Raw genomic sequence first — 72,089 nt, forward strand, 5'->3', positions numbered from 1 at the left:
CACCCTAGCTTTGCCTATGTTGTTCGTCCCAACGTGTACCACAACAACTGGATCCTCCCCCTCCTGCACAAATATCCTTTCAAGCTGGTCGGAGATGTCCCGCACCCTGGCACTGGGCAGGCAACACACCATGCGAGACTCCCGATCATAGTCAACGGGAAATTGAGAAACAAATTTTGTAAGGAGATCTCAGTTATCTGTAAGAATAACAGGGTGGTTATGGTAAGGGATTTTAACTTTCGGTCTGTAGACTGGGACTGCCATAGTGTTAAGGGTTTAGATAGAGAGGAATTTGTTAAGTGTGTACAAGAAGATCTTCTGATTCAGTATGTGGATGAACCTACTAGAGAAGGTTCAAAACTTGACCTCACTTGGGAAATAAGGCAGGGCAAGTGAGAGATCTGTCAGTGAGAGAACACTTGGAGACCAGCGACCATAATTCTATTAGTTTTAAAATAGTAATGGAAAAGGATAGACAGGATCTAAGTGTTAAACTTCTAAATCGGATCAAGAACTATTTTGGCAGTATTAGGTAAGATCTTTGAGAAGGTGATTGGGTGTGGATTTTTGCAGGTTAAGGAATGGCTAGAAAATGATGACGTTTTCAAAAATGAGATAATGAGACAGTGTGTTCCTGTTCGGGTGAAAGGCAAGGCTGGTAGGTGTGAAGAATGCTGGATAACCATAAAAATTCAGGGTTTGGTCAAGAAAAAGAAGAAAGCACACGTTAGGTATAGACAGAATAGATCGAGTGAATCCTTAGAGTATAAAGGCAGTAGGAGTATACTTAAGAGGGAAATCAGGAGGGCAAAAAAGGGGCATGAGATAGCTTTGGCAAATGGGATTAAGGAGAATCCAAAATGATTCTAAAAATACATTAAGGATTAACGGGTAACTAGGGAGACAATAGTGCCTTTCAAGGATCAATAAGGATGCCGATGTGTCGAACTGCAAGATATGGGGGAGATAATAAAGGAGTATTTGCATCAATGTTTACTGTGGATAAGGACATGGAAGATATAGAATGTGGGGAAAAAGGCAGTGACATCATGAAAAATGTCCAGATTACAGAGGAGGAGGTGCTGGTTGTCTTAATACACATTAAGGTCGGTAAATCCTCAGGACCTGATATGTACCCTTGAACTCTGGGAGAAGCTAGGGAAGTGATTGCTGGACCACTTTCTGAGATATTTGTATCATCGATAGTCACAGGTGAGGTGCTGGAAGTCAGCAGGTTTGCTAACTGGAACCACTGTTTAAGAAGGGTGGTAAGAACAGGCCAGAGTACTATAGCCCAGTGAGCCTGACATCATTGGTGGGCACGTTGCAGTTGGAGGGATAGGATTTACATGCATTTGGAAAGGCAAAGACTGATTATGGATAGTCAGCATGGCTTTGTGCATGGGAAATCAAAATCTTATGAACTTGATTGAGTTTTTTGAATAAGTAACAAACAGAATTAATGAGGCAGAGCGATGGAAGTGATTTATGTGAACCTAAATAAGGCATTCTCATGGGAGAATGGTTCCTCATGGGAGACTGGTTGGATCTCAACGTTGGATCTCAAGGAATGCAGGGAGAACTAGCCACATGGATGCAGAACTGGCTTGAAGGTAGAAGACAGAGGGTGGTGGTGGAGAATTGATTTTAAGACTGGAGGCCTGTGACCGGTGGTGTGCCACAAGGATCGGTGCTGGGTTTCCTGCCTTTCATCATTTATATGCAAGATTTGGATGTGAACGTAGAAGGATTATGTAGCAAATTTGCAGATGATAACAAACTTGTAGGTATAGTGGACAGTGAAGAAGGTTACCTCAGAGTACAACAGGATCTTGACCAGATGGGACAATGGGCCAAAGGTTGGGAAAAGAGTTTAATTAAGATAAATGTGAGGTGATGCATTTTGGAAAGAAAAATCAGTGCTGGACTTGCGCACTTCATGGTAAGGTCCTGGAGAGTGTTGTTGATCAAAGAGACCTTGGAGTGCAGGTTCATAGTTCCTTGGAAGTGGAGTCTCAACAAGATAGGATAGTGAAGAGGGATCGAGTATGCTTGCATTTATTTGTCAGAGCATTGAGTATAGGAGTTGGGAGGTCATGTTGCGGCTATACAGGACATTGGTTAGGCCACTGTTGGAATATTGCGTGCAATTCTGGTCCCCTTCCTATCGGAAAGGTGTTGTGAAACTTGAAAGGGTTCAGAAAAGATTTACAAGGATGTTGCCGGGGTTGGAGGACTTGAGCTATGGGAAGAGGTTGAACAGGCTGGGGCTGTTTTCCCTGGAGCGTCGGAGGTTGAGCGGTGACCTTATAGAAGTTTACAAAAACATGAGGGGTATGGATAGGATAAATAGGCAAAGTCTTTTCACTGGTGTCGGGGAACTAGAGGGCATAGGTTTAGAGTGAGAGGGATAAGATATAAAAGAGACCTAAGGGGCAACATTTTCACACAGATGGTGGTACGTGTATGGAATAAGCTGCCAGACGAAGTGGTGGAGGCTGATACAATTGCAACATTTAAAAGGCATCTGGATGGGTATATGAATAGGACGGGTTTGAAGGGATATAGGCTGGGTGCAGGCAGCTGGGACTAGTTTGGGTTGGGATATCTGGTCGGCATGGACGGGTTGGACCAAAGGGTCAGTTTCCATGTTGTACATCTCTATGACTCTGTGACTCTAGGACTTTAAGTTGGTGAAGTCCAAACAGTGTTACAAATGCCAAAATTGTCTTCACTCCTTCAGATAAAGGTACCTGCCAGTATCATCAGAGCAATTCAAAATTCCAAATATAAGTTGCTTGTTCTACATTTCAATACAGTCTTCTCATTGTGGAATCGGACATGAATCAGACTCTGCAACTGCATTCACTTTGCAATAGTCTGCACAGAATCATCTGGTTGTGGCACCATTACTGTGACTGAGCTCCAGTTACTGCACCTCACTTTGATACATTGTTATGGAACATGCGTTCAAGCTGTCTTTGAACCTATACCAACTTTCTTTGGTGTAAATCTATAAGGATGTTGCTTAATTGGTACAGCATTTCCTATATATATCATGCATAATTAAATTAGTACTTCACAGCTTATTCGCACACATCTCACCAAGCAATAGTAATACGTTTTTCAGATCATTTTGATTTACTGGGGAAAGTAACTCAATAATTTATACCAAATTTTGAGAACGTCCTCATTGTCCTTTTTAATTTGAGGAAAGTCCAATTCAGAATCCTCTGAACTCACTTCGCCATTCTGTGTTGTATCCAGTAACACATTCTCCTTTTACTTTCTTTCTCGATTGTTATGGAGCAGGCCAGCCCCCTCAAAACATTTCAAGAAGGTCGACTAGACCCTAAATTTGCTAGTTGTTTTGAGAAGGTGTACAGTGGATATTCAATGAGAGAATCAGCTGGTTAAGATACATCATTTTAAACCAAACAGGATTTCTTTACAAGTTTACTGAATGAAACACAAAGAACAGAAAACAGAATACCGAATAACTTATCCTATCTTAAAACCTAACAGTTTATCTGTTCCAAGATACTTGCAACATCCCTATAAACACCCCTTGGCACAATAGGTCAAATCAAACACAGGTGTGGGCAGCATGGTGGCTCAGTGGTTAGCACTGCTGCCTCATAGTGCCAGGGACCTGGGTTCAATTCCTGCCTCGGGCGACTGTCTGTGTGGAGTTTGCACATTCTGCCCATGATTGCATGGGTTGCCTCTGGGTGCTCTGGTTTCCTCCCACAGTCCAACGATGTGCAGGTTAGCTAAATTGACCATGCTAAAGCGTCCGTAGTGTTAGCTACATTGGTCATGGTAAATGTAGGGGCGTGGGTCTGGATGGGTTGCTCTTCGGAGGGTCGGTGTGGACTTGTTGGGCTGAAGGGCCTGTCTCCACATTTTAGGTAATCTAATCTAATAATTATCACAGGATAGACGGCTGAGAGACATTACCAGCACGGATCTGCTTCTTTGGGTCCAGCAGCCTTTCTTCACATTACTGCTAGAAAAAAGCCAAACCAGAAATAAGCTGCGCTGGGAGAAAGCACGCTCCCCTTTCATTATACAAGTGTTTTTTTTTTTAACTTGAACACCTTCTACCCGAGGCAGTATCTGTTAGCTATTAGCAAATTGGCCCTAAAATCCTTCCAAAGGGAGACTTTTCTGAACCTGTGTTTTTATGACCTCCAGGAGAAAACACAAACCCAATGACAACCTAACCTTGTTAAAGGAACAGTTTTGTCACATTATCAAAATGTGCACATTCTCAGGGCACTGTGTGAGATTTCTTTCTATCTGCAGTCCTTATTAAATAATTCACCTCACTCAACTTACTTTCACTTTGATAAGTTCCACTAAATATTGCTTTTAAAGGTTCACCTCTCACTGGAAGTAACACTAACACTTTATCTCTGTTCACAAAATTGCAAATTTTCGATCTCATGACTGTTTCCTACTTCATCACATGCTGTGTTACTTTTAAATGCCATTTAGCCAACTTCCCCGCTCAATTTAATCATTCCCTAAAATTTGACACACAGTTTAAGTATGTGGTAGCTGAACTCTGACTCACTAATTTCTCCTTATTTATTTTCAGTGGTACTCTCAGCTCGTGCCCCAACACTCATTCAAATGGACTGAATGAGGCAGATTCATTTGTACATCCCTATTGGCAAGATGTACGAAATCACTTCCTTTATCCAGTTGGTTGGATTGTCTGTGACAATAAGCCCTCAATATGGTCTTCTCTAAATTTGCTAATGGTCTTTGAAGTTTGATACCACCTTTCTAACACTCCCTGCCATCCTTGTTGGGAAGCAGTAGAATTGAATGTTTTATTCCTAAGCTACCCATACCTTCCATGCATAAATTTGATGTAAGATTTGACCCTTGGTCTGATTGTATCTCTGTGGGCGGTCTTTATCGAGTTAAACATTTGGGTAACTCTTCTACAATCCTTCTAGCAGTGGTATTGCACAAATGGAATGGCCTCTGCAAATCTAATGGACTCATCTATTATGGTTAACAAATACTGATTCCCACTTATTGTTTTATGTAGGGGTCCTGCTGTATCAATTAAGACTCTTGGAAAAGGTTCCTCAAATGCAGGGATGGGTATTAAAGGTGCTGGTTTTATTATTGACTGAGGTTTTCTGCTTGCATGACATATATAACATTTCTGGCAATTTTCAACTCCATCTTTCTGCAGTCCAGGCCAGTAAAAATGTTTTTGGATTTTGGCGTGTGTTCTTCTCACTCCCACAATGACCCACAGGTGGCTCATGTGCTACCTGACGCACCTCATTTCTATAAGCCCCTGGTAATGAATTTCTCCCACTTTCCCATCTGCCTGAATATGTGATGGTCTCCATTTCATCATCAAGACATCATGTTTAAGTTAGTAACATTTGGGAATGCACTCAGATTCTTCTCCTGGGAATACTTTTCAATGCAATTGTTTCAGTTTTTCATCTTCCATTAGTTCTCCATCTGTTCTTGTTTTGTCTGAGCCATTCAATCAAATGTGGTCTCTGATAATTCTGTTTTAACTTGCTTATCTGCACTGTTTGATTTCTTCTCCTGTTTCAACTGATGGCTTTATGACCTTGTTATATATCCAATAATGTTCTCTAATATTTTCATGATTCACATAACAATGATGGTCATTGTATTTTATTTAGAACTTGAGATAATCCATCCACAAGGATGTTGATTTATTGAATTCTATTAGAATGATGACGAAGTTATTGATTTTCACTGCCTAATTCCAACAGCAGACCTTGTCCCAACAATATTCTTCACTTCTGAACGGGAAGTCGGTGTTTTTGGCAGGAAACTCCATGAAAGGCTTATGCCCGAAACGTTGACTCTCCTACTCTTGGATATGCTGCCTGACCCGCTGTGCTGTTCCAGCATCACACTTTGTGACTCTGCGCTGCAGTCCTCACTTTCCCCTTTCCCTCGGTTGTCTGGTCTGATCTGAAGTAAGCTGAGAGGTACAGATGCACTTGCAAGGAGTTTTGTGGTCCTGGAACATGCAGAGGGAGGAGTGAAAAGGCTGTTGTATGGAGACTTGCAGGGGTTGTTGGGTTGAATTCAGATGTGGGCGAGGGTATCCCACTTGAATGCTGAGATTCGGAGGTGACATGACAAATTATTGAATGCTGTGTACTCTCAAATGGAGAGTTCCTAAATCATCCAACAAGTGTGTCTTGGGCATGTCGACAGAATGGAAGCTTTTGACTTGTGAATTTATTTCCTGCATGGTGAGATTCCTACAGCCAGGCAGCTAGTGATGGACCAAAGGGTCCGCTTCAGGAATGCTGAAGAATGGTATGACAGTCCTGAACATCGACTATACATGGAGGGAGTCCCTCTTGGCTGAGAGAAATGAATGGGAAGATTTCTGTTGGTTTGACATGAGTTGTCAGGGTGACAAGACATCACCTTAGACACTGAAACTGAAGGCAATAATTCATAATAGCACTGTGTAATTGTTAGTGAGAAATTGGCGATAGAAGCTGTCTCTTAGGAATCAGTCTTTTCATCAAGCAGCCAAGTTACATTACATGGAGTCACGCAATCTGAAATACATCAGAGCACCTTCCAGCAACTGGAGCATGCTGATGGCCTCTGACAAAGAAAGTAGTTTCAACGAAATATGATGTGCTTCACATGGCCACAGACACAGAAATGTACATGCACACATACACACGTGCACACACAGATACAGACACACACACAAACGCAGACACACACCCACACAGAGAGACACACACAGACAACACAGACACAAATACGCACACCCCCACACAGAGATACACACAGACACTCACACACACATACAACCACACAGAGACAGGGACATACATACCCAGACACATGCGCACTCAGACACACACCACCACACACAGACGGACACACACACACAGAATTGCAGACACACACACAAACAATCACAGAATAAAATGACATCTTGTTTTAAGAATGAGCAAAGCTGCACTTCAATCATCACATCTTGACACCTGGGAGTCGATGCATCATTGAAATTTGAGAGGTTATGTCTCCACATTATTTTTCAGGTGGGGTGATGAGTGATATTTTGAGGTAAATGGGGATGCACTAATAATGTCCATGGTTTTCTCAGGGTAATATCCTCTTAAACACAGAAGATTGGAGCAGGAGGAGGCCATTCAGCCCTTTGAGCCTGCTCTGCCATTATCATGATCATGGCTGATCATCCAACTCAACAACCTCATCCTGTTCACTCCCCTTTGATCCCATTTGCTTTAAATGCTATACTGAGCCGCATCTTCAATGCATTCAATGTTTTGGCATTAACTAATTTCTGTGATAATGAATTCCACAGGCTCATCACTCTTTGGGTGAAGAAATGTCTCACTCATCTCTGTCCTAAATGATCCACCCCAAGTCTTCAGTCTGTATCCTCTGATTCGACACACACCCACCATCAGGAGCATTCTCCCTGTATCTACACTGTCTCTTCCGGTTAGAATGAGATCCCCTCCCGTTCATTGAAACTCCAGTGAATACATTCCTAAGCTGGACAATCTGTCCTCGTATGTTAGTTCCACCATCCAAGCAAGAATATCCTTCCTCAGAAAAGGGGACCAAAACTGCACACAGTGTTTGAGGTGAGACCTCACCAAGGCCCTGTATAACTGTAACAACACATCCCTACTCCTGTGCTTGAAACATCTTACAATGAAGGCCAATATAGCATTTGCCTTCTTTACTGCCTGCTGCACCTGCATGCTGACCTTCAGCGACTGGTGCACAAGGACATGGAGGCCCTGCAGCACACTCTCCTCTCCCAATTTACAGCCAGTCAGGTAGTAATCCACCACCTTGTTTTTGTCTCCAAAGTGAATAACTTGACACTTATCCAAAATAACTGCATCTGCCGTTGATTTGCCCGCTCACCCAATCTTTTCAGATCATGCTATCGTGTCTCTGCATCCTCGTCACAGTTCACCCTCCCACCCAACTTGGTGTCTGCTTGCCTTGAGATATTGCATTTTATTCCTTCATCCAAATCATTAATATATATTGTTAATAGCTGTAGTCCCTCTGGAACGCCACTAGTTACTGGCTGCCAATTTGAAATGGATCCCTTAAGCCCTACTGTTTCCTCTCTGTCAATCAGTTTTCTATCTATCTCAGTAAACTTACCACAATCCCATGTGCTTTAATACTGTGCAGTGATGTCTTAAGTGGGACATTGTCAATTACTTTTTGAAAGCCCAAATATACCGTATTGACCAGTTCCCCTTTGTCAACCCTGATAGTTACATCTTCATAGAAGTCCAATAGATTTGACAAGCATGATTTCCCCTCCATAAATCCATGCTGACTCTGCTTGATCTTGCCACGGCTTTCTCAATGCTCTGCCATCATGTACTTGATAAAGGATTTGATCATTTTCCCCACTACTGATCTGAAGCTTACTGATCTATAATCCTATTGGTTTCTCTGTACCTCTCTTTCACAGTGTTGGAGTGGCAGTAGCTGCCCTCCAATCTGCAAGAACTGTACCAAAATCTAAAGAATCCTGACAACCAAAGTATTCACTATTTCTCGGACCATTTCCTTAAGTACTGTGGGATGTAAATTTATCAGGCCCTGAGGACTTTTCGGGTTCAATCCCCTCAATTTCCCAGCATCATTTCTCTACTAATATTGACCTCCCTCAGTTCTTCCCTCTTACGAAATCTTGCATTCTCCAGGATTTCTGGTACTTGATTTGTATCTTTGAGTCAAAGTCTTACAGCACAGCGAGAGGTCGTTTGGCCCAAACTGGTCCATACTGACCAAAATGTCCACCCATGCTAACTCTATTTCCCTGCATTTGGTCCACATCTTTCTAACCCTTTCCTTTCCACGTATGTGTCAAAATGCCTTTAAATGTTGTTAACGTACCCACCTCAACCACTTCCACTGGCAGCTCATTGCATATGCGTACCAGCCTCTGTGTTTTCAAATTGCCCCTCAGGTTCCCTTTTATATTCCCCTCTAACCTTAAACTAATGCCATCTAATCCTAAATTGCCCAACCCTGGCAAAAAAGACTGGGTGCATGCCTCTCATGATTTTGTACACTTCTTTAAGATCCGCTCTCAGTCTCCGAGACTGTCGAGAAAAGACGTTCTAGCTTGTTCAGCCTCTCCTTATAACTCAGACCACTGAGGCCTAGCAACATCCTTATAAATTTCTTCTGCACTCTTTCCAGTTTAATAACATCCTTCCTCGAGAAGGTGTCCAAAACAGAACACATGCTCCAACTGCAGCCTCGCCAACCTCCTGTACAACTGTCCTTTTTTTGTGAACACAGAACTAAAGTATGCATTCAGTTGCTCAGCTGTTTCTTTGTCCTTTGTTACACATTTCCCCATTTACATCTGTAGGGACCTACATTTGTCTTCACCGATTTCTTTCTCTTCACGTCCAGTAGAAACTTGTAGCGTCAGTCTTCATGTTCCCTGCAAGCTTCCTTTCTTTTGTATTGTGTTTTCCCCATCTTAATCAATCCATTGGTCCTTCTTTGCTGAATTCGAAACTGCTCTCAAACATAAGACCTATCATTTTTCTTGGCCAATCTCTCTGCTTTTTCCTTCAATTGGATACTATCTAATTTCCGTCATAAGCCATGGATTGGCCCTGTTACCCATTTTGCTTTTGTACAAGACAGGAATATGTAGTTGTTGCAGTTCCCCCATGATTTAGTTGTATATTTGCCAATGCCTATCTACTGTCACACGTTTAAGCAACATCCACTAATCTGTCAACGACAACTCATGCCTTATATACTTTCACAGTTTCCTTTATTAAAATTCAGCACCCTAGTCTCCAAATCAGCTGGCTCACTCTCCATCTTGATAAAAACGTTGTATCATGTCATGGTCACTCATCCCCAAGGAGTCTCACGCAGCTAGATTGGCAATTATTCCCTTCTCATTCCATAGTACCCAGTCTAAGTTGTCTTGCTCTCTAGTTGGTTAATCCACATGTTGGTTAAGAAAACCATCCCATATGTACGCCAGGATTTCTCCCTCTGAGACATTTTGGCTAATTTGATTTGTCCAATCTAATTGCAGATTAAAATCACCCATGATCACCGATGTCTCCATATCACATGCTTGGCTAATTTCCTGTTTAATATTTTTCCAGCATGACCACTGCAATCTGGGGGTCTGTACATGACACCCACTAATGTTTTTATCGCTTGGTATTTCACAGCTCCACCCAAACAGACTCCACATTGTTGAAGCTAATGTCCCAAAAAGAGATGAACAAAAATACGTTACCAGGAATTGAGATATTTTTGCTCAAATATTGATCTTGGTTTAATGCTAATTAGACTTGCCAACTTTCAATGAGTTGCTTCGTAAAATCTGGGATCGCCAGCAGAAGGTGATGAGCTGGAACATTTGTGGAATTGTTTTCTCAGTAGATGAACTCCACGCTTCAGGCTCACTGCCTTTATTCCTGATGAAGCACACTAGTTTTCGGAACGACGCTCCTTCATCAGGTGATAGTGGAGGGCTCGATCGTAACACAGAATTGAAAGCAAAAATTTACAGTGTGATGCAACTGAAATAATATATTGAAAAATTGATTGTCTGCTAAGCCTTTCATCTGTTAGAATACAGTGATAGTTTCACTTCTTTCATGTGAAACTATCACTGTATTCTAACAGATGAAAGGCTTAATAGACAATCAATTTTTCAATGTATAATGTCAGTTACATAACACTGTAAACTTTTGCTATAAATTCTGTGTTACGATCAAGCCCTCCACTATCACGTGATGAAGGAGCGTCGCTCCGAAAGCTAGTGTGCTTCCAATTAAACCTGTTGGATTATAACCTGATGTTGTGTGATTGTAATATGTTTTGATTTTCTGAAGGTGTTTGATAGCACCCATGCATAAGATTACTGAATAAGATAGGAGCCTTGACTTTGGAGATACTGTATTAAAATGGAGAGAGGATCTTTGAAATCCCAGTCAGAAAAGTTTGATTAAGAGTTTTATTTTACAGTATGTCAATCTGTGGAGTACCACATAAATAAGTTCTGGGGACACAAAAATTTACAAAATATTTTGATGACTTAGATGAGCAAAGTGAATAAATTGTAGGCAAGTTTGCGAATGACTCAAAAATTGAAGTGGTGATTTTGACACAAAAAGATGTTTGCGGAGGGATACAGATAAGACAAGAGAGTGAACAAGGAACTTTGCATAATAATGTAATGTGGATGAAATAAATGAGAACAGACATAAACAGTGAAGTTATGCTTTTTAACAGGCAAGATAGAGTTTGAATTCAGAAATCCACAGGGAGTCTGTATCTCCAAACTACAAAAAGTTAGCTTTTAATTTCAACTGTCAATAAGGATGACAAACGTCATGTTGGGATTTGTTTAAAAACTAATGGAATATTGAGATTAGGAACAGTCAGATAGAGCAGTTAATGCGTGGCTGAGGACCTGCTGCGTGGGTTCGGATTCCCATTTTTCAATCATTGGGATCTCTTCAGGGATAGAAAAGACCTGTATAAGAGGGACCCGAATTGGAAGGGGACCGATATTCTTGTGGGAAAATTTGCGAGCAGTGTGCTGAATGTTTTAAACTAGTAAGGGGGTTGCTGGGAACCAACAAGATAGTGAGAAAAGAGACATTTTTTGAGGTGAGATGCGGTGCGCAATTCTAGGAGTTAAGGCAGACAACAGTTTGGCAAGAGCGAGGTCAGACTACTAAACTGCATTTACTTCGATGCAAGAGGCCTGACATGTGAGAAAGATGAACATAGGGCATAGATGGGAATGTGGGACAAGGATATCATTACCATTACAGAAATGTGGCTCAGGGATGAACAGGACTGGCAGATTAATATTCCAGGATATAGATGCTATCGAATGTATAGACAGAGAAGCAAGAGAGCAGGTGGAGTGGTGTTTTTGGTTAGACAGAACATTACAGCTGGATGCAGAAAGAATATTTCTTGGAGACTGCCCAGTGAAGTTATATGATGAAACTTAAAATCAAGAAAGAGGTGATCACCTTGCTGGGATTGTAAAATGGGCCTCCTAATAGTCAGCGGGAAATTCACAAGCGAATATGAAAGGAGGCCTCAGCTATCTGTAAGAAAAAGGGATGATGGTCGGGAATTTTAACTTTCCAAATAGAGTTTGGGTTAGTGTTAAGATTTTGGAATGTGGAGAAATTGGTTAAGTGTGTACAAGAAAACGTTGTTATTCAATATGTGGATGCTGCTACTAGACAGTTCGCAATACTTGAGATGGAAATGTGTTGCTGGAAAAGCGCAGCAGGTCAGGCAGCATCTAGGGAACAGGAGAATCGACGTTTCGGGCATTAGCCCTTCTTCAGGAATGAGGAAAGTTGGTCCAGCAGGCTAAGATAAAAGATAGGGAGGAGGGCCTTGGGGGAGGGGCGACGGAAATGTGATAGGTGGAAAGAGGTCAAGGTGAGGGTGATAGGTCAGACTGGGGTGGGGGCGGAGAGGTCGGGAAGAAGATTGCAGGTTAGGGAGGCGGTGCTGAATTTGATGGATTTGACTGAGACAGGCTGGGGGGAGCGGAAATGAGGAAACTGGTGAAATCCGAGTTCATCCCTTGTGGTTGGAGGGTTCCTAGCCGGAAGATGAGGCGTTCTTCCTCCAACCGTCGTTTCGCTGTGGTCTGACGATGGAGGAGTCCAAAGACCTGCATATCCTTGGTGGAGTGGGAGGGGGAATTGAAATGTTGAGCTACAGGGTGGTTGGGTTGGTTGGTCCGGGTGTCCCAGAGGTGTTCTCTGAAACGCTCCGCAAGTAGGCGGCCTGTCTCCCCAATATAGAGGAGGCCACATCGGGTACAGAGGATGCAATAGATGATATGTGTGGAGGTACAGGTGAATCTGTGGCGGATATGGAAGTTTCCTTTGGGGCCTTGGAGGGAGGTGAGAGGGGAGGTGTGGGCGCAAGTCTTGCACCTCCTGCGGTTGCAGGGGAAGGTGCCGGGAGTGGAGGTTGGGTTGGTGGGGGGTGTGGATCTGACGAGGGAGTCACGGAGGGAGTGGTCTTTACGGAATGCTGATAGGGGAGGGGAGGGAAATATATCCTTGGTGGTGGGGTCCGTTTGGAGGTGGCGGAAATGGCGGCGGATGATGCGCTGTACATGGGGGTTAGTGGGATGGTAGGTGAGGACCAGTGGGGTTCTGTCCTGGTGGCGGTTGGAGGGGCGGGGTTCAAGGGCGGAGGATCGGGAAGTGGAAGAGATGCGGTGGAGGGCATCGTCGACCACGTCGGGGGGGGAAATTGCGGTCCTTGAAGAAGGAGGCCATCTGGGATGTGCGGTTTTGGAACTGGTCCTCCTGGGAGCAGATGCGGCGGAGTCGAAGGAATTGGGAGAATGGGATGGCGTTTTTACAGGGGGCAGGATGGGAGGAGGTGTAGTCCAGGTAGCTGTGGGAGTCGGTTGGTTTGTAGTAGATGTCCGTGTTGATACAAGTTCGTAATACTTGACCTTCTGTTGGGAACGAAGGCAGGGCAAGTGACTAAGGTGCCCAAAGGGGCACGCTTCAGGGAAAGTGATCATAATTCTATTGGTTTTATAATAATTTATAGGAGAAAGGATAGAATTGATTTAAAAATGAATGTTTCAAAATGGAGTGTGGTCAGTTTCGATGGCATTAGACTTTGAGAAGTTGGTTGGGGGCGATTATTCACAGATAAAGGAGGGGTTGACAAGTGGGAGGCCTTTAAGAATGAGACAATGAGAGTTCAGTGATGGTATGTTTCTTTTGTGTCATGGGCAAGGCACGCGAAAATCTCAATGATGAAGGAAATTGCAACTCCTGTCCAGAAAACTAAGGGGATATTCATCAGATATAGACAGCTGGGATTGAGTGAATCCTGAGAAAGGTATAAGGTCAGTTAGAGTATACTTAATCAGGAAATCATGAGGGAAAAAATGGGGACATGAAATTGCTTTGGCAAATAGAATTAAGGAGAATCCGAAATGATTCTAAAATAATTTAAGTTTAAAAGAATAACTAAGGAGAGAATACAGCCCTTAAAGATCAACATGGTTTTCCATGCATGGAACCACAGGAGATGGCTGAGACACTAAGCAAATATTTTGCAATAATATGTACAGTAGACAAGAGCATGGAAGCTAAGGATCTTGGGAAATAAATAATGTGATCTTAAAATGAGTTCATCTTACAGAAGAGGAGATGTTGGAGGTCTTAAAGTAGAAAAATGAAAATAAATTCTGGACACCTGATTAGGTATTTCCCAGAACTTTGTGGGAAGCTAGGGAAGAGATTCCTGGACTCCTTGCTGAGATATTTGTATAATTGATCACCATAGGTGAGATGCCAGAAGACTGGAGAGTGACTAATGTGACAGCATTATTGAAGAAAGTTGTATGGAAAAGCCAGGGAGCCATAAACTGGTGAGCCTTTCACGCCAGAGGTGCTGCCAGATATTCTGAGCATTCCCAGCAGTTTCTGTTTTTGTTTCCGATAACAGCATCCACAGTTCTTTCAGATTTTAATTAGAAGTCAGAAAGCATTACGTTTTGGCTTGGAGGCCTGTTAGAACATAACAACATCCGAGCATAAGAAATACGATCAGGCGTAGGCCATCTGACCCCATGGGTCCGCTCTGCCTTTCAATAACATCATGGATCATCTTTCAATGGACTGAGGCTCCACGTACCCACCCGCTCTTTATAACCCTTCATTCCTTTACTGTTCAAAAATCTATCTGTCTTCAACTTTAAAACATTCAACAGGTTAGCCTCAGCTGCTTCACGAGACTGGGGATTCCACAGATTCACAATCCTTTGGGTGAAGACGTTCATCCCCAACTCAGTCCTAAATCTGTCGCTATTATTTTGAGGTTCTAATGTCACCCACCAGTGGAAACAGCCTCCCTGCTTCTGTCTTATCTAACCCATTTATAATTTTACAACCCCTTCCCCATTCTTCTAAATTCCAATGAGTATAATCCCAGTCTGCTCAATCTCTCCTAATAAGTCAAGCCACTCATTTCCAGAATCAACGTAGTCAACCTCCTGAAATATCTTGTACACACTTAACCAATTTCTCCACATTCCAAAATCTTAACACTATCCCAAACTCTGTTTGGAAAGTTAAAATTCCCTATCATCATCATTTTTTCTTACAGATAGCAGATTCATATTCGCTCGTGAAATTTAGACTGACTATTAGGAGGCCCATTTTACAATCCCAGCAAGGTGATCACCACTTTCTTATTTTTAAGTTTCATCCATATAACTTCACTGGGCAGTCACCAGGAAGTATCCTTTCTGCATCCAGCTGTAGTGTTCTGTCTAACCAAGAACACCACTCCACATCCTCTCTTGCTCCTCTGTCTATACATGCTATAGCATGTATATCCTGGAACATTCAGCTGCCAGTCCTGGCCACCTTCCAGGCGTGGCCACACCAGCGCCCTATCCAGCTGCAGCAGAAAGTCCTAATTTTAATCTCTATCCACTGGCAATGAAGGACATTATTCCATTTGTCTTCCAAATTAGCTACTGTACTTGCAAACCATACTTTCATGTTTCATGCACAGGTACACCAAGGTCCCCCTGCACAGCAGCATTCTGTAATTTTTGACCATTTTAAAGTCGTCCACTTTGTTATTATTCCTACCAAAATGGATGACCTCATGTTTACTAACATTGTACTCCATCTGCCAGACCCTTGCCCACTCCCTTAACCTGTCTATATCCTTCTGCACACTTTGCTCTACCACTCATTTAAGTGTCTTGTGTGAACTACAACAGACTACACTTGGTCCCTAACTCAAAGCAATCTTTCTGAATTGTAAACAATTGCAGTCCTAACAATTGTAAACAATTGCAGTCTCAAAACTGATCCCTGAGACACACCACTCGCCACTGATTGCCAACCAGAAAAAGACCCTTTTATCCCCACTTTTTGCATTCTGTTAGCTAACCAATCTTCTGTCCTTGCTAATGCATTGCCCGTAACACTGTGCATCTTTAACTTATGCAGCAGCCTTTTCTGCAGCACCTTGCTGAATGCCTTTTGGAAATCCATACACACCACGTTCACCAGTTCCCCATTGTCTACCACGCTCAATATGACCTCAAATATTTTCAATAAATTAGTTAAACATGACCTGCCTTTCATGAAACCAAGCTTTATTAAATAAATGTAGGTGTTGCATTTTTGCCAGGCAAACCAGGACAGGGCTTATACAATTAATGGCTGGGCCTTGGGAGTGTTGCTAAGCAAAGTAACCAAAGAGTGCAGATGCATCATTCCTTGAAAGTGGGGTTGCAGGTATACAGGGTGGGGAAGAACGTGTTTGGCATGCTTTCCTTCATTGGTCATAACATTAAGTGTAGGAGTCGAGATGTCATGTCTCAGCTGTACAGAATATTTGTGAGGCCACATTTAGAATTATTACAGACAAATCTGGCTGACCATTTGTATGAAGGACTTTGTGAAAGTTGAGAGGGGTTAGAAAAGATTTCCAAGAATGATGCTGGAACTGGAGTGTTTAAGGTATAAGGTGAAGCTGAATAGGCTGGGGCTTTTCTTTTCCCTGCAGTGAGAGGAAAGGAGGCTAAGGAGCAGCCTGAACAAGACTTATAAAATCACGCGGGGTATTGAGATGGTGAATAGCCAAGGCCTTTTTCCTCGAGCGGGAGAGTCCAAAACTAGAGGACAGCGGGTTAACGTGAGAGGACAAACGTTTGATAAGAACCTGATGGATAACCTTTTCACGTGTATTTATGGAAAAAGCTACCAGCGGTAATGGTGGAGGCGGGTTCAATTACTGCATTTAAAAGGCACCTGGATGGGTGTATGAACAGGTAACATTTAGAGGAAGATTGGCCAAATGTTTGGCAAATGGTACTCAGTCAGATTGGGATATCTAGTCATTGCAGTTGGACCGAAGGGTCTGTTTCTATGCTGGATATCTGTATGACTATAGTCTTTGTTAAAACCGAAAAGAAGCTGTATTCTTCCCACAGCTGGAATACTGTGACCTGTAAAAAATACTGTCACAAATAAAAGGTACTGTGGAATATGAGACAATCCACATGATGTTTAGTCGACTGATCCTGAAGATGGAGGGACTGTCTTGAGAGTAGAGATTGAGTCGTTTGGGCCTATACTCATTAGAACATAGAAGTTTCAGTACTGACATTCTGAAACATCTATTATTTTCAGGAAACTTGATGGTGTAAATGCAGAAATATTGTTTCCCCTTGTAGGAGACTTTCGGACCAGGGAGTAGAATCTCTGAATTAGAGGTCACAAATTTCGGGCAGAAAAGAATTTTGTCTCCCAGAATGTAGAGAATTTGTGGAATTCTTTACCACAGAAGACTGTCGAGGTTGGGTCATTCAGTATTTTGAAGGCTGAAATGGACAGATTTGGATTTGGGAATTGAATCAGTGCTTACAGTTAAAACGCTGGAAAGTGGAGGTGAGGATGATCAGCTCAGTCATGATGTCATTGTTTGGAAGACCAAACCCCATTGGCTGAACAGGCTGCTTCTGGTTCCCTATCATTGACCTTTGCTCTAAGTTAGTCTTTTCAGAATTATATCGGCCTCATTTAAATTAACCTCCATTTCATGTTTGAAGCCCGGCTGCTTCAATGCCTCCTCATCATGAAAAAAGACAGGGATCGCCTTTCTCCCTGTTTGATGGCATTGCATTCTGCCTCTAATGCAGTGACTACATTTATAGTCCTCCAGTTCTGTTGAATATTTGTCAAACACAACCACGGCTGTCACAGAAAAGATTAAATACAGATGAAAACTACATTTAAACTACCATATCAAACTCACTGTCGGCATGTGTTGCATTGAATACACACATTGCATATTAAAGCTCTCTCAGCACTCATCCATTAAACACTACAAGGGTTGTTCATAGATGATTTGCTTATGTGTGTATGTATGTCTGTGACTATAGATGATAATCTACTTGTATAGCAAAGTTTCGATGCATAGTGTTGTTCCCTTTTTATTCTGGTATCAAGCATTTCAAAATCAGAATGACAGTGGGTAGGAGTTCAAACCCCTTTACACGGCTACATCAAATGTTTTCTGTGATTGTACAGCTCATGTAATGTGCTGGGTAAATCTCCCTCTATATTGTGCTGTCCAATGCAAATATGTCAAATCCATTTTGGTTTAAACACAGAGTAGAGCTGCATCCAGGATTCCCTAAAAAAAAACTCCCAGAGCAGGTACAACACAGAGTCGACACAGAATAAATCACCCTCGACAATATTAAACATTCCATGAGATGTGCAGTAAAAGTTAATTATAGAATAAATATGCATTGCACTGAACCATTAAACATTCATCAGCCAAGAATAATACTGCTGAGTTACAATGAAAACACTATCACAGTAAAGTCTTTCCGATCAAGCATTTCCAGATCACTCAATACTCAGACAGATTTTTGAGAAAATCTGGTTGTACTGACTCAAATCTTTCGAAAGAAATGGATGAATTTGGCTGAGAGCATATGTTGGTGAGGTGTTGGCTTCATGTTATTAAGGAAAACGTTGTCCGATTGTGGAGAGGCAAAACAAGGCATCAGATATAAAGAAAAATGGGGGGAGGCAGGAGGGGAAGAGAGAAAAAGAGAGACAGAAATATTAGCTGTGCCAATGTATCTCTTAATTATAGTTTTTTTTTACGAAACATGACAATTGATACCTCTGTCATTCAACAATCATGCAACTTATGTATTAAAAAGTCCTAACATCAATTAGTATTGGAATCCATTGAGTTATTTGCATTTTTTCCACAATTCGTGTGCTGTGCTTGTGGGGAAATATAAATTGGGGTTTTGTTGTTCCGTAATTTATTCTGAGAATTCTATTTCTGTGTTTATTTACATAAATGCTTAATTGGTTTCAAGGAAGTGATGGTGACAGCAAAGCCAGATGAAAGAAGTGATTTGTTGGAAAGATTCAAATCGAAACAAGTTTATTTTAAGAATGTTGAACATTTTCAGAAGTGAATACAAATTTATGAAGCCGATTTGCAACAGATTTTATTTATTTCTGGATGATTAACACAATTTAAAACTTTTATTTAGGTTAAAAGTTCAGTGCTGAAAATTCTGCAATTAAACTTCAATGTTGAACTGGATCTACCCTGAATGTCGCTGCTGAAAATGTGTTGCTTATGCCCGAAATGTCGATTCTCCTGCTTCTTGGATGCTGCCTGACCTGCTGCGCTTTTCCAGCAACACATTTTCAGCTCTGATCTCCAGCATCTGCAGTCCTTACTTTCTCCTACTCTGAATGTCCCACTAATTTATATTGTAGTCCGTTTAGACGGTGCGACATCATTCAAAATGCATTTTAGAATATTCACGTGAAACACTTGAAATGACATCAGGAACTGCGCAACAATTACATTTAATTGATATAGTTGTTGTGAGGTTTTGTTACATGTATTACTTTCTGGTAAGGGTCAGCAATGAGTCCCTGTCCCCAACTGCCCATTCAATAGTTTGCTAAAGTCACTTCAGAACATAGTGGGTCTGGAATCCCATGTCGGCCAGACCATGGAAAGGTGACAGATGCCTTGTCATTCGTGAACCAGCTGTTTTTGTATTTTCCCATTGTCTCGGGTTACATGGTCACCATTTGGCTTTCTTTCCGATTCCAGGCTTTCTTTGAATTCAAATTTCACCTGGGCAAACGATGGTATTCCAAACCCTGGCCATTCAGCATCAAACTGGAGTTTGGGAATACTGGTGTCATGGTATCACCGCTTGTGATCCTAATATTGGAAATGCACAGAAAGCGGTCACAAACAGAAATGCAATAAATCTGACACTTTACATCATGAACAAGTATTGGAGTGCCATACTGGCAAGAACTCTCTTGCTGTTCACAGCAACATCACAGGAGACTTTGCATCCAATCATCAAACTAAACTGTGTACCGGACTCTGTCCGAAGAGCCTGACACACCATATTTTGCATTTTTTGAATTCTTCACTGACTTATGAAAAAGTTAGTCACATATCGCAAGAAGGTGGTCATCAGCTACCTTTTTGAAGGCCTGCCATCTTGCTCAGCTAATTATGGTTGATCTTTCTTTAGAAGCTTTATTACAACCAAATGGTTTTGCAGTCGAGACTGTAGTGCTGGAAAAATACAGCAGGTCAGGCAGCGTCCGAGGAGCAGGAGAATCGAGGTTTCGGGCATGAGGCCTTCATTAGGATACCTGATGAAGGGGTTATGCTTGGAACGTTGATTTTCCTGCTCCTCGGATGCTGCCTGACCTGCTGTTCTTTTCCAACACGACACTCTGAACTCTGATCTCCAGCACCTGCAGTCCTCACTTTCTCCTGATGGGTTTCTTAGTCTGGTTCGGCACAGGAAAAGGCCATCACCTTATTGTTGAATGGGTAGGGCAGGCCAGGTAGAAAAGTCAGACGACCTCCTCTGAAGGACAATACTGAACCATGTAACATGCTTCAAACCTTTGGTATATCTGTGATTATCGTTCATTATTCCAGCATTTCATTTCATACTCTTTTTATTAATTGAAGCTACCATGGTAGGGACTGATTCTGGAACTTTACTCCAAACCTTTTGATTGCTTATTACATATTCATAATGCCTCCTCAACCACTTTATCAAACTGTCATGTTAGCTTCAACGATTTTTTTATTGACTCGTGGAACATGGTGGTTGCTTTTAGTTGTCCGTAGATGTCCTTCAGCAGATGGCAGTAAGCTGCCTTTCTGAAGTAACATGTTCCAAAGTGGCCTGAGGAAGGGAATTCCAGATCTTGACCCAATTACAGTAAAGGATCCATGAATATTTCCATGTCAAGATGCCAGTGTTTTCGAGAGGAGCTTACAGTGGTGCTGTTCCCATGTATCTGTTGCTCCTGTCCTTCGAGATGCAAGTGGTAGTGGGAAGGTACTGTCTGAGGAAATGGCTAAGTTACTGCAGTGTTGTATTTTAAATAGTGCATATGGCAGGTACTAAGAATCAGATTTGGAGGCAATGGACGCTTGTGGATGTGCTACTGATCAAGTGGGATTTTTTTGTCCTGGACAATGCCAAGCTTCTTGAGTGCAGTTGAAGCTGCGCCTATCCAGTCAAGGGGTGAGCTGTGCTATTAGCCTCCTGACTTCTGTCTCTTTGACAGTCAATTGGCTTTGCGAGTCAGGAGGGTGAGTTACTCGCTGTCGTATTCCTAGCCTCTGGCCTGCTCGTACAACCATTGTATTTATATGGAGTGTCCAGCTCAATTTCTAATGAACAATAAAACCCAGGGTGTCGATGGTGAGGGATTCAGTGATGGTAACACTATTGAATATCAAGGGGTTTTGGTTAGATTGTCTCTTAGTGCCAATGGTCATTGTCTCGCAGTTTTGTGGTGTGAATGCTATGTGCCTCTTGTCAGCTCAAGTCGGGATATTGTCCAGATTTTGTTGCGTTTGAATGTGGACTGAGGAGTCACAAAAAAGTGCTAGATTAATGCAGATTTCACTTCTGATCTTCTGATGGAGGGAAGGTCATTGCTGAAGCAGCTGAACATGATTCGGCCAAGGACACTTTCTTTCGGAACTCCAACAGAGATTTGCTTTGGCTGAGACGACTGCCCTCTAACAAGCAGAGCCATCTTCCAATGTGTGAGATATGACTGCAGGCAGCAGGTAGTTTGCCGCCTACTACCCATTGAATCCAGTTTTGTTACGACTCCGTAATATCACAGTCTGTCGAATGTGACCTTAATGTGAAGGGCTGTCACTCTCCCCTCATTTCTGGAATTCAGTTCTTTGTCCATGTTTAAATCAAGTCTGTAATTCAGACATGAGCTGAGTAGGCCTTGCGTAACCCACATTTTATGTCACGATATCATCTTCCTACATCTAACTCATGATTGAGCATGGACTGATGGGGCAGTAATTCGCCAGGGTGGTTTGACCTATTTTCTGTGCACAGGACGTGCCTGGCCTATTTTCCACATTGTCCATGCCAGTGTTTTAGCTGTACCGGGAGAGCTTGGCGAGCACAAGTCATCAGAATTATTGCTAGAATTTTGTCAGGCTCCATAGCATTTCCAGTAACCCCTGCGCCCCCGCCCTCACCCCCCCCCCCTCCACCCCACCCAACAGTGCCTTGATTTCACATGGAGAGAAGCGAATTCCCTGCTGACAGGTATCTGTGATATTGGTGATCTATGGAAGATGCCGAGATGGATCAGACAATTGGCACTTCTGGCTGAAGATTGCTGTGAATGCTTCAGCCTTAACGTTTGCGCTGATGTGTTGTGCTCTCCAAAGCAGAGCAAGGGAATATCTGTGGAGCTTATTCCTTCAATGAGTTGTTTAATTATCAACTTTAATTCACAACTCGATGTGGCAGCACTGCGGGCTCAGACCCCTGTTTCCTGAATTAATGGTCTAGTCACAATATCTCCAGACGATAAGTCCAACCCGCACTCCATGATGTGGATGTTCACAACAGAAGATCGCTTATCCTTTGTATTGTGTCGATCCCAACAATGCATGGTATATTCGCTTCAATTGTTAGTCTCGAAAATGCTTTACTTCACAGACTTTAGGTTATAATGTTCTGTTTTCAATTCTTCTCTCCGACAGGCAAGGCCATTGATGTCACACTGGATTTTTCTTCATTAATTGTAAAAGCAAACATTTTTCACCTCATCTTTGAACTTATTGATCAAAATTGCTACATTCTTGACTAGATCTTTCATATACGCTGCAAACAGCAAATGATCCAGCACCAAATCATATAGTAAGCCACTGGACACAAGCTGTCTTCACAATGACTGCCTTCGACCATTACCTTCTGCCAACAAATAAACCTTCCATGCATTTGCCAAACTGCACCAGATCCCATGAACCCTTACCATATTGAAGACGCAAGATCTGGTCAAAATCTTTATTGAATGCAAGAAGGATTACATCCACTTTTTACACCCGATGTCACATCTCATTGCCTCTCCGGAAAACAGAATCAACCACTTCCGATATGATATCACTTCCACCAAAGCCATGCTGAATTTTATTGCTGAAACCTTACAATTCCAACTTTTAATGAATGCTGATTTATTAGCTTCCCTCAAGCTTTCTATTTTTAAACATAGGTTTATGAGCGAAACTACATATTGTCATTTAGCTCCTTTCACCCGATGATAGCTATTATCTCTCTGACAGATAATTTACTCTAGCTGAAATAATCTTGTGTCTCTTCTGTTTCATTCTGGAAAATGGGAATGGAATTGAATACAATGTTGAGACCAACAACAATCTGCCCGTTCGTTCTTGACACTGTCAGTGTATGTTCACCCTCAGAGGTAGGAAGACTGTTTGTGCTGATAATACGGAAAGTATTATCATTCTCAGCTGGCGCGCAACGTCCGGTTTCTATGTGCCAGCAGCAAGCCACACATCTCACTTCTGATCAGAAAATAAACTCAGGGGATGCAATCTGGCGGAAACATCTGCCAATGTGGCCTATATCAGGACACAGAGTGTGAAGCGATTACATTGAAGTGACATTTGCAAATCGACCTTTCGATCTCTGTTTCACGGTCTGATTCCAGGACGTCATTGGACGAGTCTCTCGACCATCTAACAAGCTCATTCGATTCACTAAAGTCTGGGACATATCGACATGCACCTTTTCATGTCTTTGATCTTGTACTACTTGTTACTCTCTTTTCAGATTTAATGTTCCCAGTTTTTGATTCTGTCTTCTGTATCCATCACCTTCCCAGCCGAATACATTCTGTTTGATCTGTTTCCTAAATTTTGATCAACTAAACAAATAATACAGACAGGTATGTTGGTGTGTCAGATTAACAGAATCAATATATGGAGAGATCACCTTGGCTGTATCTAACTCTGACCGAGATTGAATTCAAATAAACCACTGCACTGTGTGGTTTCAAACCTTGCAAATCCTCTCTCTTTGAAAGAGCTTGTTCTAACGGTTAATTATTTTCTTGATTATTTCAGAAACTATGACTAAAAATCTCTATTTTTAACAAAGTTTCAAATATTATCAAAAGTTGCAGCCCTGGCATTTCCTGCAGTGAGCTTTGTGGTGTTTAAATGTTCTGGTCAAAATTTCCCTTCAAGCAGAGGACTTAAACATTGGTTTCTCCGAGTTTCCAGCCATTGCCCTTGCAGTTCCATAATAACTGCAAGCTATTGATAAGCCCCAGAATGAACAGAATGTCCAGGCCCTGTACACATCCAAACGCCATGATGTCGGCCTCGAAGCCCTCCGTTTCTTCCTGTCACGCCAACCCAAATAGTACATGCTCAACCTCAACTCCATTTCCTTTCAATCCACCCACTTCCTCCAAACCAAAGGGGTAGCCATGGACACCTGTATGGACCCCAGCTATGCCTGCCTCTTCGTCAGATATGTGGAACAGTCAATATTCCACAGCTACACTGGTACCATTGCCCACCTTTACCACCGATACATTGATGACTGTATCAACGCCACCTCTTGCTACCACTTGGAGGTTGAACAGTTCATCAAGTTTACTAAAACCTTCAACCCTGACCTAAACTTCACAGGGACCATCTCGGACACTTCCCTCCCTTTCCTAGACCTCTCCACCTCTATCTCCAGTGACCGACTAAACATTAACTGCAAGCCAACTGACTCCCACAGCTACCTGGGCTACACTCCTCCCACCTGACCTCCTGTAAAAATGCCATCCCTTATTGTCAATTCCTCTGCCTCCACCGCACCTGCTCCCAGGAGGACCAGTTCCACCATAAAACATCCCAGATAACCTCCTTTTTCAAAGACTGCAATTTCCCCTTCCTTGTGGTCGACGATGCCCTTGAACCCCATCCCTCTAATCGCAACAGGGAGCCCTCCTGGTCCTCATCTTCCACCGCACCAACCTCGCATACATCATATCATCCTCCGCTGCTTCCACCACCTGTAAACAGAACACATCACTCGGGGTATATTTCCCTCCCTACCCCTATCTGCATTCCGGAGACACCATTCCCTCCGCGACTCCCTCGTCAGGCCCATGCCCCTTCACCAGCCCACACCTCCCCCCTCACCTCCGACAAGGCCCCAAATGATCCTACCACATCCCAGAGAAATTTATCTATACTTCCACAAATGTCATCCATCGTGTCTGTTCCACCTGATGTGGTCTCCTCTACATCAGAGAGACAGGACACTAACTTGCGGATCATTTCAGAGAACATCTCTGGGACACCAGTGCCAACCAACCCCACGAACCCGTGGCTGACCACTTTAACTCCCTCTCCCACTCCACCAAGAACAGGCCGGTAAAATTCTGTTCATTTCCAATGAATAAATACAAAATAACCGAGCCTGAATTTGGGATGATATTAACAGGATTTATTTTGATCTAAGCATGAACAGATTATTTTGACATAACAGGTGGAGAGATTCACTTCCTGAAAAAGCAGCTCAAGTGATATAAGCTGGCACCAATCCGAGTTTGGTCAATACTGAGGCAAAAATACGTATACAGTCTTGAGTGAAATAAATAAAGAAACTATCTTAACACTGGAACAAGATAGAGTATTAAATATGAACAAACACACAAGTATTTGAGGATATAATAGAAAAGTAATTTATATTATATTGAAATGCAAACAGAGATGTGAATTTGTGTCTCTACAATCTTCCTTTCTAAATTAATCATTTCAGAAATGCTTTTGTTAAATTTCATGAATCATTCGTTGGTCCATTCACGAACCTTGCTAGGTCCTTGTTAAATTCTGAACCATCAGGCGATGATTCACAATGGTTTCATTTGCAGCAAATTGTGAAGTTGTGCACTGTGTGTCAATATCTTAGTTAATAATTTAAAGCAATCACAGCTCCAAACATTTACAAAATATCACTCTGGATCTTCCTTGAATCCAAAAAAAATTGTCCCTTTGATCAATGATTTCTAAAATTTACTCACATATCTGTTGTGAAGGACGTTTTCAAATAACTTGAAGTGCCTATGATGGACTGTTTTATCAAACAAAATCATTTCCAATGTTGTGAGGGTTCGTCTATCTTCTGTGCAATTGTCTGAATTTTGTGTCTGACTGCAGATGAAACTGGCTGATCTGGGTAAAAGTACAGTTTGTGCCTTTCACATTGTTAATGTATATTGCTGACTTTAGTTGAATAAAGTGATGTTGTCCCAGGCATCGTCTGGCACCATTAATTAGACCATTGATTTCCACATCACTAGCCAGACTATCACGTGGAGTGTATTGATCTCATTGAAATGAATGCTTGGAATATTTTCGGTATGAATCATGTGAATTAGAGTCTCTGAACGAGACAAAGTAGGAAAGATGAACTTCGAGTAGTGTTCACGACAGAGAGAGATCACTTCCCCATCGCACCTGTATCACGTGAAGACAGAGCCTTCCAGCGAACACCCACTTTATAGCATGTTGTCCATAACCCTGCAGGTGATAGCACTGTAAACATTCGGGAACATTTTGTAGGGTCTAATCCATTATCAACATAGATATGATCTCCAATGCTGTAAATCCTAGCTTATGGGGAAAAAGTAGGGGCAGACCTGTATCAATATGCAAACAGTTGGTACATCCCAGAGGAGCTAATAGGCCCATTTCTAAACATTGTTTCTCAGGATATTTTGACTATTCTTGACTTAATATCATTGTAAACTGACATGAAAAAAATGCAGACATGTTCCCCAGAAAAGCTGACAGCAACATACCTTTATTCAGCCAAGATCAGCAACATGAATCAAGAAAGTTTAAAAAAAAAACTTTCTTTTAACTGATTATTGACAACACGGATTTCACAAAGTGCAAAGTACAGAGGGGAATGGTGGAGGGTTGGGTGTGGGCGATGTTTATTGTTCCCTGATGTCTGGTTGCTTTTGTGAACAACAGGTGAACCTGCGAACCAGATTCAGGATGGTACTGCAGGTATTTCAGCAGATATTGTGTAAACGTAATTCTCCCATAAATGAGCAATGACACGAACATTTATTTTTTATGGTGTTTGAAGCCAAAGAAAATTGAAAAATATGGTGGGACAAGTTCCTTTCATTTCTTTGAACTAGTATCAAGGGACACTGTCTGTAGACTTGGGGTGGCAGGAGGATCTTAAACAGCAGAATGTGAGGGAACAGTCACCGTTGGAAATCCAGATAGACTGGAACTTTTCTCACTGGAGGTTGAGAGTTCGGGGTGTGACCTCATATAAGTTTATAAAGCCATGAGTGGAAAGGTGAATGGCTCTAATTGACATAATTCATACTGGGAATGTAAGAAGCTTTCGTTTCAAAAATATCACATATCAATAAACTCCATCTGACCCCACAGCTAGCGATGTGGAAATTAATGGTCTAATTAATGGTGCCAGATGATGCCTGGGACGACATCTCTTTATTCAACTAAAGTCAGCAATATGCATTAACAATGTGAAAGGCACAAACTGTATTTTTACCCAGATCAGCCAGTTTCATCTGCAGTCAGACTCAACTTAAAATTCAGACCATTGCACAGAAGATAGACGAGCGCTCACAATATTGGAAATGATTTTGTTTGATAAAAGAATCCATCGTAGACTTCCTCAGAGCAAATCATGTTTACAAACTTGTTTTTTTGTGTGTGTGGGGTAGCGCACGAAATGTTAATTTAATCCGATTGATGTGAACCATTTGCACTTCAGAAGTTGTTTGAAAACGTCTATCACAGTAGATACGTGAGTAAATTTTACAAATCATTGATTAAAGGGGACAATCTTTTTTGGACTCGAGGAAGATCCATTGTGATATTTTGTAAATGTTGGGAGCTGGGTTTGTTTTCAATTTTTGACGAAGAGATTGCCGTATTTTCCCTATGGTGAGGGATTTCAACAATAGGGAACATGTTTTTACAATGAGAGGAGAAAAATTTTAAAAAGGCTGTCAGAGACAACTTTTTACACAGAGAATGGTTTGTGTGTGAGACGATCTGGCGGTGGATACTTACAACCTTTGGAAGACATTTGGATAAGTAAATGAATATCAAATGTTTGGATGGATATGGGCCAAGTAAACACAGGTGGGCTTAGTTTACTTTGGGATTATGACTGGCATGGACTGGTTGTACCGAAGGGTCTGTAACCATGCTGTATCACTACATGACTCTCTGACTATTTATCAATTTTTCTCAATATTAAACAGTGCTGTAGTGATCCTTGAATGAACTGTTGATGTTAAGGTTGTGTCGGAGACTCTGCGAATATTTCCTTCAATGAGAGGAGTGACTAGTTCTCCAAGTTACATAACTGAAAAATAAACTTTTCTCCAGCATTGTTGCTGAGTCGATTTGTTTCTGCGGAGGCGGTGGTTATGTTTTGCAGTTGGCTTTCCACCAACTGGTCAACAGTGAGACAGAATATCTTTGAACCACTGCAGAAACTCCACCTGCTTCCAGTAAATGAAACTGGGAACTCAAGGACCTTTTCTGCAGTCAGCTTAATTGCTGCCAACTATTCTATCTGACCGATTAAAGGGAAAATGACTCAACTAAAGTAAAATCCTACGAAACATGCTATATTTTCCCATTTACTCACATTGGATACATTTCACTTAGCATTTCTTCTTTTAAAAGGAAAGTCACTGAATACAGCATTCACTGTATGACTATCAGAAAACAAAACATTGAATTCAGTGACGTTCTGGTTAGTTCAGCCTGTTTACTGAGTATCTTTAAAGCTCCTGAATATGAAGTTAATGGATCTAAAATCCCACATTGCAGTAACATTTGTTATCATCTCAAAGTAAATTAACAAAATTGAATTGTTTCATACTCACATCACTTGTTACACCATTCTCTGATTCATGTATCTCATTAAAACTGAGTGGGCCCTTTATACATGGTTAATACTGGTGTAGTGTAACCGTGAATTTTTGCTGATTTTTATGAGTTAACTGCCCTGTCAGAGCTATCAGTGAGCAGAGGAATGTACTGTTTATAACCTACATTCGTGGTAATTAATACTGTAATACTCTCTAATTTAACCAAACATTCCTGGTGTACCCAGACAGTTACCTGCAATGGTTTAGACGTTGACGGTTTAAAAAAAAAGTTATGGACTCTCTTGTTCTAGTTCATTAGATGCTCTTTCAAAAGTTTACCTCGGTGTTATGTATCACTGCGGACTCACATTTTGTTTCTCAAGCACACAACTTTCCTTTACTGTGCATTTTAGTGTCGGAGCAATTTGAAAAAAAAGATGCAAAGAGAGACATCCTGCAATGTAAGGAGGTGCTTCTAATCTCCGGGTCCAAACTGTTTAGTGACATACACTCACATTCTGAACATAATCACTTTAGATTTGCTCCATATTAGGTTGCCTAAACTGAATTTAGAAACGCAGATTAGAAATGATATGTTATTTTGTAATGAGAGAGAGACTTTGAGTGACAGCAAAAATAAAGACATTCATTTTGTTGGCTAATAATATTATTGAAGTTCTTTTTAGCTTTATCTGCTTGTGGTGGAATGTAGGATTACAGGGAGTTAATTTCTAATTGAATATTCTAAATATAATCACTTTGGACACGCTCTGTATTCAGTTGACTAAATTGAATTTTGAAATGGTTCATATGAATTACATGTTATTTTGTAGTGCGACAGAGACTTGCAATATCCAGAGAAGAAAAGCTCAACTGTTTTATTAGCTAGTAATATGTTTGAACTTTCATTTTAGTTTTATCTGCTTGTGAATGAATGTAGAAATAAAGGGAGCTAACTTCCAGTTGAATTTGTTTTTTTTAAACAAAATACATGCAACTATCATGTGAAACAGACCTGAAGCTACTTAGATTTACTTCCAAAGAAGCTATTCAGCAAAAGAAATATCCCAAGATGTGTATGTGTCCATGTTTAAGCAAAAGCTCATGTAAATACATGATCCCATGTGTTCGGGCTATGCAAGCTGATACCAGGATCCAGTCTCAGCCTCCAGCAGGAATCCAACATGCGGAAGCTGTAAGCCTGCCCCTTCCGATGGCCATATAAACCTTTGGCACTGGACCGTAATTCAACACTCCTGGGTCGGCTCTGTTTCGAAAGATCTTAGCAGAACCGTTTCCCACAATTTATCAGAATGATTGTGTCGACAATTTTTCTCAGTTTGTTACTGACTTTGTTATCATGTGAGTGTTTTTTGTTCAAGTCTCTCTTTGTTACTGTCTCAATGTTAGTCTACCGCTGGAATGTAAAACACTCAGCCATCATGTCATCAACATTAATGCTCATGGTTTATTTGTTTTCTTTTTTAAAGGTGTCCAGTCGGAGGTTGTTTTGACCCAGCCAGAGGCAGAGACTGGCCGTCCCGCAGGCAGCCTGAAACTGACCTGTAAAACCAGCGGGTTCGATCTTAGCAGCAGCTACATGCACTGGGTCTGACAGGTTCCCGGACAGGGTCTGGAGTGGCTGCTGTACGACTATCGTTCATCCAGCAGTAACTATGCACCAGCGATTGAGGGTCGATTTACTGCGTCCAAAGACACTTCAAAAAACATTTTCGCGTTGGACATGGAGAACCTGAAGATCGAAGACACCGCCATCTATTACTGTGCAAGAGACCACAGCGAGAGGAACCAGGGCTGGACCCGTTCAAAAACAGCTCGAGGGAGCATTTTGTCTATTCCATCATAAACTGACGGTCAGTACGAGTTTTAAATGCAATTATACCAACTGCAATTTGAAGCAGACCTCAGGCTGCCTCTTACAAAACTATCAAAAAGGAAATGTACCATTTAAACTAGCAAACTGGTGACACAATGGGACAATGTTTTGGGCATGTCATATGTACTGCTAACACTTCCATTAATTAAATGCTCTGACAAAATGTTAGTTTTAGTATATCTGACAGCTCAGGAAATCACTGCTAATTGTTACGTCGACTATGGCATTAATTCTAAACATGATCAGAACTAAATGGCTCTTTCAAATGAAAATTGAGACCTCGAGTAAACAACAGAGAATGAGTGTACTGGTCTACATCATTGTGATACGACAGTGGGTACTGGGGTCTTGATTACTGGGGCCAAGGGACCATGGTGACAGTGACTTCAGGTAAGAACTTTGAACTTTCTTAGTGATTTTTTAAAAACTTTCTATTCATGTGACTAATTTCTGAATTAAATGAAACTCAGATTCTATGCTGAGTTTGGTTTGGTTCGGATTGATTTTTGTTCAGACTGATTATAGACTTCAGTTAAGGCTCAGCAAATAGTTACAATGGGGATGATGGAGTCAGTTGCTCGGTGTATCTCTTTTTTTGGTCAGATGGGCATTCTGTGTGGCTGGGTTACTTGAAACACCTAATGTCTCTTAATCAGTCAGCTATAAATAATGTTTAATGTCAGTGAGACCCTGACTGTGAGTTTTATTATCAACAACAAACGCTAAGAATTCAAAGATGTTCGAGATATTACCAAACATGATTAAAATATGCTAAAATATCATTATTCATTTCTTGAATATATGTTCTTAGCCTGATTATATTTTCTCATTTATTTTGTTAATTTTGTTGATGACAAGCAGGTTAGAAACTGTCATAAAATTTTCTTGCGGTGCTATATTGCATTCTGTTGATGAGATTCTGAGTTTGTTTTACTTGATTCTGTTGAATTGAGTTGATTGGATTTTGGCTTTGTTTTAGTTGATCGGTTTGAACTGAGTTGTTTGGATTCTGACTTTGTTTTTACTTAGTTTTGTTGAATTGTGTTGATTGGCTTTGAAAATTGTTTTATTTGATTCTGTTGAATTGAATTGTTTGGATTCTGATTATAATTCATTCAAATCTGTTGTTTTGAGTTGATTGGATTCTGATTTTATTTTCCTAGATTCTGTTGAATTGAGTTGATTGGATTCTTATTCAGTTTGTGAAATTGATCTGCGTTTTCATGCTTTCTGAATTGGTGTTTTCTTTCTGGTGAGGAGATTGACTCTCTGGATTACTTTTCATTACCAATATTTGTGAAGTTCTTTTGTTTTACATGAATCATTTCTGCATTTGTTAAACTTATATGACACATTTTTCTCTGCTTGATTGAAAACATTACATCCATTTGTAACGGTCTGAAAAACAATTTAAGGCAGAAACCCGCAAGTGTGAGAAATGAAAAAAAACGAGTTTTTAATGCATTGACTTATAAAAAAAACTCAGTTCTAATTGTAAACTAACTAAATTTTGTTTTGAGTAGCCTCATTCAAAATAAAAAACTGGGACTAAAATCTGAAACTGCAGAATTGATCAGATTATGTAATTGAAACTAACTTAAAATTATAATGTGGTAATATTTGTCCATTCAGTGCGCTGCACAAGATTGTCACGATCAAGAAGGGTGTACAGGTTGGAAATAAATTGAACTGTTGCCAGAAACGTTACAGCTTTAAGTGTTAAGTCCCCTCACAAACAAGGTTGCTGTTATGATTTGTTATTTCTATTCAATTTAATCATTAGTTTGCTTGATTCTGAGCAGCTTTGTTCGACTTCAATTTGGATTTTTTTGGTGAGGTTACATCATGTTCTTGGTTCTGTTGAAAATGTTTGCAGAGCTAGTTCTGCTGCAAACACACCGTGTTGTGATCTGGTGATCGTTGATCTGTTGAGGAGGGACTGTGCTTGGGTAACATTAAATTTGGGAAACCATTTTTGGTTTCTACATTGTTTTCGCAATGTTAACACGGTTGGCGACAGTGAATCGCTGCAGGTTCCTCATTCAATGCAATCAGCATGCGAGTTGAAATTTCATAAAACCTATTATTAAGTGAAAGGCAAATCGCAAAGGTTTTGGAAATGAAGGGAAAACAGATACCTTCGGGCGCCATTTTTACTTAAAAGTAATAATTAAGGATTAATCTAATCCATGCTTTACAATCCACATTCAGAACTCCACTATCTAGTTCAGTCACAAGGTCTGTCTTTAAACAGTTTACAAGTCATAGAGAAATATAAATAGAATTTCAAAAGTCTAAACTTCTAATAGTTCTTGCTCTTGAGCAAAAATGCCACGACTGTGTTATAATTGATCAAGAAACAGCTTTCAATTCCGCTGTACACTACATACATATTTTTCTGGCTGGAAAAGATCATTGGCAAAGACCATTTGGAAATTCTGCTCAATTCTATGAAGAACAGATCAGTTTCACTGCTTTGATCAGTTTCACACGTAACTTGAGTTAATTAATTGTTATGTCCCTGATTAAACTGGATTTGCAGGATAAAAATAAAACATTAACTGAATTATTTAATCTGCACAGTGCTTTAGGTGTTCCCAATCTGTGCATTTTAAATAAATAGTTACATTTTACAACAAAATGTCAACTGAAGAGTCATTCTTTCGGAAACAACTGCTATAGTGAATTATGTGACCAAGGCCAAATTTCAAATTAATTAAAATATTCCACTCAGAACTCGCAGGGCAGCATGGTGGCTCAGTGGTTGGCACTGCTTCCTCACAGCGCCAGGGTCCCAAATTCGATTCCACCTTCGGGTGACTGCCTGTGTGGAGTTAGCACATTCTCCCTGTGTCTGCGTGGGTTTCCTTCGGGCGCTCTGGCTTCCTACCACAGTCCAAAAGATGTGCAGGTCAGGTGAGTTTGCAATTTAGCACAGCCATAGTGTTCAGTGATGTGTAGGTTAGGGTGCATTAGTCAGTTGTAAATATAACTTAGGGTGAATGGGTCTGGCTGGGCTACTTACTGTCCAGAGGGTCAGTGTGGAATTGTTGGGCCAAATGGCCTGTTTCCATACTGTAGGAACTCTACTCTTAAAATCATGGGAGTACTTGCTGCAAACACAGAGAATTCAATTTACATCGAAGTGTTCAGACGTATGCAGATTTCACAAATTTGCAGAAGACATGAACTAGACGATAACAGATCACATTGTTTATTCAGACACTGAAAATAGAGTAATATTTATTTTAATTAATAGACTTGACAGATTTATTGCAATGTAGCGATCGGAAGGAATCTGCTCACATTAGTTTAGTGTGACAAACATTTAGATTAGATTTCCTGCAGTATGTATCGGGCCATTTGGCCCAACAAGTCCACACCGACCCTCTGAAGAGTAACCCACAAAGACCCATTCCCCTACCCTATATTTACCCCTGACTAATGCACCTAACACTATAGACAATATAGCATGACCAGTTCACCTGACATGCACTTCTTTGGATTGTGGGAGGAAATCCACACAGTCACAGGGGAGATTGTGTAAACTCCACATAGGCAGTCACCCGAGGCTGGAACCGAGCCTGGGTACCTGGATCTGTGAGGCAGCAGTGCCCACATTTACTTAGACATCCGCTAAAGCGGGCAACTCCAGACAGAAGCATGTTTTCAATTCATACCTTTTTAAACATTTTTGTTTATTAAAAGCAGTTAACAAGAAAATGACCTTGCCCTAGTTCCTTCAACAGAAATGCTTTCCACACTGGAATGCAGTATTGACTTTATGCAGTGCATGCAAAATCTCCACAGTTCAAGGAACGTTTTAAGAATATGTAAAAAATAATTTAGACAAGAATCCATTTCCTCCAGATCTGTGTGATATTTCCCACCTCAATAATTTTGTTAAATGCAACGACTTATTAAGTTTATTAACTCAGTGGTTATTTATGTTCATTGTGAACACATTCTCGTTCACATTAATCCACTGGTTAGTTCCTCTGATGAATGTTCAATTACAGTGAATATATTTGACGTGAGGAGTTGAGCAATGTATCCTCTAGCATTAAGTCTGTTGTACAGTTTGTTTCAGTGCTATCTCTGACTCACTTGTCAACGGTCCTGAGCACTTGTAAATTGTCCAGTTCGGATTCCTGAATCTCAGACAGTTCAATTTCATCTCGAGCTTCAAAAGCACTTTTATCTGCCAGAAATACAATATTCGATTAGGTGCCTCAGAATTGAGAGCCCTGACTAAGTTGTTCCAATCAGAACAAACGTTTCAGGAACAAAAGGCAGATAGCAAGCGTTTTGACATTGGTTGTTGGCAACAATAGATATTTGATTGAGTGAGGCAGAGGGAAATATGTTGTATATTTTCTTTGCGCCTCAGTTGTGCAGGACATGTTTCGTGGCACAATGTAGAATCAGAATTCTTTTTGCATCTTATTATTTGAAAACCTATTATCAGCTTTTAATGTCACTGGCAACGGTCATATTACACTTCAAATCATTTTAATCTTTTTCAAACTACGTAGACCGTCTGGTGCAGCAACATTCACAGGTGAAAGAGGAAGGGATATCTCGGTTGAAATCCAGTGACAGTGAATTGATGGCAATGAAATTCCTAGTTTTATTTCTCTGTAGTTCCCATAGAGTGTGAACAATTTGGAGCTGCTGTCAAAGTATTCTTGGATAAATGTTGAAATGTTACTTTCATTGTACAAACATTCTGGAACAATCCCCGATTGTTGGAAGGTGTTAATAACTAACATGGTTTATGTACTGTCAAAACAGGTGGGCTGTGTTCTCCGTGATAGTGTCGAGCTCATTGTGTTCAGGTCTGTTGTGAAGTTGTAGTAGGGTCCCTGATTCTGTACCAGGTGGCCTGTGTTCACTTACAACCTGTTAGAGAGCTATATTATACCATCTCTTATCAGGTTAATTCAGTGCAAGAAAGCAGATTGAAATGTTTGGCTGTTTGTTGGAATTCCACTCACAGAGGCCAGTGAAATCTATTCAATCGCTGTCCTGACTTGTGTCTCTTAGATATTAAACAGAATTTTGGTGGTTAGCAGCTTTTTCCAGATCAATATTTGTTCACAAGCTTTTGGGCATCGCTAGATGGGGTTAATGGAGAATGTGCTCAAAGAAATCCCATCTTTTGACATACTGTTCGAACAATATCATTTATAACTAATCCAGAATGAATCATTTTCGAAGCATATTTGATGAGATTATGCTTAGGCTGTTTTACTTTATATTAAACTAGTGCTGTGGCTGAATCTGATTGTTCAGTACGATGGGGGTTCTGCTGAATCCAACACTTGCAGCAGATGGTGATAGCTTTTCAGTTGGTCTTCAATTGCTATGTCAGACCATCCAGTACCTCTGCTAAGAATTCATTTTTCCAACAGGAGTCAAGCCAACGTAATCACTGTTTATCTCAACAGGTGTGAGCTCTTGCGCCAAAAACATGAAAACAATTTGCTGAAGAGGGGGTCTCTGGATGCGAAAGGTTAACCTTGCCTTCTCTCCATAGGAGCTGCTAGACCTGCTGAGTTTCTTCAGAAATTTCTGTCTTTTATTTTGGTTTTCTAACATTTAAAGTTTGTTGTTTCATTGAAAAAAGTTCTGTTCGATTAAACACGTTCTTCAGAGAAAAGATGCATTTGAACAGATTGCGAATGTTCAGAGATATTAAATATCAGAGAATCATTGAATTTGAGCGCCCAGATCTCGAGCTGTAGTTTCACAAGAAACTATTATGAAGTAACAACACACTCCAGAGTGCAGTGGCTGCTGTAAGTGGGTGGAAGTCCTTTTGATCACTCAAATAGAGAATGCCAATGATCCGGTTCCAAATAATCAACAGAAGTTTGTTTTTTTAAAGCATGTGTGAAACAATTAAGTTATTGAAATATTTTAATAAAAAGTGTTCACCGCCAGTGCTAGCTTAATGAATGACACAATGATAGGAAGGTAGGAGCAAGAGGAGGGCACTCAGCCCCTCGAGCTCTTCCACCACTTACTTAGATCATGGTGCATCTGTGAGCTAAATCCACAGGTCTCCCTTTAGCTAAAACTCTTCAACAGCTTTGATTAACAAGCAAAAACCTATCCCATATTTACTGATTCGACTGCCCATAACAAAGGGAGACACCATTTCTGAAAGACATTCCTGTGAGTACTATGACACAATGAGGCTGGAGTTAATTGCTCAAGAAAGTAAACTTTAAATCTCTGATAATTTCCAATTGAAACATCCCAATCATCATATTTCATTAATTTAACACTATATTTCCCTGGAATAAAGAAATATAATGTGTGATCGCCTTGCTAAAAATTAGGGAAGCTTCATTCCTATTGTATGATTAAGAAATAGCTCTGTTCATTCAGTGAAAACACAGTCAAATCACACAAAAGGAAACCATGTCATCTTGTGTAGACACACAAGTAATTTTCAATTCTTCCAGCGGTTGTTTGAATCTCTAGACAGGTGTCTAGACAGGTGGAAGTGTCAGACGTTTTATATCACCTTGAGAAACCAGTTGTCATCAGCCTATTTGAATTGCTGAAGTTTGTGTGGTATTAGCACATTCACAGCGCTGTTAGGAAGTGAGCCCCATGGCTGTGATTGAGGAAGAGGAAACGGGCAGGGAACTAGTTGAGAGCCAAGTTAAAGTCTGATTTGGAGGAAAGCTTTCAGGAGAAGCATTTACAAACATGTACGCCCTTATCCTCATGGATCACAATTTTGGAACATGCTGCCGAAGGGACATGTCAGCATGCAAAATGGAAGCTGAAGAAGGTCGTGAGTTCATGGAATGCCCTGCCAGTAGCAGTGGTGGACACTCTCTCATTATTGGCATTTAAGCGGGCATTGGATAGGCATATGGAGGATAGTGGGCTAGTGTAGGTTGGGTGGGCTTGGGTAGGCGCAACATCGAGGGCCGAAGGGCTTGTACTGCGCTGTATTCTTCTATGTTCTATGTTCTAAGGCACCTCGGCCCCTCTAGAAGGCAATTCCATTCATGGGATCATCATTAATCTTGCTGCTGACCAGTCTTGACAACACCCCGATAACATTGAACCTGATTGTTTACTGTTCAGCAAAAGAATGGTGAACATTTGGAATTCTCCACCACAGAAATTGATTGAGGACAAAACATTAAATGATTTCAATAAGGAGATAGATTTCTTCAATCCTTAAAAAAATGCTACGGATATGTGGGAGAAAGGCAAACAGGGTACAATATTGGTTGAAAGCCATGAAAACATTGAATGGGGCATGGTTTGTAAGTTTGCACGTAACGCCAACATTGGTGGTATAACTGGCAGTGAAAGTTATCTAAACGTACAATGAGATCTTGAACAACTGGGCCAATGGGCTGAGAAGTGGCAGATGGAGTTTAATTTAAATGAATACGACGTGTTGCTTTTTGAGAAGACAAATCAGGTCACAACTTATAGAGTTAATGGTAGGGCACTGGGTAGTGATGTTAAACACAGGGCCCTGAGGGTCCAGACTCATAGATTCTTACAGAGTTAATGTTAGGGCACAGGGTAGTGATGTTGAACACTGAGGACCCTGAGGGTTCAGACTCATAGATTCTTGAAAGCATTGCCTCAAGCACCGAGTGTATTGAAAGGGTTTGGCACATGTACCTTCATTGGTCAGAGCACTGAGTGCAGGGGTTAGAGCTTCATGTTGTAACTGTCCAAAACATCGGAATGAACTGCCAGAGGAAGTGGTAAATGCAGAGATAGGTCCAACATTTAGAAGACATTTGAACAGCTCCAGGAACTGGGTAGGTCTGGATGGATATGGGCCAAAGGCAGGCAAGTGGAAATAGTTTAATTTGGGAACTCTGGTCAGCATGGATGAGCTGGACCCAAGGGACTGTTTCTGTGCTGTACGACTTTATGACTCACTGACTTTATGGTGGAGTAGGCTCAAAGTTGGAAGGTGGTGAGCAAGTGAGGGGCTAGATTGGGCATGTGGGAGAGTTTGGGCTGGTAGGCTGTGAGGTGTTGGGTGGCTGCTGGGTAAGCTTGCATGCACTCTGTCTGACAAGTGGCATCAAGGTAAATGATAATGGTCACAGGATAATTTGGTCGAATTGTGCTTGGTAGGTGAGGGGTTGTTTGTGCTGAAATGCAGGAGGTCTGTCTTTGCCAGGCTGGTTTATGGAGAGGTGAGCCGGATGCCAGGCTGGTTAGTGTAGAGGTGGGCAGAGTGCCAGGATGTTTCGGGGGTGGAAGGTCACTGTAATGAAGTGACAGGTGGACGTGTTGTCAAAATGCAAAGCTCGGAGTCTGGCAAAATAGTAGGTTGTAAAGCACAGATGGGAAAGGAGCTAGGATGCAATGTGCACAGGTTGACTTGGGTCAGATGAGAGGTCAGTGATCAAGGGCTGAGGTCATGTCTTGGGTAGTGGGCTTTTGTCAGAGGTTGTGAAAATGATGGTGCCAGGTCCAGTCAGGGCCAGATTCACCATGGGCCAGGTGCAGGGCGGCAGGAGTGGAAATGAGTGAAAGGAATTGAGATCATATGTCCATCTAGAATATAGAATATAGAACATTACGGTGCAGTACAGGCCCTTAAGCCCTCAATGTTGCGCTGACCTGTGGAACAAATCTGAAGCCTAACTATGCTACACTATTCCATTTTTATGCATATGTTTATCCAATGACCTTTTAAATGCCCTTAAAGTTGGCGAGTGTACTATTGTTGCAGGCAGTGCGTTCCATGGCCCTACTACTCTCTGAGTAAAGAAACAACCTCTGACATCTGTCATTTATATCCTCTCCTGCTAGCCATCACTATTCAAGGAAAAAGACTTTCACTGTCCACCCTCTGTTTATCTTTTATGTCTCAATTAAGTCACTTCTCAACCTTCTTCTCTCAAACAAAAACTGCCTCAAGACCCTCATCCTTTCCTCATTAAACCTTCCCGCCATACCAAACAACATCCTGGTAAACCTCCTCTGAACTCTTCCAAAGCTTCCACATTCTTTCTGTAATGTGGTGACCAGAACAGTACACAATACTCCCAAGTGTGGCCACACCAGAATTTTGTACGGCTGCAGCCTAACCTCGTGGTTCTGAAACTCAGTCCCTCTCTCGATGAAAGACAACACAAAGTATGTCTTCTTAACAACTCTATCAAACTGGCTGGCAACTTTTATGGATATATGTACATGGACACCGAGATCTCTCTGCTCAGCTATACTACCAATATGGATTGCCTTGGATGTGTTTCGTGTGATAGGGGTTGTGTGTTCCGGGCATGAATGGGTGAATAGCAGGGTAGGGTTTGTCAATGTGAGTGGGAATTTACGTCTAGACAGAGTAAGTGCTGTGGTTAGTCTGAAAGATGAGGTTTGATGGTGAACTGCGTGTCAGTTTGATAGTTATGAAAGTTAAAGATCACTTGTTCATTTCTCAAATCATATTTAGGTAAATACTCAGCTGTAACACTCCAAAGTCTCTGAACCTTAATGGTCCTCTATTTTTCAGAGGCCTCCAGAATTCAGATAATTGTAAATGAGATGTTTGAACTTCCAGCCAATTGGCATGAGTTCAGCCATGACAGCCATCCTCCCAGTCCCAGTGCTCAGCTCCTGCCTGTGCGGCTGCTGCAGTGACCTTCCTCCCAGAGAGAACATTCTGCCTTGCATTGATAAGTGAGGAAGGCTCACTGGGCCTGATTTCCAAGTATGGGGACGGCAAACACGGGGGGACACAACTTTAAAGTGAGGGGAGATAGGTATAAGACAGATGCCAGAGGGAGTTTCTTTACTCAGAGAGTAGTAAGGGTATGCAACGGTAGTAGATTCGCCAAGTTTAAGTACATTTAAATCGTCATTGGACAGGCATGTGGACGTACATGGAATAGCTTAGGTGGGATGGGCTTCAGATTAATATGACAGGGCAGCGCAACATCGAGAGCCGAAGGGCCTGTACTGCGCTGTAATGATCTATGTTCTATGATTCACTCTGATTTCTCTCCGGGGTTACTGCCAGCTGTTGGGTATTCCCAGCAGCACGGTAGCTAGTGGGGCAGCACGCTGGTTCCGTGGTTAGCGCTGCTGCCTCACAGTGCTAGGGACTCGGGTTCCATTCCAGCCGCGGGTGACTGTCTGTTTGGAGTTGGCACTTTCTCCCCATGTCTGTGTGTGTTTCCTCCCACAGTCCAAAGATGTGCAAGCTGGGGCAATTGCAAATGTTGTGTTCAGTGATTGGGAGGTTAGGTGCATTAGTCAGGGTTAACTGTAGCATTGTAGGGTAGGGGAATGGGTCTGGATGCGTTATTTTTCAGAGGGTGGGTGTGGACTTGTTGGGCCAAATGGCCTGTTTGCACACACTGTAGAATTTCGATGAATCGGCATTTCCTTGGTATGTATTTTGTGAAACTTCTCTGCTCTTCACAGCAATCCAATGAAAGTGTCAGTTGGTGAGATCTACTGGGGTGGGATCAGGATGTTCTTCTTCCTCAATTATATGGCAATGGTCAAGATCGAGGGCATGTTTCTAAAGACGGAACCAATGATCATGATCAGCAACTGGTAGGAACCAAAAACAAACCCTAGTTATGCTGTAGACTCAGCGGGAGCATACTGGCAAACATTTACAGTTGAGGATACATTTGAGTAACTGATAAGGTGAAATGAACAGAAACTAACATGCTCAATTGGTCATTCTATTGCAGAGTCACCATCTCCCCCCACGCTTTATGGCCTGGTCTCCTCCTGTCAGGAGCACAACACCGGTTCTGCAATCTTTGGTTGTTTGGCGATGGACTATTCCCCTGACGTCACCAAGGTAACCTGGAAGAAAGGAGGGGAGCTAATCACTACTGGATTGAAGACTTACCCATCAGTGAGAAACAAGAAGGGAACCTACACCCTGAGCAGCCAGTTAACCCTGCCCGAGTCAGCGGTAGTTTGCCCCAGCAAGATCTACTGTGAGGTTCAACACAGCGGGTCACACAAGAGCAAAGAAATGGCATGTCCAGGTACGTGGGAACTGAGATAAACATATCATCTGTGATTAACATGAATAAGGTATTATTTATAACCGTTTTCACAGAATCACCTTATACAGCACAGGAAAAAAGCCCTTTGATCCATCCAGTTCACGTCTATCAATAACAGCCACCTAACTATTCCAGTCTCATTTGCCAGCACATGATCCATTGCCTTGTATGACTTGACTTTGCAAGGATGCATCTCAAAACTTCATACTTATTATGAGGGGCTCAGTCTCTTCATGACTTATAGGTACTGAGGTCCAGGCTAACACCACCCTCTGTTTGATTTTGTTTTCTCCTGAGATCCACTTGGAACCTCCTGGCCTTACCTTCACCCTGTGCCCCTGAAGCATTGATCTCTCCATCAAGGGGAAAGGTTTCATCCAGTTTACCCTGTCTATGCCTAAAATAATTCTAGACATCATGATAATCTTCTCCTTAATTCTCCTCTGCTCCAAGGAAAACCCCTCTCTATCTAATCTAGTTTCATAACTAAAACCCTCCAACCCAGGCAAGATCCTGGCAAATCTCATCAATACTGCCTTCAGTGTAATCACATTCCTTCGATAACATGCACAAAACGCTTCAGTATGGCCTAACCAGTGTTCTATTAAGTTCCAGTATCATCTCCCTACTCTTCATTGTCAATGTCGAGGCTAATAAAAGCAAATATCCTACCACTTTCTTAGCCTCTTTATCCAGATGACACAGTACTACAGGGGATCGGTGGGAACATGCACCAAAGATCCTCAGGCCTTTCCAGGGTTACACCATTTAAAACGTCATACCTCACAAATTCTTCTGCCGAATTACATCACCTTACATTTATCCAGAATAATTTCCATTTGCAACTTCTCTTCACATACAACCAACCCTTGTATATCCTCCTGAAATCTAAAGCCATGAAACTCATGACTTACTAACATGACAGTTTTCATTTCATCTGTGAATTCACTGGTTACTCCTTCTAAATTTGAATCTCAATCATTGGTATGCAAGAGAAATAGCAAGGAAATCAACACCAATCCCTACAGAATACCAGGAGACATAGATTTCCAGTCACGCAGACACCCAATGACTATTATCTTCTGCTCCCACCACTCAGCCAGTTCGAGATCCAATCTGTCAAATTAACTCGGATCCCATTGGCTCTGATTATTGCTATCATCTAGGCATCGAGTTATCTCTCTGAAAACTACTATCAAATTGTTGCACATGACTTCCTCTCAATAAAACCGTGCTGAAAATTGTTGATTTATCTTCCAAATGAAGACTAATTTCACTTCTCAATAGTTTCCCTACCACTGAGACGAGCTTGACAGATCTATGTTTTCATTATTTATCCCTTCCTTCGTCCTGCATAACAGTGCAGCGTTGGCTGATCTACACTCACTTGGCACAAGTGTTGTGGCCAGACAGTAATTCTAAATTATTGTCAGCGACACAACTATTTCATCTTTTGCATCGCTCAACCGCTTGGTATACTTTTCATCTGCCCTGGAAATATAACCACTTTTCATTCAGCAAGACAACACAGAACATCACGTCATGTGTCCTAATTTCTGAAAACTACATCACAACACCCCTCCATGATTTCTGTCCCCACATTGTCCCTCTTACTAGTGAACACTGACACAACACATTCGTTTTGACCACAATCTAATTCTCCGGCTCCACTCCAATAATAACACGTAAAGGGCATTACTGTTTCCCGAATAATTCTTTTATAATGAATGAGCCTGTAACTTTTAAAAATATTTTCCTTTTTTTTGACTGCTATTATTTTCTCATGGTCCCTTTTGCTCTTCTAATTCCTTTGTCTTTCAAACTCCCCCTTGCATGTTCTGTACTCCATACTAATTTCTATTTTTTTGAGGTTTCAGTATAGACCGGAAGCCTCCCTTGTTTCTCTTTATCTCACCCTCCATGCCCTTTGGTGTCCAGAGCCCGCTGCAGTCTTGGTCCCACGCAGTGGCTTCCAGGGAAATGTCCTCCCTGCGATTTTCCTATCTCTTTCTTAAATGTGTCGCACTGCTCTGACTTAGATTTTCCAGTAAGTGTCAGCTTCCAGTCCACTCTGGTCAAGTCATTACCTGATCTTACTATAATTGTCCTTCCCCTTTTCAGAACTTTGGGCCAATTTCAATTCCTTTGCAGTACAATCTGAAATCCAACTGATTTACGATCACTGTCTGCAAAGTGCTCCACCATTGCTGTTTTACCCACTGGGTCGACTTCATTCCCTAAGGTTCACCCCTCTCTTGCAAAGTCTGGATTAAAATTCTCAGTACTAAACACATACTTTGTTAAAATATTCTCCTGGGGGCAATTTCAGAATTGTGCTCCCTCTAAATTTTTGACAAAATGAATATCCAAGCCTATGCTGAGGAAGTTAAAAACCTCTTTTCTCATTCCCCTATTTAATTTACATTTCTTTGAAATTTGCCCATGTATTTGCACTTGGTCTTTTGGACCTATAGTAAGGTCTATCGTGCTCTCCCAGTAATTATTTTTGCTGTATTTTGGTTTTGAAATACTGTCCATTTGCCTTTGTTCGAGGAGGTAACCATGATTTCATTTCTCTTTACAGCCTAAAATACCCTTGTCAGAATTGCGACAGACGCAACATTGTGTACCACACACCTCCGCCCCCATCCTTTTCCATCTTTCCCTGTCTCGCCTGAAGGCACTAAATCCTGGAATATTGAATAGTCACTCCTGCTCCGCTCTCAATATGTCTCCGTGATAGCAACCGTATCATTTCCTCATTTATGCCGTTAATTCATCTGCCTTGTTCATCAGACTCTGTCATTAAAACGAATACCATCCAACATTGCGATCTCCCTTCTGATGTTACCGGCCTATAGTTTCTCTGCCTCCTTGACTGCCTTGCTGTGTCCTATAATTTTAGCCTTTCACATTGTCCTGCTGATCTTTCTGTGTGGATCCCAGCTTCTCCAGCACTCTGCACAATTATGATTCTTGTATCCATTAACCACAACAAACCTTGATATATGAGAACTGATTGTATTTGTTCTGAAATTCATCAGATAATTTATGCGATGTGTTTCCTAAAGGTACAGATCCTCTCCAACCAACCCTTCTCCTAACTGTGAGCTCCAGTGAAGAAATCGCAAGCAGCAAGTTTGCAACCGTCGTCTGTTCAATCATCGAGTTCCATCCGAAGTCAATCTCCGTGATTTGGTTGAAAAATGGCCGACCCTTGGATTCTGGCTTCTTCACGTCTTCCGTGTGTGAGGCGAACGGGAACTTCTCGGTGATGAGTCGGCTGATGGTCCCTTATGGTGAATGGTTCAACAGCGCAGTCTATACCTGCCAGGTCACTCATGGAGAGAAGACTCAAAGTAAAAACATCACCGCACTCCAGGTTAAGAGACACATACTGAGAGAGCTACAAATCATTCTGAACTCTGATGTGGATCAAACACACTAATTTATCAGGCTTAGTAAACAGCACGGTACAGCTTCTCATTTCCCAACATGCCACGTATCTCATTTCAGTTTGTGTGTTACATTAGCATTGCTCATAATTCTGATTTTGGCAAGTCAGAAAAGCATGTTTCCTCTCTGTTGAAGATAGACATATAGATGGTGAGCTTTGTTAAATAGTTTGTTGCCTGACCATGCTGGGAGAGGCATTCAGAGTGCTGAATCCTTGCCTGGTAGCCGCTTCAAGGATAAGTTTGGGGGTGAAGGGGGATATTGGATAGATATCTCATTGAAACATAGAAAATACTGAGAGACTGAGGTCGAGTGAACCTGGAATAGATGTTTCGACTGGTAGGCGAGACTAGGACCCAAGAGCACAGTCTCAGGGTCAAAGGGGCACCATTTAGAACTGAGATGGGGAAGAATTTCTTCAGCCAGAGGGTGATGAGTCTGTGGAAATTGTTGCTGCAGAGAGCTGTGGATGCCTGGCCATTGTGTGTATTCAAGCCAGAGATAGATCGGCTCTTGTTTAGTACAGGGAGAAGGCAGAAGAATGGCTCTAGCCCGAAACGTCGATTTTCCTGCTCGTCGGATGCTGCCTGACCTGCTGTGCTTTTCCAGCATCATTCTGATCTAAACTCTGGATTGGCCGAACAGCCTTATTCTGATCCTCTATCTTATGATGTTGTGGTCTCAAAATGACGTGGTTAAAATATGCAGTGACCCATACTTGAAAATAAATCACAATGCGTTCAATGCTTCATTCCCTGCTCAGGAATGACCTGTGGACCTTGTACATTGTAGGACATCGATTTTTATCGGGTACTGAGCTCTTTAACTTATGGGAACAGACCACAGACCACGTGGTTATCACATTGGATGAACTGGGATACACGTGATCTCACTGAGCTTCTTTAAGATGCTCTCTGTAATTAGTGGATGAGGCAGGAGAAAAAGTTCTGGTGGGAATGCTACAATAGGGATGAATGAACGAGGAACTCGAGATAGACTGATTTAGCCTGGTTTGGGGTGGCGATATTTACACAGTGAGTAGTGGATGTCTATAAAATTAGTGACATTTCCATCGCGTTTTTAGATTAATTTAAGACGCTTTTGTTTGTTTTTTTTCTCCCCTGGCCGATGAAGAAATTAAAAAATGCAGCTTGGTAAATAAAGTGAAAGTACAGACCAGTTATGAACTAACTGAATGGAGGGAAAGACTTAAGGAGATGGGTGTCCTTCTCGATATCCAATGCTGTACTCAATGTCTTGTTTTCAGATCTACTCCAAACACAGCCCATGAGGAACAATGACATAATTTAGAGAATGACATCACACCAATAACGCAAAGTATTTTTGATCATGTTGAATATAATGAACAGAATTTCCATGGATGTTCACCGCTCATGTAACATTTTAGAACTCTGCAAAGAGAATAGTTATTATTTACTATAATTTGTCCAAAATTTGGGATGTGATTTGGCTGTCAGCGTGACCAGCAGCACTTGCACCTAAGAGTTATGAACATGGAAATGAACTCATTATATTCAGATTACTCTTGTCACAAGTATCAATAGATGGTCTTAAGTGAGAGACAAACTCCGAAAGAAAGGTAATTCCATGGATTACATGATGTTATCTTCGATTATTTTACTTTTTTCACATGTTTCACATGTTACAAAGCCAGTGTTCTTTCGGAATAATTACACAGGGTATGTTATAAGTAATCACAAATGCTTTCACAGATCAAAATACATCAACAATAGTAAGCATCGTTTCAGCAATAGTTGGAGTTGCCATTTTGAAGGTGGTGTCTTCACCCTGTGAAGGAGTAATCTGAAGATTGGCTGTTTGTATCAGAAAGGGGCATTTTTCATTGACTTTGATTTTTGTTTCATAGAAGATACCGAGTGCCACCCTAACACCATTAAAATTCTCCCACCGCCAGTAGAACAAGTCTTACTGGAGGCGACGGTGACGTTAACCTGTGTTGTGTCCAATCTTCCTTCTGGAGTCAACGTGACCTGGAAACAAGAAAAGAAGCCTCTGAAATCAGAGATTGCTGAGCAGCCTGGACAGAATCCCGACAGCGTGATCAGCAAATTAGACATTTCTACTGAAGCCTGGCTGAGTGGCATTACTTTTGAATGTGTGGTGTACCATCAGAATCTACCGACTCCACTGAGAGATTCCATCCACAAGGAGAAAGGTGAGCGGTGAGATTAAAACACAAAGCATCCCATTTGCAATCCAGATCCAGTTACATCAATGGCAGGCTTTGATTGGTAATGAACAAATACCGTTGAGAGCATTAATGATGCATCTGATGGCAGGATAGCTAAGTAGCTGCTTAAGAAAAAGATGAGCCAAAGGATATTCTATTCTTATTAAGTCAGATATGGTGGGAAGAAGCCTGGGTTGTGATGTCACCATCAGCAATGACAGTTGGACAGAATGCCCTTTTTTTGGGCTGGAAACATGGAGGCAACTTTCACATTAAACTTTCCTTTTTTTACTGAACAGAATGTGTACCATACTGCTCCTTTAGAAAATGAAAGTGAATAAATCCCAAATTAAAAATGACTTATCTTCATATTTAGTGAAATTGTGATATTGGTTCAGGATTTTTTGGATGATTTATATCTGTCTCAAATATTCTGCAGTGATTAATTCGCTGGAGCCATCAGTGTCGGTCCACCTGCCACCAAGAGCAGAAATCTCCGCTCAGAGGTTTCTCTCCCTCACCTGTTTAGTGAGAGGTTTCTACCCCCGAGAGATCTTCGTCAAGTGGACAAACAATGACAAGCCGGTGAATCCCAGTAACTACAAGAACACCGAGGTGATGGCGGAGAGTGACAACACCTCCTTCTTCATGTACAGCCTGTTATCTATTACAGCGGAGGAGTGGGCCAGCGGTGCTTCTTACTCCTGTGTGGTGGGACATGAAGCGATTCCATTGAAGATCATCAACAGAACAGTCGATAAATCCAGCGGTAAACCGAGTTTCATAAACATTTCACTTGCACTGATGGACACGGTTAATTCATGTCAATAAAAATCTCAAAGTTGCATTTAATAATTCAACAGAAGTAATAAAAGTTTCTTTCCCTCTAGTTGTGAGTTAAATATTGAATTAATTGTTTCTCACTCTGACTTACATTCCACCTGAGTAGTTAAAGTGGATTATTAACTGGTCTAGGACGAGTGTCTTGTGCAGTTAATGTCCTCTGCTCAGATACACCCTGGGTCAGAGACAGAGTAAAGCTCACTCATTGCAGGATTTCGCCAAGTACCTTATCCATCCTAAATCCCTCTGTGACAAAATCTTGCAATGTCCATTTGATGACAAGGGTAGACCACGAGTTTTGAACTTGATGTTCTTGATTCCCCCGATTGGACATTCTTACAAAATTCATGTCAGTTTTAAACTGCCACATTGCACCAATTGAAAATGTAAATTTAAGACACATTAAAATTAAATTTGATTGGAACATACCAATCGTAAAGAGTGCAGAACAGTTTGAATGTAACCTTTGTTGCTGGGGAACTGCCAGGGATCCTGCACCAGCGCATGAGTTGACAGAATGTATCTTCACTTTCACACCAAAGAGAATGGACATATAAGTTATCGTGGAGCAGAGGGTAGAGGAACGATGAATGGTCTGTCCTCTTGCTCCCTGTGCAGAGTTTTCATGGTAGATGTCCTCTGTAATGTAACGAGTTACTAACAGGAACAGTCAGCTTCTTGCTTACTGTCCAAAGATTTAACATTTCCATGCAAAATAATACCTTTGAAGCATGTTGGACACGCTTGGCTCTGTTCACAAATGATTAACATTGTCCAAAATCCAAAACTGGTGTTTGCATCGTCTCAGTTTGAATTCCATAGTTTTGTCTCAGTTTTCTGGAGCAGATGGGATCAATTCTGGTTTTCGAATACCTGATATCATTTTGTTTCACACACAGAACAGAAGTAGACATTTTCTAATAAACATATTCAGAAATGTTATCAGTGGGGATTTGAACTCATACCTTTTCTCTCAGAGACAGAAATTCTATCACTGCAACAGAAGAGTTGCTCATAAAACGCTTATATCTCCACGAGGATGGGAAATGTTTCCTACAACACCAAGGTCAAATCTAATTATGGACAATCCATTAAACTTAGAACAATAAATTAGAGTAATAAAAATTGCAGTCTGGTATAAGAACAGATACAGAGAGATGATCGCAAATACACACGTAATGACGCATATACGGGCTCTCACCTAAAGGCACATATTTATGTGTGCACTCAAATGTGCATATAGATAAGACGTCGTACACACATACTCGCACAGAGCCACACATGCAAGGGGTACTTGAACACTGACCTAATCTCATACAAAAACTCACAAACACTGAAAGAAAATCATTTGCACAAATGAACAGGGGTACTCACACATAACCATGAGAAACATCGACACACGGTAACACACAAATGGGCATGAATACATATACATTCATGTAGCACAATGCGTACAGACCTACACACATGAACACACGGATACAAATTCTGAAAAATGTCCTCCCACATGTCAACTCACAGAGGTACGTATGTGCATAGAGATAAATATTAATATCATTATTTTCCCATTTTCAGAATCACAAACATACGATGACAGAGGCAGCTCAATTAGTTATTTTTAAACCACGTTGATCAGCATATATACAATGTCACACGTACATACAAATTCAGAGTCTCACATGCAGACACACAAGTGCATAGATCAACAAATAGAGGGGCGTTTATTAAATAAGGATAATGGGCACAAGGATCAGCAAGCATCCACAAACAATAGCACAAACAAGCTTATCAGGAGATGGTTTGGGAAAGATTGCCACACAAGCAGACATCGTCATATAAATATAATCATCCATCAAAACACAACATTGCATGCTAACATTTATTAAGCATAAACATGAAAATAACCTAGTTTAGGTTGGATCTGAAACAGACACATAAGCACACATTTTAGATAGCACTAATGAAAAGTGAACACTCACAAAGACATTACAAGATAATCATAGGCAGCAACGAAGTGGCATATTAGCATGACGATGCTTACACAATGTGAAAAGTCCAAATTTTAGGTGCACAAACACATGAGCACACCAGCAGTAAAGGAACAGGAATATGTTTATTCATGCACAGACTCCAACATGGGCAAGAGTGAAGTAAGAGACTCTCATAACCACATACACAAACATTAAAGGGAAACCAAACACACCAAGCAGTAGATCAAATAAATTAAGGGACACATGTACAAAAACTTATTCCGAAATATACAGATCCTACAAACAAAAATATGAAGCAATATCCTGGCTGTGATGTCACTTATATTCATGATTTGCCAAGCAATTGGTCACCAATACATAAAGATGAGTATCACATTTGAACTTTTATTCAGTGATGGCCACAATTTTCAACTAAACTGTCACTGCCTATATTTAAAATATAATGATAGAATTAAAATAATCATTCGTAATAAGCATTCCCCAAATAATAATATCCTTAAATAATGGATTAAAAGAAAAATAATTTAAAAACGTTCTGACATGGACAATGAAGAAAGAACATGCGCAGTTAGTATTTGTAATTTCTTGCTGAGAGTCAATAACGCACTAATAGATACAGATAAGAGTCACACTTGAGAAATACCTGACTGCTTTATGAAGATGTAATGGTCCCTAATTACATGACTTGGATGCAGATAGATAGATCTGGATCAATAAACAATCTAAATGCGTTCTCTCGGCTTTATATTCATAGATTCAATAGATCACACTTGGATTGAAGACTATGAGGATGATAACAGCAACATCTGGACAACTGCTTCCACGTCCATCACCTTGTTCTTCCTGAGTAGTTTCTACAGCGCTGCCGTCACTCTGGTGAAGGTGAGAATAATCATATCTTTCTCACGCCAAGCAGCCCAATATGTTTTGTGAAATCTCTAAGTGTGCCATTGAATAAACATTAAATCTGAAAGTCCCTGATCATAAATATCTGCGTCATTGCTTTCCCTCTCTTTTCCAGGTTAAGTGAATGAATTGTGGACCCCTTTGATTTTCCTGATCTGCTTATCAAGGTCTCTGAATTCCCAATCTACAATCTGTCCTGTTGCTGACTCTAACAGTGAGATTATTTCAGTTTATCAGCGTGTAACTGAGACAATTATTGATGGATTTTCGTTTTTACTTTGATATCTTTGCGATGGTTGTGGTTGGAAGAATTTGTAGCTTCCCAGTTGTTTGAAGCCCATTTGTTTTGTTTTTATTTGTTCCTTACTCAGAATGTTTGCCTACCCTTTCTGATGAGCCTTTGTATTCCCTTTCTTGTGACTGTTACTGATGTACAGAAAATTCCCACCTCACAGCGAATGTGCTCTCATCTCAATGTGGCATCCAGCCATTATATTCACTTCTGTTAGCTTTTACATTAACTTTTTGGGTAAAAGTGCTTTCTGAAATCGTTAATAAATCTCGAATGAATATGCACTAACCTTGAGCTTGCTTAATACTTTCTTCAAGGCCAGTCAGTAATAATACATTTTCCCACATCCTACTCCTTTCCCCGCCAAATACTTTCACTTGTTCTGTTTGGTTGTGTTTCATCCAGTCATTTAGTTTAATGCTGCGCTACCATGCAGCCCACTAATGTAAATGCATCTTTCACACGATATGTCTGATGGAACACACCAGAGGCAGAATGATTCGAGAACATTTCCTCTTCTGCACAAAGGGTCATGACCTCAGGTCACGTAATGATACAAATGAGAAGCCTCTAAAAGGCAGGCAACAGAGTTTGGAAGTTTACTCTACACTGTCTAAACTAAATGTACTCCCAATGTCGGAACAGCCTGGGTTAGTAATGCATAACTCGCCACCTTAAGCGCCGAACGAAACATGCATCAGCCAAAAATGTCAACGTTCAGTCAGGTATTCAGAGACAACACGTGCACAATCCAAGGGCGTATTGTCAGAACTGGAGTTTTTCTCACACATAAATCTCATGGAGCACAATTCCTGGGATCTATTTGACACACCACACCTGTCAAATCCCAGGGAATGAGACTGAGATCTATCTAATACAGGGATATTACTGAACAGCAACCCTCAAAAATAATAAATCAGAGGTCGATGTTGATCAGGCAAGTCAGAGCTCATGAGTACTTGAAATATTCAGCCATTGGGATCTATATGATGCAAGACGGAATTGAGAACCAATCATAGCAACTGTTCACAGAGTCTGGAAACTACCAGCAGAGGAGAACATTCTCAATTTCTCAAAGTTGGTGAGGTGTATCATCCCGGGAATAGTCTTGTGAATCAGTCACGCACCCAATCTCATAACTTCGCATTTTTTCAAAAACATGGCACCTGAAACTAGATGCAATATTCCAGGTGAGACAAGAGACTGTTTTATTTCAGTTTAATATAATTGCTTTGTGTTTGTTCTCTACAGCGTTATTGATGAAGTAGGGTTTATTTTCTCTTCTGTCCACGTGTCATGGTACATTCCCTGATTTGTGCACATCTACACGGGGGATCCTCTGCTCCTTCACCCCTTTGGGTTTACACCCTTCCTATTGTATGTTCCCCTGAGTTCATCACTAAACAAAGAAGCACATCACACCTCCCTGAGACTGAGATCTATCAGACACACTGATATTAACGAATAACAATCCTCATAGAACATAGAACAATACAGCACAGAACAGGCCCTTCGGCCCACGATGATATGCCGAACATTTGTCCTAGCTTAAGCACCCATCCATGTACATATTCATTTGCCGCTTAAAGGTCACAAATGATTCTGACTCGAACACTCCCACAGGCAGCGCATTCCATGCCCCCACCACTCTTTGGGTAAAGAACCCACCCCTGACATCTCCCCTATACCTTCCACCCTTCACCTTAAATTTATGTCCCCTTGTAACACTCTGTTGTACCCGGGGAAAAAGTTTCTGACTGTCTACTCTACATATTCCTCTGATCATCTTATAAACCTCTATCAAGTCACCCCTCATCCTTCTCCGTTCCAATGAGAAAAGGCCTAGCACTCTCAACCTATCCTCGTACGACCTATTCTCCTTTCCAGGCAACATCCTGGGAAATCTTCTCTGCACCCTCTCCAAAGCTTCCACATCTTTCCTAAAGTTAGGCGACCAGAACTGCACACAGAACTCCAAATGTGGCCAAACCAAAGTCCTGTACAGTTGCAACATCAATTCACTACTCTTGAATTCAATCCCTCTGCTAATGAACGCTAATACACCATACACCTTCTTAGAAACTCTATCCACCTGAGTGGCAACTTTCAAAGATCTATGAACATAGACCCCAAGATCCCTCTGTTATTCCACCTCACTAAGAACCCTTCCGTTAACCCTCTATTCCGCATTCTTATTTGTCTTTCCAAAATGGACAAGCTCACACTTGGCAGGGTTGAACTCCATCTGCCACTCCTCAGTCCAGCTCTGCATCATATCTAAGTCCCTTTGCAGCCGACAACGGCCCTCCTCCCTATCCACAACTCCACCAATCTTCGTATCATCTGCAAATTTACTGACCCACCCTTCGACTCCCTCATCCAAGTCATTAATAAAAATTACAAACAGCAGAGGACCCAGAACTGATCCCTGCGGAACTCCACTTGTAACTGGGCTGCAGGCTGAATATTTACCATCTACCACCACTCTCTGACTTTGACCGGTTAGCCAGTTTTCTATCCAATTGGCCAAATTTCCCTCTATCCCATGCCTCCTGACTTTCCGCATAAGCCTACCATGGGGAACCTTATCAAATGCCTTAATAAAATCCATGTATACTACATCCACTGCTCTATCCTCATCCACATGCTTGGTCCCCTCCTCAAAGAATTCAATAAGACTTGTAAGGCAAGACCTACCCTTCACAAAGCCGTGCTGGCTGTCCCTAAACAAGCAGTGTCTTTCCTGATACTCATAAATCCTATCCCTCAGTACCCTTTCCATTACTTTGCCTACCACCGAAGTAAGACTAACTGGCCTGTAATTCCCGGGGTGATCCCTATTCCCTTTTTTGAACAGGAGCACAACATTCGCCACTCTCCAGTCCCCTGGTACCACCCCCGTTGACAGTGAAGATGAAAAGATCATTGCCAGCGGTACAGCAATTTGCTCTCTTGCTTCCCACATAATCCTAGGATATATCCCATCAGGCCCGGGGGACTTGTCTATCCTCAAGTAGTTCAAAATGTCCAACACATCTTCCTTCCTAACAAGTATCTCCTCGAGCTTACCAATCCGTTTCACACTCTCCTCTTCAACAGTACGGTCGCTCTCATTCGTAAATACTGAAGATAAGTACTCATTCAAGACCTCTCCTATCTCTTCCGACTCCATACACAGTCTCCCACTACTGTCCTTGATCGGACCTACCCTCGTTGTCGTCATTCTCATGTTTATCACATACGCAAAACATGCCTTTGGGTTATCCTTGATCCTATCCGCCAAAGATTTTTCATGCCCTCTCTTAGCTCTCCTAATTCCTTTCTTCAGGTCCCTTCTGGCTATCCTGTATCCCTCCACTGCTCTGTCTGAACCCTGTTTCCTCAACCTTATGTAAGCCTCCTTCTTCCTCTTTAAAAGACATTCAAACTCCCTCGTCAACCAAGGTTCCCTCACACGACCATTTCTTTCCTGCCTGACAGATACATACATATCAAGAACACGTCGTATCTGTTTCTTGAAAAAGTTCCACCATTTCCACGACATCCTTCCCTGACAGCCTATGCTCCCAACTTATACTCCTCAGATCCTGTCTTACAGCATCGTAATTACCCTTCCCCCAATTGTAAAATCTACCCTGTTGCACGCATCTATCTCTCTCCATAACCAAGCTGAAAGTTACAGAATTGTGGTCACCATCACCAAAGTGTTCACCCACGAACAAGCCCATCACTTGTCCCGGTTCATTACCGAGTACCAAATCCAAAATGGCCTCCCCTCTGGTCGGACAATCTACATACTGAGTTAGAAAAGCTTCTTGGACACAGTCCACAAACACGCCCCATCCAATCAACTTGATCGAAAGAGCTTCCAATCAATATTTGGGAAGTTGAAATCGCCCATGACTACTACCCTGTGGCTTCTGCACCTTTCCAAAATCTGTTTCCCAATCTTTTTCTCCACATCTCTGCTGCTATTGGGGGGCCTATAGTAAACACCCAACAATTGACTGCACCTTTCCTATTTCTGACTTCAGCCCATACTACCTCTAAAGGCAGATCCCCCTCGAACTGCCTTTCTGCAGCCGTTATACCATTTCTAATTAGCAACACCACCCCCCTCCTTTTTTACCACCCTCCCTAATCCTACTGAAACATCTGTAACCAGGAACCTCCAACAACCATTCCTGTCCCTGTTCTATCCACGTTTCCGTGATGGCCACAACATCGTAGTCCCAGGTACCGATCCACGCCTTAAGTTCACCCACCTTTTTTCTGATACTCCTTGCGTTGAAGTATATGCACTTGACCCCAACTCTGTGTCTGCAAGTATTCCCTGTCAGTGCTACCTTCTTCACAGCCTCCCTACATTCTTGGATATCCTGACAAACAGCTAGCCTACTTGCTGGACTACAAGTCCGGATCCCATCCCCCTGCCAAATTAGTTTAAACCCCCTCGAAGATTGCTAACAAACCTACCCCCCCCCCCCCCCAGGATATTGGTGCCTTCTGGTTCAGGTGCAACCCGTAATGTTAACCAGAATTTAATAAATCCATACACTTAAAATAAGCCCCAAAATCTGGGCATGGTTTAGGCCTTGATTAATGGGTGGTGCTCACGTTTCTGAGGAGGAGCTCTGGATTCGATTCCAGTCCATGACTGTCTGGTAGTGCCCCTATCACTGGAGAAGATGGTGTTATTCATGTCCTGTGGAGGTGTGTCACAGTATGTTACAACAGGCTGATGAATAAACACTCAGGAGCATCATGTTGCAGATTCAGCGGCTAATGCTGAATGATGGTAATGTCACTATTACTGGGCCGAAACTTCCAGTCTCAAAGCCCACAGAGCTTTTTTTTTCATAATATGTCTGAACAAGTTGACTAAACTCTTTTTCGAACCGTGCCTTGATGGGGAAGGACGAGGTCCGACTACTAAATTTGAGAACTTAGACTCAGGATGACTGAAAGCACTCGTCTTGAGTGGAGTCACATTTGCACTTTTTAGAAGTTTATAAAATGTTGAAGGGCATGGATAGAGTGAGTGGTCAAGGGGCACCTGAGGGAGCGTCAGGAAATACAGAATAGAGATCATTACTCATGTTGTGTTTGGAAAGCTGTAACTAGTGGAATTCTTCAGGGATCTGTGTGATGTCATCAAACAATTACAATCCATACCAATGAATTTGATGAAAGGGATAGAGCTCAGTATGTTCATGCACCAGGATAGTCATTCAATAAATGTCAAATGAAGACAGAGCGTCTGCAATGGCATACAGACAGGGGGAGGGAAGAGCGTCTGCAGTGGGACACTGACAAGGGGAGGGCAGAGCATCTACAATTGGGTAGAAACAGGGGGAGGGCCGATCATCTGCAATGGGGTAGAGACGGGGAAGTGCAGATCATCTGCAATGAGATACAGACAGGGGAGGGTAGGGCGTCTGAAGTGGAATACAGACAGGGCGAGGGCATAGCGTCTGCAATGAGATGCAGACAGGGGGAGTGCAGAACGTCTGCAATGGGACACAGACTGGGGGAGGTCAGAGCATCAAGCAATGGCACACAGACGGAGGACAGTTGTGAGCAAACCGTCACTAGAAAAAAATAACAGTACTATATATATACGATGGGAATTTTCTACTTTGGGGAAAAGACAAAACAGCAGAAAATTATTTAAAATGCAAGGAGAATGCAGAACTCAGTGGTACCGAGGCATTTGTGTGCTCTAGCACATGACTCATATCAAATTACTCTGCAGTTGCAGCAAATGATTTGGAAGGTAAATGTTTCGGGCAAGGGGTGTTGGGTATGATCTTAACGATGTTTTTCAGCATCAGTGCAGGGCATTGCTGAGATCACATCTGAAGTATTATGTGTAGTTATAATTGCCTGAACTGAATTTAAAAAATCAAAATTGCTTTCGAAAAATTTCAAATTTGTTTTCTCTTTACTCATTCTTGGGATGAAGGCATGACGTTATGAAGAATTAACAGTTCAGCCTGAGAATGAGGGTTGTTGTATTGACCATATAGGATCTTGAGAAGAGTATAGTTGGTGAATACTGGATGGATATTTCTTCTTGTGTGGGAGATTAATACTGGGGAAATAATTTTATAATAATTCAGATTGAAAGGAAAGGTCATTGGACTGAAAAATTGAACTCTGATTTCTCGTCATACATGCTGCAAGAGAGGCTGAGCTTTTCCAGTAATTTCTGTATTTGTTTAAGAATAAAACATACTCATTTTAACACAGATATTGTGAAGACATGAAACGCTTATTTTTACATTATGCAGGTACATATTAACAGATTTTCAAAACAAGTCGGGTCATTTATTGTTAATGAATTGATTCTGTGTACGACAACAGCAATAATGCACTGACCTGGAGTCGACAATGTGATGGAGTCATATAGTTCGGACAATGTTCAAGGAGAGCTCACATGATACAGTTTGGGGTCTGATAACGTTATTGATTTAACTTAGAGATGGAAAATGTAGCCTATCTGTGAAGGAACAGTCTATTGCTCCCTTGCTGTTTCCCTGTCGCTCATCACAGCAACGTGTGGGAGTGAAAAAAAAAGTCGCCTTTACCACTCATGGAGGATTCCAGATGATGATTCATTGGAAAACTCCCCACTGCCTGAAGCAAAGCAATTCAGCCAAATACAACTGTTTCAGGAAGAAATCCCATTGTCAGAAGTTTGTGCGAGCAGAATAACTTCAGAAGTAATTATTCAGACTCTATAGTGAGGGTGACAGACAAGAGATTCTTTGGCTGCAAATGGGAATCCGGGATGGTGTTTCGTCTCCTACATGCCAGTGTCCAGGATGTCGCAGAGCGGCTGCAGAACGTTCTCACCTGGGTGGGGGAGCAGCCAGAAGTCATTGTGCACATTAATACAAATGACACAGGTAGAAATAGTGATGAGGTCCTGCAGAGTGATTGTAGAGAGTAAGAAAAAGTGTAAAAGGCAGGACCACGACAGTGGTAATATCCGGTTTACTTTCAGTGCTCTGTGCTAGTGAGGGTAAGAACAGGAGGATATGGCAGGTGAATGGGTGGCTAAATAATTGGTTCAGGGGGCAGAGATTTATATTTTTGGATCACTAAGATCTTTTGTGGGGCAGAGGTGATCTGTTCGGCAAGGACGGGTTGTACTTGAACTGGAAGGGGACCAATATCCTGACAGGCAGGTTTGCTAGTGCTGCAAGGTAGGGTTTCAACTAGTTTGGCTGGGGTTGGGGAGGGGTGGGATCCTCAACAGGAGGAAGGCAAGTGTGAGGCTGGAAAGAAATACAGTAATCAGAAACAGAAACGTGAAGAGACAGGCTAGGCTGGAATACGACAGAGAGCAAGGAATGTCTGTTGGATTAAATTACAACTGTTTCAATGCAAGATGGTTGACAGGTAAGGCCGATGAACTCAGGGTGTGAATGGGTATGTGAGACATGGATATTATAACCATTACAGGAGCTTGGGTCAGTATATATAACTGCTATGTTAATATTATAGATATTTGTTTGAGAGAGGGACTCGGGAATCCCAATGATACACATGTCAGAAGTGCTGCCTCCTCTACCAGTTCTCTTCCCATGTATTTCACTCGACTGCCATCCTATTCCTAACCTCATTGGCACATTGAATAGTCTTGTTGCATGAAATTTTAAATATCATTTCAGTACAACTTTGCCAATTACTTTTTCTTTAAAATGGACAGACTTGACAACAAAAAACTTAAGAGTGAGTTCATTAACTGAGAAAGAGGAGTCCTCTGAATCAGTCCAGTGATGACAGGATCTGATATCTATCACCTCCACCAAACCTGCTTGACAACGAACTCCATTTTTCCAGAGCGGCGAGGAAAGGAGCAGGAGTAAAGCGAGGTCTTCTGGGAAGGATAGGGCTTAATTTATATCTGGGCTATTGTTATACCGAGATACTACACGTATATCGCCCTAACCCCCACCACCACTAACGAGGAGAAAAAGACCCTGTAAGTTAAGGCTTTTATGTCATATCCATCCTTTTCACTTATTTAAGTGCATTGTTTGGTTTTAGTTAGTTCATATAAAGTTAAGCTTACAATGGCAGGATACTTCAGACGCATGGCATGTGACTATTGCTTGATGTGGGAGCTTAGGAACGTGTCTGAGGTTCCTGATTCTTATACTTGCAAGAAATGTGTCCAGCTGCAGCTGTTGTTTGACCGCATGACGGCTCTGGAGTTGCGGATGTACTCACTGTGGAGCATCCGCGATGCTGAGGAGGTAGTGGATAGCACATTTATTGAACTGGTCACACCACAGGTTAGGATTGCTGAGTGAGACAGTGAATGTCTCCAGCGAACACACGACGCAGAAATAAAGCATCCCTCGACCCACCATCGTTATTGTATTTAGCTAGTTCTGAATTTGTTTCTTTTTTAATTTTTAAATGTTTTATATCTCTACTTATGCAACTTGTAACTAATAGATGAACAAAATTCAATTTAAGGCAGATTCATATTTCGCAGAGTCCCAATTAGCCAATCAAAATCACATCCTTCCTTGTCAAACTTAACATTATCATCTGAAAGAATTCTGGCAGACTTTTCAGCAAGGCCTCTCTTTGACGAAGTCATGCTGACTCGGCCCTATTTTACTATGCACCTCCAAGTACTGCATTACAAGGGCCCAGTTCTGCAGCGAAATATCCCAGGCCAAGCCATCTCCAGCTGCTTCATCAATATCCTTCCTCCATCATAAGTTCAAAAGTGGGAATTTTCAATGACAAATGTGCAATTAATACCACCCACAACTCCTCATTTTATATTTAACATAGCACAATCCATTAGAGATTGGGCAACTTTAGATTTAGTCCTAGCAATGAGAAAGTCTAATTGCTAGGCCCCAAGGGATCCTTCCACATCCGCCACAATTTCATCTGCACCTCCACACACATCATTTACTGCATCCGCTGCACCCGATGTGGCCTCCTCTATATTGGGGAGACAGGCCGCCTACTTGAGGAACGTTTCAGAGAACACCTCTGGGACACCCGGACCAACGAACCCAACCACTCCGTGGCTCAACACTTCAACTACCCCTCCCACTCCACCAAGGACATGCAGGTCCTTGGACTCCTCCATCGCCAGACCATGGCAACACGACGGCTGGAGGAAGAGCGCCTCATCTTCCGCCTTGGAACCCTCCAACCACAAGCGATGAACTCAGATTTCTCCAGTTTCCTCATTTCCCCTCCCCCACCTTGTCTCAGTCCCAACCCTCGAACTCAGCACAACCTTCCTAACATGCAATCTTCTTCCTGACCTCTCCGCCGCCACCCCCACTCCGGCCTATCACCCTCACCTTAACCTCCTTCCACCTATCGCATTTCCAACGTCCCTACCTTTTATCTTAGCCTGCTTCCTCATTCCTGAAGAATGGCCCATGCCCGAAACGTCGATTCTCCTGCTCCTTGGATGCTGCCTGACCTGCTGCGCTTTTTTCAGCAACACCTTTTCATCCTAAATTATTCACAAGGTTTATAAGTAAAACCTGCAGAGTTGGCAGAGCGTACGCAAAAGGAGAGTTCAGCTCTGTGTTCAAAATGCTATTTCAGGCTCCCTCATAAAAGACCTTAACTACATCACTCTGTAAATTCCCCAAAATAAGAACAGCAAGAGACTGTCCCACTATTTCCATCGCTGTCAGCATCATGTGGTGAGGAATACAATCTCCAAGGTTACACAGCATCCTGGCTTGAATCAATATCATAATCCCTTCACTGTCACTTGTTTAGAATCCTGTGGCTCTCTTTGAAACATATCAGTTAGTGTCCCTCCACCACGAGGATCACTGGGGTTCACCACCATATTCTGAATGGAAATTAGACATAGGCAATAAATGCTGGTCTTGCTAATGGAATTCACCTTACAAGAACAACTGACAGGATCTGCTCAATTAAAGGCTTCCATCTGATTTCTAACGCAGTTTTAATGAGGCTTTTACTTTGACCTAGGCATCTGATCTTTCTGTAACTCCATGAAACTTCCACGAGTGCTTTCGCAGTTCTGATTAAAAATCACATTTGCAAGTTGTGCTCATCATTCTGAAAGGGAGAGCCTTTGTGCGCTTGAGAATGCTTTCATTATTTGTCAGTATCTATAGGCAATAGCAACGAAGAAACTAAGATCAGGAATAAGTGATTGGACAACTTGAACCAAGTCTGCCATGTGATAAGATCATGTATGATCAAATTGTGGCCAGAAACACACATTCCTGCTATGCCCTATAATTTTAATTCATAATTCATAGCCGATAAACTGTCTGACTGTGTCTTAAGAATATTCAATGTCTTACCTTTCATCAGTCTCTGGGAGGGAAGTTCCCATAGACGCAGAACCCTTTCAGATGGTTAAAACAATCACCAACTCCTTCACTGGAATATTCTCCAGTTTCCAGGAGTCCATCCATTTCTGGAAATCTCTCGCTCAAATTGAAATATTGTTTCAGCATTCAACTTGAATCGACTACTCAGAATATTATGGGTTCAAATGGGGTCATGCATCATTTGCCTACACCCCAACTGATCCAAGGCCAATCTGACATTTATCCAGAGATAAATGCTTCTCACAGGAATCAGTTGAGTGAATCTTCTCTGGACTGCTTTTCATGTCATTGGGCCCTCAGCTCTCCTAATGTGGTCTCACCGTACCTTACAAAACTGTAGGATATCTTCCCAACTCCTGAATGTATTCTCTTTCAAAAGGTTTGAAATTTTATATTGCCTCCCTATGATGTGCACGCAACGTGTTTTGTTTTGTTATCAAGGTGCCTGATTCCTCTGTGCCTCAGATTTGCAATCTCTTCATTGGATTAATGCACTGTTTTTCATTCAAACGACCAATCTATTCAAACACAGACACATGTTTCCTGCTATGCCCCATATACCAATATATCATTCACTTGACCCACTTCGAACTCTCTATAATATAATGAAGTGGAGGTCAACATCCATCTGATAATTAAAAGCAATGCACCCAGCGAAGAGAGTGTGACAAGTGATGCAACCCACCTCGTTTTTGACACCCAGGTTGTTATAAAGGAGTGGTTCAATGAAATTGAATCCTTTCACGCATTCTGTAATTAACAAGTACTATTTGCTTGTCAAGGGGTGACACGTTGGCTCAGGGGCTAGCACTGCTGCCTCACAGCGCTAAAGATCAAGGTTCGATTCCGGCCTCGGGCAACTGTCTCTGTGGAGTTATCACATTCTACTCGTGTCTGCGTGGGCTCAAACACGTGCTCCTGTTTCCTCTCACAAACCAATGATGTGCAGGTTACTTGACTTGGGCATGCTAAATTGCCCATAGTTTTCACGGATGTGTAAGTTAGGTGCGTTAGTCAGGGGTAAATATCGTTAATAGTGTAGAGGAATGCATCTGAGTGGTTTACTCTTTGGAGGGTCAGTGTGATCCTTGTTCGTCCGAAGGGCCTGTTTCACTACTCTACATATTCTATGATTCTAACTTTAACAGTGAACAAATAACTAACAAGCTGAACAATCAGTCTGTAACTAATTACTTATTCAAGAAAAAAACAAGATTTTCCTGATAAGCGGTTTCATTAATGCAGATTCCACTCATAAATCCATTATTACTAAGAGTAAAATTAAAACTTAGTTTCTCAAATTTCATCCAGAATGGAATCTCTTGAAATTTCTGTATCTTATTCCCTTGTCTTTCTCTGTCTGAAATGCCTTCTCAGTTGTTTTCTGGATTCAAGAATATTTGCTCAGCGTGTTGTGTATTGATGGATAGAGCTTTTTAGGCAGAGCATGGAGATTTTTTGTGAGACCCCAATATTTCTTTCACAGATGACACTTCCCTGTCATCGTTTTTTTCAAATAGCAGTTGACTCTCCCCCTCTGTCCAATTGCCACTCTGTTATATATATCTCCTTGACACAAGAAATTCTTATTATATGATTGGTTTCATATTGTTAACAATAAAATGGATCCTTAATCTCCAAGTGCCGTTTTAAGTTAATTGGTAGCATTTGAACTGTTGCCTGGATAAAAAATGCTGCTTGGGTCTGATAACTGAACGGGTTTGATCCATTCTGTCAATTTGTGCACCTGCAAACTGTTTACCCACAGACATTTGTTCTTCTGTTTAATCACCGAAAAGCCCCTTACCTTGTCAAACGTCATCATGGTATTTCCCAAAATTTTGCAAGTTCGCCGTTTTTACGCACCAATAGATTGATATGCACACTGATACCTCCACCTCTACAATAATAGTCCGATCAAAAATCCTGATTACGATTTTTAAAAAAACTCTTATTTCAAAACCAGGCAGCTGTCGATTCTTCTCCATAATCCTGTCTTCTTTTCTTATTCTTGGGGATTCTGCTTCCCAGGACTTTGGTTGATAAAGATCCCTGTCAGAGAGCAGACCTTTCTGCTGCCAGGCTGGACTTGTTGGCGGCTTGCTGCTCTTTGCCGCTCTGACCAACCGTTCAAAATGTTTGATATTTATACCCCAAAAGATTGGATTGTTTCATTGGTTTTAATCTTGTAAAAACACTAAATACAAACTTGATTAGCATTTGGCATCTTGGCACATTATTTAAACTGATTGGCTGAATTTGAATTTGAATTTGTCTCATAGCAACCCAGATACTGTTTGACCAAACATTTCATTTTTAATTTTTCCAGTACTCTGGCCAGCCTTTCAACTCTCTTGAAGGTATAGTACACTTAAAAATTCATAACACTTACCACCCTATCTAAACCTCTGATTATCTTTTCTAGATCAATTCAGACAGCTCTCACCCTTCTTCTCTGGAATGAAAACAGCGGCAACTACCTCAGACTTTCCTTATAAGACCTTCCCTCGAATTCAGGCAACATTCTCGTAAATCTCTTTCGAACCCTTTCCAAACGTTCCACGTCCTTCCTGTAATGTAGCAAGCAGAAAGAGACAGTACTTCAAGTGCGGCCACATCGGAGTTTTGTGCACCTGCAGTATGATCATGTGTCTCCAAAATTCTATCCCTTTTCCAATAAAAGCTAACATACTCTACGTCTTTTTAACAAGCCTATTAAAAAGATAGGCAACTTTCAGTGATCTACATACATTGACACCGAGATCTCTCTGCTCATGGACACTGCCAAGCATCTTACAATTGGCCCAGTACTCTTTATTCCTTTTGCTCCTTCCAAAATGAATCACCTCACACTCTTGCACATTAAATTCAAGTTGCCACCTCTCAGCCAAGCTCTGTAGCTTATCTATGTCTTTCTGTAACCTACAACATCCTTCACCACTATCCACACGTCACCAACCTTAGTATCATCATTAAATTTACTAACACATCATTTTATGCCCTCATCTAGGTAATTTATTAAAATGACAAACAGCAGTAATCCCAACAGGTTCTTCTGTCGGAACTATAGTTTTTAGTGTAGTCCGTGAAAAGAGAAAACATTGCTTTGTGCCTTTGCTTTGCTTTTTTTGAGTTTTTCATCGTTATCTTGTCAGTTTCATCCTGCAAAGAGCCATCACTTAGTTTCACTCTGCGATTTTTTTTATGTACGAGTGAAAGCTACTGGTAGCAGTATTTATGTATCCGTTCATTTCCTGTCATAGCTTCTTTTAATGTTGTGTGTTAACCCTTTGCTGATTTTATTTTGTTTGTTTTCATTAATTCACAGGAAGAGGGCATTGCTGCATAGGCCGGCATTTATTGTGCATCCTTGATTTCCCAGAGAGCAGTTAGGAGTTATCCACATTGTTGTGGGTCTGGAGTGACATGTCGGTCAGACCAGGTAAGGATGGCAGTTTCCTTCCCCATATGACATTAGTGAAACAGGTGAGCTTCTCCTGACAATCTATTCATGTTCACCATCAGTTTGTTCATCCCAAATTTGAATTCAAATTCCACCACCTGCGATGGCAGGATTCGAATCCAGCTCCCCAGAACATTATCTAGGTCTCTCGATGAACAGTTCAGCTATAATGCAAAAGGCCAGTGCCTTACCCAATCCCGCGGAGTGTGACTGACTTGTGCAGTATGATTTGCCCTAGTTTTTTTCCCTCATGCTGTCATTGAATTCCTTATCTAGACATGGATAAATTTTCTCTGTCATGCAATTCCTCTTGTCTCACAAATATACTTTAATTGAGAGGTATTTAGCATCGCCTTAAGTATTTGCCAAATTTCTTCATCTGTCCTGCCTTTGACTGTTCCCCCACTTCCCACCAACACCTTCCTTAGGTCACTGTAAGTACTATTACCCAACACTAAGGCTCCCATATGTGACTCTGTTTTCACTCTTTCAATCTAAATTTGAAACTATAGTATATTGTGGTCATTCTTTTCAAGAGGATCCTTTCCTGCAAGATCGTTTTTCATTCCTTCCTTATATTAAATCTAAAGTACCCTGCTCTCTGGGTGGCTCCATGATATGTGTTCTCAGAAACAATCCTTCATATACTCTACGATTTGTATTTGGAGCCTTCCCTTTGCCGAGTTTATTAATTGATTCAATATGCACGTTTATCCTACCTTTGTTAACTTGTCACGAACCCTCATTATTTCCGACCTCAGAAGTATTTTGGGGAGACAGTGGCTGAAAATTACTCTTCCAAAGAGATTTTCATTTTGTTCCCTCGTGCCAATATCATTTCTTAATATAGCCTTGATATCATCATTAACCAATACACCAATTCCACCTCCTTTACCTTCATGTCTATCCTTTCGGAATACCGAGTACCCATGGACAGTTCACTGTCCAGTCCTGATCTGCCTGTAACCATGTTTCAATCATCCTTACCAGGTTATACCCATTTATCTCTCTATCTACTGCCAACTCATCAATTTTATTCCAAATGCTGTGTGCTTTTAGGCCTAAGGTTTTGAAATAAGTTTTGTTTTATTTGTTTTTCCCCTTTGATATTTTCTTGAGTACGAGCTTCCTGATCTCACACACCTCACTCCTTCACGAACCCCATACATTCCATCTTCATTTGTTAAACTCTGACATACATCTCTATCATTTATTCCAACCTCCAACTCACATTTTGGACTGATTTTATTCTTCTCGCAGCAGGGTCATGAGTCTGGCCGTGCCTGATGTCCTACTCACCTCTACCTTCTGCTCAGTTCTTGATCTGCTGCTTTGTTCTCCAGCCTCCTGGTTTATTAGTTTAAATCCACCCAATTTGCATGAGAAAACCTCCCCACTAGGATGTTGGTGCTCGTCCAGTTAAGATGCAAACTCTCCATTTCTTAAAGCCCTCACCTGTCCTGGAAAAGGGCTCAATGATCCAGAAATCTGAAACCGTCGCCCCTGAACTAGCTCTTTTACCATATGTTAATAGTTACCTAATCCCTACCCCTTTTACACGAGGCACTGGGTGTAATTCAGACATTACAGAGAATTGTTTTCTCTCTCTCTCTCTCTCTCTCTCTCACACACACACACACACACACACCCTTCATTACTTTGAAGAAGAATGCCTCTAACCTTATAAATAATCAGAATGATAAGTGAAATGAAGAAATTATTTAAAGGTAGGATGCGATAAATTAGAGTAATGAAATTACTCCTTATTGATCAGAACAGACGAAGATGCGAACTTATTGCAGTGATCAAAATTATGGAAAAAAAGGGTAAAATAAGAATACTCCGTTTCTCTTCGCTGGCATTACAGCAGCCCAGTTTCAAGATCGCCAGCACAAGACCTCGGAGTGGGATAAGGCAAACGTTTTTTTATTGAGAGAGATGTTAGGATTTGGAATGCCGTGCCTGGGAGATTTGTGAACGAAGATTCAAGAGGGAACTTGATATATATTTGAACGTTCCTAAATTAAAGGGCAACAGTGATAGAGGTGGCAAATAGGAGGAGTGGGAGACATTTCACAAGCTGATGCACACACAGTGGCCAAATAGCCTCCTTGTGTACATTCAAGTTCTGTACTCTATCATGTACAGGTGCAAGTCAAAGCCAGTATCAGATTAATTCCAGTTGTAAATGTTGGCAAATATCTGATCATTTTGCTGCAGCATAACCATATAAAATGCAAGTATTGCAAGGTCAGCTTGATGTTGAAGTCGAATTAATACTTAGCACACGAATATTTTAAATCATGTATCCCTTCAAATAAAACATTTTTTTTCCTTTGCTTTGCCACAAAACTCTTTGAAAATGCCTGAATGTTCAATCACATGGATGTATGTTCATCTTTCTTTGTCACATGTCACATTCAATACCATTCATTCTAAAAATTGCAAGGTTTCAAATTATTGTTCACTTCAATTTAATAACACAGATCATTTATTCAAATTAATATTCTCTGTTCATGTTGAATTATTGGCATTTTTCAATTGTTGGTAAAGAGCTGAAGCTTGCACATTTAGTGAGAAATTAAACTAATTGATTATATATAAATTTGTAAGAACGTTATTTCTATATAATGGTTCAATCGTTTTCTCACTTTAAAAATGCAATCATTCAGAAGCCAACGACTTTCCAAATGTTGCAGCGATGATGTATTCTTTTGAAAACTTACAATGAGTATGTAATTGTTACGAGTTTTAAGAATATTTGTAGTTCAGGTTAAGGTTTTAGATGTAGGCTTGCTCGTTGAGCTGGGATGTTCATTTTCAGACTTTTAACCATCTTCGTCTTCAGTGGGCCTCAGGCGAAGCAATGCTGAAAATTCCTGCTTTCTCTTTTTGTGTTTGGGTTCCTTTGGATTAATGATGTCATTTCCTGTGGTTATGTTATTTCGTGTGGTGAAGTCACGTCCTGTTCCTTTTCTCAGGGGTGGTAGTTGAGGTTTATCTCGATGAGTTTGTGGATAGAGTTCTAGTTGGAATGACATGCTTCTATGAATTCTCGTGCGTACCTCTATTTGGTTTGTCCTAGGATGGATGTATTGTCCCAGTCGAAGTGGTGTCCTTCCTCATCCGTATGTGAGGATACTAGTGAGAGTGGATGATGTCCTTTTGTGGTGAGTTGGTGTTCATGTATCCAGAAATATGTAATTGTGATCAGCACTATAGTCAGATAACATGTTCTTTGTTCGATATTAAATAAAATATACATTCTTCATTTTTGTATCATAAAATGTTGGCAGGAAAATATATTTTAGTTCCATAAATATAATATCAACCGAATTGTTTTCAGAGATGATGCAATTATTGTTTGGTTGAATAATGATAATTCACATTTTTGTGAATTAAAATTCGCAAACATAGCAAATATCTGATTTTCTTTTAGATCAGCTTGCAATCATAACCTACATTGAAAAAAAAATTGAAAGATTTGAATTCAGTCACAGCTGCCATTGATACTGGGTAATACATTGTTCAGCTCTTAAATGAATCCAGAGAGCTTCCACCTGGGTCAGGGCAGTCATTCAATCATGATTTCACAACAAATTATTTCGATTCGATCTTCGGTCTGAGCTTTGCACGGGGCAGATGAATGGACATGGAGTTTCAGAATCACATTGCACAAGTTACTTATGGTGATGGCATCTGGCCAGCCTCCCAGACTCCAAACATCTGCTACCTGGACCAGGCACTGAGCGAAGACGTTAAAAGTTGACAGTATTCTGCAGCACTTTGTGTCTCACAAAGAAACCTCTAAAACCGTGTCCAATAAATGTCACCTTCACATTCACCAGTATCAAAATAAATTTGTACATCTCTGTTGATGGACAAAAATTAATACATGGGTCACGCAACAGAATCTATCAGAAGAAAACAGCAGCAAATGGCAAATCCAGCATCACGTTAATTACTGAACTTGACGGATTCTGTCTGGTGTAGGTCGTCACACACATATTCTACTGGTACTCAGGTGACTGTAAGAATGCACACCATAAGTGGACGTCTTGGTCTAACGCCCCTACAAGGCTTCCTGATCTCACACACATCACTCCCTCCCACATTCAACAATTGGTAAGAATCCTCAAGCTGGTTGAAGAATGAAACACAAAACAGTACAGCACAGTGCAGACATTTCGGCCCTTGACGTCCAGCCAACCTTTTATCCTACTCTAAGGTCAGACTAACCTACATACCATTCATTATGCTGTCATTCATTTTCCTATCCAAAAGCCGCTTAATATATCCCAAATGCAGATGACTCTACTACAGTTGCCAGCAGTAAATTCCACCCATCCACCATTCTCTGTCTAAGGAACCTACCTCTGACATCTTCACTAAACCTTCCTCCAATTACGTTAAAGTTTTTCGCCCTCATGATAGATATTTCCACCATGGGAAAAAGTCTCTTGCTATCTACTCTATCTTTGACTCTCATCATTTTGTACACATCGATCAAGTCATCTCTCATCCTTCTTTGCTCCAATGAGAAAAGCCCTGAACTATTCTTTGTTAGCATCCTGATAAATCTCCTCAGCACCCTCATTAAAGGTTCCACATCCTTCCTACAATGAGGCGACCAAAACCGATCACAATATTCTAAGTGTGTCTCACCAGGGTTCCATAGAACTGCAGCATAACCTCGCAGCTCTTAAACTCTATCCCCCTGCAAATGAAAACAGTATACGCCTTCTTAACAACCTTATCAAACTGGGTGGCAACACTGAGGGAGCAATGACATGGACCACACGTTCATCCTGTTCCTACACAATGCAAGAATCCTGCTTTTTTTTCTGCATTCAAATTCGACCTTCCAAAATGAATTGCTTCACATTTCCAGTTGAACTACATCTGCGACTTATCAGCCTCATTCTGCATCCTGTCAATGTCCCATTGCAAACTACAACAACCCTCCACACAATCCACAACTTCAACAATCTTTGTAACATCGACAGACTTACCAACGTACCCTTCCACTTCCGCATCCAAGTCAGTTATAAAAATTACAAACAGCAGAGGTCCAGAACTGGTCCCAACCGAACACCACTGATCACTGAGCTCCAGAATGTAGACTTCCCATTTACCACCACTTTTTGTCTTCCATGTGCCAGCCAGTTCCGCATCAAGACAGACAAGTTTCCTTGTATCCCATCCCTCCTTCCTTTCTGAATGAACCTGCCTTGGGGAATATAATCAAACACCTTGTTAAAATCCATGCACTCTACATCCATTGCCCCACCTTCTTCAATGTGTTTGATCCCATCCTAAAAGATTTTAATAAGTTTGGTGAGGCATGATCTGCCCCTCACAAAGCCATGCTGACTATTTCTAATCAAACTAGGAGTTTCCAAGAAATCATAAATTCTGTCTCTCATAAACCTCTCCAATACTTTGCCCAATACTGTTGGAAGACTGACTGGTCTGTGAATCTCAGGATAATCCCTAGTACCTTCCTTGAACAAGGAGTAACATTTACCTCCCTCCATTCATCTAGCACTACTCCAGTTGATCGTGAGGATGCAAAGATAATCGCCAAAGGCGCAGGAATCTCTTCCCTGTCTTCCTGTAGTAATCTCGGGTTTTGTCCGTCTGGCCCAAGGGATTTATCTATTCTTGTTTTTGTACTTGAATCAATCAGTACTACACCTCAAAATGTCTACAAATGATTGACTGCTTTCCATTTCAGGACTATATACAGTGCTGCCTCCTGGATCACGTATGGTTCCCAGTATCCTGTCAATCATGAAATGAAATACATGGGAAAGCATCAATGCCTTCCTGATGAAGGGCTGATGCTCAAAGCTTTTACTCTCCTGTTCCCCAGATGCTGCCCAACTGGCTGTGCTTTACCACAGCCACACGTTTCGATTCTGATCCCTAGTACCTGCAGATTTCACTTTCTCCATTACTTAGAGCTGTCCCATCTGCACACTGAACAAGGAAGTAATCAGCAGAAACTCATTGCATGTGAGCTGACTGTTTAGTTCTGGAAAGTTGCATTTGATGAATACATTTATTAAAAGAGAAATCACAATTCAACAAGTATTCATTCATTCCAAGAGTAACAGTTTTGTTCGTGAATTTGGCAGCTTGAGAACAAACAATGAATGACAAAAGAACTCCGCGTTATAGAGTATTTCACGTGTTATATTCCAGACTGGATGTGCTTTACCTCAATGCTGGGAATATTGTCCGACAGACAGATATGCTAAGTGAACAAGGTGAAATGGGGAAGTGTCACATTTTTGCCATCACAGAGATGTGTTTGAGGGAGGTCAGGGCTGACAACTCAATATCCAGTGGCACAAGATCTATAGGCACGACAGGAGAGGTGGTAAAAGAGGAAGTGTTTTTGCATTATTAATTATGGAGTCAGTTACTGCAGTAAGAAGGATCTTCTATTGCGGCTGGTGGTTAGAACTCACGATCAAAACCATGACAGACACACCGCTGGGGATATATTGTAGACTCCCAGATAAAAGAAAGTATAGGAGCTGATATAAAACCAATTTACTGAGGTGTGTTCATATAACAATAGGATCATCATATTCAGGCATTTCAATTCCAAACATTCATTCGGGCAGTGATAATTTTTTAGAGGGGACGGATGCCTTGAAAATTATTCCACAGAGCTTCTTGTATCAACGTGTAGCAGATACAACAATGGGCGGGGC

At 41.4% G+C, this 72,089-nt stretch overlaps 1 gene segment (V, D, J or C); it reads left to right on the forward strand.

Moving 5' to 3' along the window:
- Window positions 1–31,122: 31,122 nt before the first annotated feature.
- Window positions 31,123–45,096, forward strand: LOC148137395 (Ig heavy chain C region, secreted form-like). The segment is given in 3 exon segments: window positions 31,123–31,182; window positions 41,505–41,734; window positions 44,903–45,096. Coding segments are annotated over 3 exon segments (282 nt in total).
- Window positions 45,097–72,089: the final 26,993 nt, after the last annotated feature.

Source organism: Chiloscyllium plagiosum, unplaced genomic scaffold (assembly GCF_037043375.1).
Source record: "Chiloscyllium plagiosum isolate Xiang-an unplaced genomic scaffold, Cpla_swu_hap1 HiC_scaffold_44, whole genome shotgun sequence".
NCBI lineage: Eukaryota > Metazoa > Chordata > Chondrichthyes > Orectolobiformes > Hemiscylliidae > Chiloscyllium > Chiloscyllium plagiosum.